Here is a 72,089-nt window from a genome sequence, read left to right on the forward strand (position 1 = left end):
AATTTATAATTTCCTTCAAGCGCCAGCTTCGAGGTCAAACTCGAAAGGCGCGCGAGCTGTCCCACGCCATCTCGCTTTTCCGAGATAAGCAAACCGCAACGTGTTTTCTGGGCGTTCGTGAGACCGCAGGCACGAGCCAAACGTGGCGAAACGGACCTGACAAGTGAGCAAACCCTGCCCACCGGTCAGACACAAGCGAAAGGCAAGTCCATCAATCAAATCGAGCTGTGCTCTAGCCATCGTCAGGCACTGGAAACATGGCGAGATCTTACCTCAGCAACAGCGCCCAACTCTTCGCGGCGCTGACGTCAGTCCAAGCCGGTCTAGGCCACACTGCGGAGCGTTCGTGTTGAGCGTGCTGACGACAATACGTGCATGTACTATCAGCGGGAAATGAAAGTTGAACAGCGGTGCGCGTGGCCCAAGCATAAGTGAAGATATGGTGCGCGCCGTGCAGTCATCACCATTGACAGGCGCGCACATCCGGTTTGGACGCACTGCCCGATCCCCGTCTTGTGAGATAATTTCCCTTCTGTTCTGGTTCTTACATTTGAAAGGGAGAAAATAAAAATGAAGGTAAAATATTGCACTTTACGGCGAATCTTGTCGCACAGATCGCCGAAACCACAAGCGCTGTCGGCACGAACAGCGGTGTGCGTGGTGCAGTTTGCACCATCATCGCAAGGTAGATTCGCCCGCGCGGCGCGGGCGATGACGGTGCAAAGTGACTGAACGCCCCACGCTATATCTTTACTTATGCTTGGGCCACGCGCTCCGCTATTCAACTTTCATTTGACGCTGATAGTACATACATGGCATGTAAATGGTCAGATACCAAACGTTCGCTTTCGTGGCGTCTATAGCGATGCATACTGTAATAGGATAGTTCCTGGCAAATGGCCACTGTCGCGTTCGGGTACTAAAACGCGTCAAGTGTCAGGACTCGCACACACTGAAGTATGCTGACATTTGGCGTGCAGGTATTTCCTAGTACAGGTAAGCTGTAGCGCAAAAATTCTGAAAAATAATGCGTTATATAATTACGACATTGATAATGCTCAAACGCCCCGTAATTCCCGACTTGATGCGCGAGGTCCACAACTAGCAGACGACGCTAGGAGCAACCCACACTAAGTGCGATGACGACGGCGAGTCCGCTCGATATTTCGCAGGAAATAGTCCTGGAACATTCCGTATATACTGTTCTAGAAGCCTGCAGACTCACATTTTATGAACTCCCGCAGAGCAGGTCAGCCGACAGCGCCGAGTGGCCTCCACCTAGCGAGCGCACGGCGCGTCAGCGGAATCCCCTTTCTGACGTCACATGCAAGAGGGCGGCACTCGAAGATCTCGGAGCTAATAGAGTGGTAGTGGGAAGTTTATCATGAAGGCCCGTAGACTACAGGGAACCTGAGCAGTGCGAATAAAACCATCTGCCCTGAGCGGCTTTAGGAGCAGTGCCTTGAACTTTTTGTTTTGGTACTGTACGACGGTCCGGTTGGTTCAGCACTGCGCACCTCACTTGTCTCTCGGCACTACAGAGTGGGCAGGCGCATAGAATATGTGTGAGCGTCAGATCGCAGCTGCATGTGTCGCATGTGGGACTCTTGGTCATTCCAATAAGGAATGGATAAGACTTTGTAAATGCTACGCCTAGCCACAAACGGTACAAAATAGTCTGTTGACATCGCGGCAACCGAGGCGGTAGATGTATCTGTACATCTGGAGAGAGCGAACGTAAACAGCACATGATGAAGACGTTCGTGCCCTTCAGGGGCAACTTAAATTCAGCGGACATCAATCGCAGCCCAGCTGCAGCGTCAGTGCGTAAAAGTGTAAACAAAACACATTGGCCGCGTTCATGTGCAAATCGGGCGGCATAATTGGCGCCGTCATTCCCGCTGATATCGCAGGTTCCAGGAAGCTACTGAAACATTATATCATGTCCCTTATCACGACTGCGATAATATGTTTTTCGAATTTTTAGGAATGTTATTCAGTGGGTCTGTGGTGCATTGGGTTTTTTATGCAGTGCAGGGTTGCCTTGCAATCACAAAAAAATGTCCATTGTTGTGGTGGCTCCTGATTAATGAAATCAAGTGCAGCATGGAGTGCCTCAAGCTCTGCGCCCGTCGATGTGGTCACACATAAAGTTTTTGACTATATTTCTTGAGATTTTGCCGGAGTGATGACTGCAGCAGCAAAGCTGTCGAGTTTCACCAAGCCATTAGTGTAGGTACGTTGCCGGGTTCGGTTCACGTTGTAAACTCATTGCAAGGTTGCTTGCTTTAATTGAAAAGGCGGCAGCGCAAGAAAGACACGGACGGAGGCTAGACGACAAGGACGAGCGCTTTAAAGATTGCAACGGCTCTCCAGCTTTTTTATTTCTTTTTTTTTATTTCCGCAATTGTCAATTGTACTTGCGGCCGGTACAGACACCAAAATGGTGCTGATATTCGTGAAGGAGGCGTGAGTTTTGTTGGCAGGTAGGACTGATTTCTTACAATAGTTTTGACGAGTATTTATGTGGCCACCTTGGCAAAGCAAGATGGTGTGAGGTGAGGTGCCAAATGTGTTCGCTCATGACATCTTTAAAATACTCTAATAATATAATACCTGGTAATGGCCACTGTCGCGATTGATGGTGTATCTTGGGTGGGGGGGGGAGGGGGAGGAGGGGGGACCAAGATGCGTTCTGAGTGCTTGGGCTCGCACACACCGAAGTGTGCGGATATTTGTCGTGCAAGTATTTCCTAGTAGAGGTAAGCTGTAGCAGAGGAAGCCGAAAATATGATGCGCTATATAATTGCAACATTGATAGTACTGTCACGCTCCGTAATTGCAGTCGAGAAACGCGAGAAGGTCCACAAAACGCTTTGCGCACAAAAGCAGCCAGACGCTTTGTCATGTACGAGACGTGCCGGCTGCAGGGCAAGTCTCTATCGACGATGACACCCAGAAATTGGTGCATTTGTCTGTTTGGTACAATTTAGCCATCGATCCGCAAAGATTCCGGAGCCACCACTTTGCCAGTAAAAGCAACGAGTGCATGCTTGTCTAGCGACAGCTCCGGGTTTTGCCTACTCAGGTATGTGGACACCACTGTGGAAGCCTCCTGAAGTAGTGTGCGAACGTGCACAGGTGTCCGTCCCCCCTGAAGCCCATATGCAAATCTCGTTCATATATATGCAGAGCTGTACGGCTTTCACCAATGAATCGGCAAGGCCAACGAATACCATGTGTAACAGGGTAGGCCTATAAGTACTCCGCCTTGCGGTATGCCACAACAGGTATATCTAGATGGCGTTGGTACGTCTTCACTCAAAATAGATAAATATATTTCATTCAAATCGCGGTGCATCCAGCGCAAGGCATGTCCACTAACCTCAACAGCTTCTAACGCATCAAGAATCGCATGACAAGCGGCATTGTCGTAGGCATCTTTAACATCAAGGAATAAAGCAGCAGACATTTGTTCCAGATGTTTCTGGTGCTGTAAAAATGTTACAAGCGCAATAACACTGTAAATTGATGAATGTTCATGTCAAAAGTCAACCATTAGCTTCGAATACACATTGTAAAATACCAAATACTATTCTAACTGTGTCATGATTACTCTATCCATTACCATGCCGATGCAGCCTGCCAGTGCTGTTGGACGGTAACATGACAATTCCAAGAGATATTTGGCTGACTTGAGACAAGGCGACTTAATTTACACGTCGTAGGGAGTAAGCTGTGACACTATGATCTGTTCTATATACCAAGGTATGCATCTCGGACCTCTTGACCAAGGTTTGGAAGCGCACAGTATGATGCCGTCTGGTCCTGGTGACGGAGAACGCCTGCACCCACTGAACGCGGCCGCCATTTCTTTGAGGGAGAAAGAAGCGTTCATACGAACATCTCGGGAGCCAGGGGTGACAACAGAGATAGGTGTTCAATGGATACGCAGTCCAAGACTCTTGTCGCTGTGGCTACCTACCGGGCCCGGCCTACCAGCTGTAGCTGGTAACGCGGGTTCAAGCTGGACAGCACGGCCTCCTACTGTTCTGGTGTGGGGTGCAAGATGCATCTAAGGGTTGTTGTGCGGGGAAATTTCCAGGTGATATGATAGAGCGGTAGTTATTCTTCACAGTATATGCAAGCATAGGAGTGTAGTGTTGGGTCTATGGCTTAGTAAAGACTAAGGTGTGGGAAAGTGTTTGTTTGTAGTTGGCGCCATGCGACGGGCTTCGGCCCTCATGAGACAGACATTAATGACCTTTTGAAGCTGTGTCCTATAGAACTTAGGATACTAGGCAGAATATACTTAGGGGGGAAAAACTGAAGCCCAATGTTTCAGAGAACTAGACTCCTTAAAGAGCGGTCAAGAATTGCGCTGAATGCGGCAGTACCTACAACGCACGGCTGCATGCATTTACTTGATGCTCCTTTTGTTTGCTTTTTACTAATATGACCTGTGACTAATCAATCGCATAAAAAAGAAAGAATACAAATGGGAGTTGGTGAAACGCGGGGAATTTAATTACAGTTTCATGTTAAATACTCATTAACAGTAGGCAAGGAACTTTCTAGTATGTATGTTGCGCAAGCAAATCGTAGTAAAGAAACCTTAATAAAGGCTCGCGTTGGGGTTAGAGGCATTATCATACTTACATTTATAAAGCAGCGCTGCAAAGTTGAAGCATACACAAGGACGAATACAGCACAGAACGGTGCTCTATTCGTCCCTGTGTGTGTTTCAAATTTGCAGCCCTGCCTTATAAGTATAAGCAAGAAAGCTTCTTTTTCAAGGTAATGACATCTCTCTTCTTGGTCTCAGTATTGTTCTAAGAGCATCGAAGCGCGTGGTACGCCTTCATAAAAAAGAACTGAGATGTTGGCTTCTCCCAACTCGGCTAACTGTCTTTTCCAAACTATGCAAACCAAATTTGATAGCAAGCGCACAAGTTCTGTGTGCGGTCCTCTTACAGTGCCGTCTGTCCTTTTCATTAGCACGCAAGTTCACGCAGATATCTCCTTGAGGAAGTTTCGCTCATTGCTCTTCCTTCTTCGCTTATGTACTTTGATCTCTTTCTTTTCCTCGTCCCGAATGAGCTTTTCATTAAGAAAGCCGTCTTCCGTCCTCTTCAAATTCTCCCGCAGGAAAGAGAAGGGCGGATTGCTTAATTAATTGCGCTCGTCTCCGCTCATTAGCGCCACAGTTTCTCATTCTTTCATTTTCTCTCTTGTTTTTATGGGCCCTTCATCCGCAAATTTTCTGCAGCAGCGCAGATTACTTCCGGAGCAGGAGCGTGCAGACGTGAAATTGTGTCTCGAGGTCTGTGCTATTATGTGCAGCACAACAAAGCGTCTGTTGAGTCTTTTCAGCGAATGTTTTGACGTAATTTTCTGCCCGCAACCGGCCTTGTTTCTAGGCATTCGCTTTTGACTTACTTTAAGGTTAACTTGCATTCACGAGTCATCCAGTGAGCTTTACCTCCGATGTAAGTGTATATTCAGTAATGTTTTCTTGCTTTTTGCGTAAATCTGCATCAATCTTGTGAATGCCCGAATCTTTAATTCGCTTTTACTTGTGCCAACGCGGCTAATTTGCATTTTGATGACAAATGAAGACTAGAAATCTTCCTTCAGTGGGTATTGTAAGTGACGAAGGCACTTCCTTGACATACAAATAGGTTTCGTACAAGACTTGAGTTCGATTCAATGCATCGAGAAGGGCATAGTTTCAGAAGTTGTGTGTCGTCCTGGTGAGTCTTCCGCGAATGCAAAAGTCACTCCAATCCATATCTAGAACGTACCGATCCTTTATTTGGATATAGTTATGGGAAGGGTGTGAAGGGTTGACCAGACGGAAGTCGGTTGTGCGAGGCCCTTGCGTATTCTGCACTCTACACGCCAGTCATAGGCGAACTATCCGGCCGCGCGAACTCACTTCGATGGAGGGGAAATGTAAAAACGCTATAAGATGGCGTATTGGGGTAGTTGGTTGACGTTCATATTTGAGTTAGATTGAAACGCACCTAAGAAGTGGACACAGAAAGGTTGTAGACAGGACCAGTGCTGTTAGTGTACTTAGGTTTGGGTGCACGTTAAAGAACCCCAGATGGTCAAAATAAATTCGCAGTGTCCGACTACAGTCTCCCTGGTAATCAGATCGTAGTCGTGCACGTAAACGCCGTAATTAAATTTAATTTTCTTTTTTAATGAGCAAGTTAACTGCGAGTATTATTGCCACCGGATCTGCCCTTAACAGCAAGAAGTACTCGCGTATGCCATCGTTCGGCAGCTGGCCAAACAGGTTTTCCGTCGTGTCGATTACCACTGGCACTGCCCGGAGGTAACTGCTACTAAGTGACATGAATTCTGTAGTAAGCAAGGTGTTAGAATCTTTTTATCATCACGCAGCTTTATTTTGTAAAGACCTCGCCTCAGGGGAACGGTGAAAACACGTACAGAGCTCCTACAGAGATGGCTGCGAAGCACCACACTTAGACCTGCAAATTTCGCTGCTTGCGATATTCTCGAGTAGGAAATATGTAAATTATTGGCAATGGTAGTCGCTACGAAGTTGTGGCCTAGATGTCCTGGTCGACTGAGTCATCAGTGCAAATATTGAGTTGGTCGTTGTCGCATCATCAATGTACGCCATGCTCAATGTACATTTTTTAATATCGTTACAGGTGATCAGGCCTATACGGGTACATGACAAAATTAGAACCACTTGTGAATAGTCACGCATACATAAAAAGACGAGGATGTATTTCGCTAATGCATGTTGACGAGCAAGTTGCCTCGGATTCATGATTAAATAAGGGCAGTGCGACTTCACGAGAACAGAGATAGAGCTGTATGTGTCCTTTTCTTTCTATTTCCTCGTCTAGCCGCGCTGCGAATTTTTAATCGGCAGGATATATTTGCAATGTTATGAGATCATTGGGTCATTGGGTGCAAGAGTATATCTGCAGAGAAAATTCTACGCAAGGTGTTGAACTGAAAAGCGTTGGAATGATTCCTATGGTTATTCCGCACCGAGTACATGGGCTGCGAAGTGACGGTGATAGGCGAAAAGAAATTGGAGCGATAAGAAGAAACTCCTGAGATTCCCACCACAAATATTTTCCAAAGCCATTAATAGCGCCCATTGAAGGCAATCGCTGGCTGCCGAAAAGCATCAATAGCTTGACAGGAGTCGAGGTCGTCTCGGCATAAGCGCACATAATCACATGATTAGGTAAACTGAGAGCTAGGTGAACGCATCGCAATAGTTATTACGAGGATGGCACCAAAAGCGCATTGGTACTCGACAGCGGCACCTTCTGCAGAGGACTGCGGAGGCGGAAAGCTCCCGCGGTGAATGGTAGGTAATATGGCTACCATAAGCTAGCATGTCTGCAAAGAATAGCTAGAAGGCACACAATGTACGGGTGCACAATGTTAGTGTCAAGAAGCCAAAGATGTAACTGCAAAGCAAAGCAGCGAGAAACTGTTCACGTCGTACGCAGCAGGCGGCTCGTTACACCGAAACACAAAGTAATTTGGCAAAGGAGCAAAAGCCACAGCTGGCATCAGCACCATGATCATGCAATTGTACATGATGTCCTTGCGCCAGAGCGTTTTGCTTTCTGGGTGGGGCAAGAAAAGCCGGAGTCCACGCCGGGTTACTGGTCACATTGTTCTTCTTTTGCAATTATTATTTGTATCCGCAGCACGGACAAAGCACTGGCTCTGCTGCAGACGGCTTTTCGCCCACATTTCGCGATTAAAATTACTGGAAACAACTCGTTCTTCTCGCCCAAAATGGCCTTAGAGCACAAATTCGCACTGAAAAGCTATATAAGCGCCAAACTTTCCAAGAGGTAGATGCAACAACGTTGCCAGCAAAGTGAGAAACTTGAATCTAGAACAGCGAATTAACCTTAATCTGCTAGTGAAATCAACAGTGGAAATGTAGCTTACGGGCGCGCTCAACAGCTAGTGCAGCAAAATTGCTAGCTGTTAATTGTTCATCCGCATTATCTTACAGCAACCTCAGCGCCACAAGGCGTTGACCTGATTAAGACCGCTAGTACTCCACAGCAACATATAATCACCCTTCTTTATCGCCTTTCACCGACCAAGCATTTTCTGCTCTCAATAAAGAGCACCGAGAGATTGCTTCTCTTTCATGCAACTTTCGTGAACGAAATGTTGGCAGTATACTGCTCGAGCATAGTAGTTCACGGTAGAATGTAGTGGCGTGCATGTTCTTGTTTTCTCCTGTGCGAGCTTTTTCTGCGTAAGTCAACGTGTTTCACCTCAGTCTGGCGATACCGTCTATCCTATCCTAAGAAATCGTGCTTAGAGTTCAATAGATTGCGCACAACTTGGCTCCTTTTCATACCCACCTCTGTACCTACATTTCGCGGTGCCATCATCAAATTTTCGCATCAGGAACTCCAAATGCAGGAAGCACTCAATAAAACCTCTCGTAAGGACAAATCGCTTGCTATGAAATCCATTCTCTTTTCTTTTACAGTCGAAAAGAGCAAGCCTGTTTTTACGTTCCGACTGAGTATCTCACCACCGCTGAGTAACTCATGTGTCTCTCTCGCGAATGCGACACCGCGCGCGAGGAAAACCTAAAGGAGATACGAGAGGTTTGGCGAAAAAAAAAATGACAGGAGATTTGCTTTGCGACGTCGCCTAAGACACACAGTGAGGTCATAGCCCTCAGAGCCGAGGTGAGGCGACGTCTAAAAAGCAGCTTAATGGATCAACGCGCCGTGGAGTGTTCCATTCCTTAGAAGGCAAAGCCAGTCCTAGCAGCCGACCATGCGATACGCCCGTCGCTCCGAATAGCCGGGCCGACTTCAAATAAATTAGGTAGAAGCAAGCGCGAAGATCTGGGAGGGAATGAAAGTACGGCTACACCCACGGCGTCGCTTCGCAACAAGCAGCGAGTGAGGCGGTGTCTGAGCCGATTCTGCGCGTAGTTCTTTTCAGAGAATAAAGACACTCTCTGTGCACGGTGAGTGGATTTGAAAGAGCTCTTTTCGCGATACCATTCAAGCCGCACCGACCCGTTGTCTGCTCTCTCTCTGCTGCCGTCCTCGTATCTGTCATCAATGCTTGGCTACTCGGCCAGCTTTAGACTTAATGCCAACGCAGCTCAAGTATATAAGGAAACAAAAAATTAGGTTGTACCCCTTGGAAGGTTTCAACGAGCTGCAAAGCAGCATTAAATGGGGAAGGAGTAGAACTGCGCAGCAACTGCAATTTTGTTTTCGTTTCTTTTACTTTCCTTCTTTGTTTTCTTCTCTTTTTGTGTCCCTTCAAGGCTTATAATTTCGGAATCAAAAGCAAAAGCAACATTGGGCTCAAAAAATAACGACACTGACAGTCCACTCGAGGAAATACGTGAAGTGGGGGGAGTGCGAATGTGCGAGGGCAAACTTTGCAGTTTCGAGAAGCTGATGACAAACTTCCAGAGTCACTGCTACACTTTAAGCCTCAACCGAAGGTAAACGCATACAATAGGAAACAGCCGAAGGGGTAGCAAGCGCAAGTAATGAGAAGAGCGTCAGTCTGAATTGCGCGGTGTAATAAGAAAGACTGTCGAGGTTGCGCTTGAGGTCATGGCAGGCGGTGTACAGACATAATGCGTACGCTACAAATGTGCTCATTCGAAGGAAGCAACGTTCTCATTTTTTATTTCACGCAGCGCTAGAAAAAAAATTACTGACGATGAATGATTAAGCCGTCTTGCGGCTCAAACTCTTTGGAAAGCATGCGAAATGAATTATTTCCAGTCTTCGGAGATATTGGCTGAATCTGACTTTCCTTCACATCGTGTTATCATCATATGTTTCCACAGTATATTTAAGCGCTCACTCAGCAATTTATTTTATTTAACCAGAATATGCAGTTTCCTCGTCAGCCCGAACTCACACCTGCTTTTTTTTTCGGAGGCACGATCTGGCTCGTTCATCTTTAGTCGCCCTCGCCAATATAACTACTGGGCTGTGGAAACCGGGGTTCTTCCGCCAGCTATTCCCATTCTAGCGTGAGCTCCTCGGAACATTAGTGTTGCTCACTGGGCGTGGGCTCCACGCTGCAGCACGTATGCTTCAAGACACGATTGTTAGCATTGTTTTTCATTCAAATTTTGTCCTGTTCACCGACAAGCGGCAGCGAGTTCTTCGAGGAAAGCACTTCGCCACTAACACCAGTGCAACACGCTGGAGGTTGCGCAGATTCTGGAAATCCACGAAACCATACAGGCGAGAAGCAATCGCTTCCACATTTTTTTCGGCTGCAAACACACCTTCCAAAACGTCGTCACTTAGCGAAGCTTCTCATTTGCTATTTCAGGCAATGGGCCTTCAGAATTAAATTGCTTACGTAAGCTTCAAGGCGACCACCGAAAAGGACCGCGAATGTCATTGGCATGTCACTATAATATGTAAAATGCAAGTTAACCTTTTGTTAAAGTAGTTCACAAGAAGAGGGAAGTTTCAAGACCTCCTCATCCGTGGTTGGTGAGCGATCATCATGCGTGGACCTTGTCAAAGAAAGCAACAGTGTCTCTGAAGGAGGCAAGTCCCATTGTCGAAGCATTGTCTACAAACTTAGTGTCGCTGTACGCAGCCAATGAAACTCACCTTTACCTCACTTGTCTAAACTATCATAGGACACAGCTTCGTTCCGGCTGTGTTGACCTCTGTCAACAGTTCACAAAAGGCTCTCGATAGCAATATTTGAGTGAGCTTAAAACTGTGGTTCTCTTGCGAAATGAATGTGTTTTGAAAGCAGCTTTCAAATCTTTACTTTTATTTCGACAGAAACAAGCACGCAACGTCCGCCATAGCTGGATCACGATGCAAGTGAAACTCTTCGACGATGACTCTTACGAGCGCCGTATCATGCCTAAGTTTCTGTAAATAATGCCCCACAATACATCCTCCGCAGTGCGAGCTCCTCCGATGTCATTTAAGCGTTAGCAAAACCGCGCCAGATTACGACAAGTTTACGCATGAGCTTGCAGCAAAAGGAAACACTTTCTCCAAAAGTGTCGAAGCACGTCTTGTCACATGCCTTTGTCTGCTTCATCTGACAGACAAAATGATGAGCGGGCAGTCGACACTGGACGAGTGTGACGACTGCTACCAGGGTCACATGCAGTCACTTGAAACGCTGACACCTCGTTGGCACCGCTCCGTCAGACATCCCCACAGTGGTGTCTCCTTGGCGCGGTCGGGTACCTGTGCACGTTCACGCCATGTTGGCGGTGATTTCGTTCATCTCAAACGGGCACCTTGTCCTCGAACCTTGCTTCCACTATGCGCGACAAACACGCATTTACCGACTGTCACACGTTGCAACAACGCTTACTACGTGTCGTCTTCTTTGTTTTGGAAGTCCTCGGTGATGTGATGCTTGTCGTCATTGCCACCTGCAAAAAATTCAAAAATATGAAGTTTTAATTTTTCCACACATTCGGAGACGTTTGCTCAGACAAACCTTAGGGTTAACTTGAAATTCTACGGCTTTCTCTAAATACTTGTTGGCTCGAGGCAGGCAAAAAAGCCGTAAAAATGCACCTTGTAGAGAAGTGAAGCCTTAACAGGGCCAATAGCAAAGGACCAAGAAGAGCGTTGAAGTGTCAAGCATTATTTCAAGAAAAAACTTAAAATAATCATTAGGAAATACTTAACATATTAATTGTAGCGTTCCTAACTAGAACGGCAACAGAAATGACATCATCTAAGTGAGACGGGTGTCGTCCGCCATTTTATTCCAACTTCTTCCTTCTCACTTCTCCCCTAGCACCTTCCTTCGTCTTCTTTCATGCGTCCAGCGCAGACCGCTTCACTCTTCCGGATTTCTTTTAATTACACCTCCTGGGGTAATACTTGAATACGTTTCCAATAGCGGCGCACTCCGTTTGGCCCGAGGCTCCGGCGTACCAGACATTCTTCAATATTCCATGCTGGCATGCAGTCTTAATAACTTGAAATGGTCCGCAATATTTTGAATTTGAGGGCACAGCTCCTTTCCTTACAAGGACATAGTCTCCAGGCTGTATGTCCGGTATCTCGCTACTGTGCCTTTTATCAAAGTTTCGCTTCATGCGGCGCCTGTAGATCTCCTGTTCTTTGACAGTTTTCCTTACTTCCGCAAGTTCGAGGTTCTCTAGGAGACCTAGCTCACGATCTGCAGGAAGTATGGGCGCTGTACCTGAAGTTACAAAATGAGGGCTGCAGCCTAAACTCGTGGTGTATGATCTGTTGTGATGCTTCACGGCGGCCTCGAGACAGCACTTCCAGCCACTGGCAAAGTCTGGATACATCTTCAGATACTGTTTGATGTCTCGTATGGCACGTTCCGCTAGGCCGTTTGCTGCCGGGTGGTATGGAGAAGAATACTTTATCATGATGCCGTGCTCCTGGGCCCACTTTGATAATTTGGCACTCCGAAAAGCCGGCCCGTTGTCGCAGACGAGCGTCTTTGTGTGTTTAAAACACTCAGCTTTGAGGAGGTCTATTACGCTGTTTGCGTCTTCTTTGCCAGCTTTAGCCGCAATCGTCCGTGTGCACTCATCTATGGAGAGCAAGAAAGCTTGCGTTCGCTTGACTCCTTCCCCCTTCTTTTTGAGCTCCGCGAAGTCCAAATGAATTACTTCGAACGGGATGCTTGAATATTCAGGGTTTGTCATAACGTCTGTCGATTGCTTGAATTTAACTTTGTTCACCTGGCAGAGGTGGCATGTGCGGATGTAATGGCTGATGTCGTTTTTCATGCCCGGCCATGTGAATCTCATGAGCAATTTCTTATAAGTGCGCCAGAAGCCATCATGTCCACCCGATTCAGGGGTGTCGTGGTATAGATGAAGAATCCTTGGAATCATAGTTGGTGGTACGTGATACCTTCCATTGATAAACTGGAGCTCTTCTGTACCTTCCCATAGCTTAATATGATTGATTGTATCTGGATTATTGCTTGATTCCTGTACAAGTAATCTTGATAGTGCGTCAGCGTCAGTGAGGAGTGGGCCAGGACGGTGCGAAATTACGAAATCAAATTGTTGCAGATAGTTCACCCATCTAGCAATGCGGCCTCTTGGCTGGGCCATGCTCAGAAGTTGAGTCAATGCTTGATGGTCCGTGAAAAGTATGAATTTGGCACCTTCCAGGTAAGTACGAAAGTACTGCACAGCTTTTAAGACGGCCAGAGCTTCCTTTTCTGTGGTACAGTAATTGATTTCGGCGGGTTTCAGGGTATAGCTGTAGTACCCCACGACGTAGTGTTTGGTTTGATCAGCTTGTTTGGATGGCTTCTGGTATAGAACTGCACCGGTAGCATAATGTGATGCGTCCGTGTTCAGCACGAAAGGCAAGGAAAAATCCGGTATTCGCAAGATGGGGTCCGACGATATTAGTTTTACAAGCTCACGATAGACAGCTTCGCACTTCTCGTCCCAATGAAAAGGCACGTCTTTCTGAGTTAAACGTGTGAGGCACCTTGTTCTCAGTGCGTAGTCTTTGATAAACGCCCGGAAGTGTCCTGCAAGGCCAAGAAAAACGCGCAGGGAGTGCACATCATAAGGCTTTACCAGCTTGGAGATTCTCTCTACCGATTCTTGCTTGGTGCTTTTAGTCTGTCCATCAAACACCCTGCCAAGAAATACTACGGTATCTTGAAAGAACGCACTTTTCTTGAAGTTGACTTTGAGTTGGGCAAGACTGAGGGCGTGAAGAACTTTTGAAAGATGACTACGGTGTTCGTCCTTTGTCTTTGAGTAGATGATGATGTCGTCGATGTACACATTGCAAAATGTGCCCAGGTAAGGTTTCAGAATGTCCGTCATAATCTTCTGAAACCACGCAGGGGAGTTTTTCCAACCAAATGGTAGGCGGTTGTACTCAAACAAGTCAAATGGGGTTATGAACGCGGTGTACTTCTTCGTTTCTTCACTTAGTGGAATCTGCCAAAAGCCCTTGCAGAGATCTATTCGTGAAAACCAATGGCAACCACCGGTTTCGTCAATGATGTCGTCGATTCTCGGCATTGGATAAGGTATCAATTCAGTTTGACGATTGAGAGCCCGGTAGTCTGTGCAGAGGCGGAATGTCCCGTCTTCTTTAGGTGCAATAGTGATAGGAGAAGCAAATGGGGATACAGAAGGCCGGATGATACCTGCGTCTAACATTTCTTGCAACTCCTTTTTCAGCCACACCTTTTTATCTCTGGACATATTATAGGGGGTTCTACGAACCACTGTTTTATCTGCGAGCTCGAAAGGAACGACATGGGATTTCATTGCTGGAGGGTAGCTTCCTATGCATATAAGCTCTGGGTACTTAGTCTTGATGTCTTCGTGGTGAAAAATTAGCCTTGATACACTAGGTTCTTCACCAGGGTCTTCTGTTCTTATCGTGTCTTCGGCCATTACCTTGTCATCCCAATAGAGGTTCATCTTAAGTTTTTTCATGTCTGGACGGGACAAAAGAAAATCGTAGGTGACATTGGGAATGGCCAATACGTCACTGGTAATAGCATTTCCTTGAAATTCAATAGCCAGGGTTACCCATTCGCTATGCATGGTCACTGACCCATCGTAGGCTTGGACACGCAATGTTCTACCAGCGTGCAGACGACTGGCATCCACTCGAGTCTTGTTGATAATAGATACCGAAGCTCCACTGTCAACGAGAGCCTTCACTTCAATGCCATCTACCTTAATGGGGGCGTACAATAAGCTTGACGACACCAAATATACTGTCTCACTGAAGCTCTTTTTCTGGGGCTTGTGATGCACGGTAGACAGATTATGTGGAAGTAGGTTGCCGTGAACTGCGGTAATTGGTTCTTCACCATCCTCACAGTCATGATTTACGCTTCCCAGAGATTTGTTTATGAAGCTGTGTTCACATTCAGTTGACGGCAACGACTCTAGATTGGAATCAAGTTGCTCTGTTCTACCATCTGGCTGTCTGCTCGATGTAATTCTTGGCACTGAGGTCTGTAGAAAGTTCAGAAGGTCATCAAACGTTCTTGGACCTTTGAGCTGGACATGACTACGGATCTCGATACACAACCCTTGCGTTATCAAAGCTGCAACAGCAGAAGACGACAGCTTCGGTTCTGCAGAATACAACAGGCGACGCTTCTCAAGACAGTACTCAAGCAGAGAGCCACCTGTATAACTGAACCGTAGTGCCGCATCCCATCTTTCTACTGCGTTGCCTTCGAAAGCCCCTAAAAAGTTGCTTTTCCACAGTTCCCAACATGTTGTTCCATAATCCATGAGTTGCACGTCATACCATTTTCTGGCTATACCGCCCAAATAGCGGCGCATATGCAAAATCTTTGTGTCGTCGGAGTGCCACAGATTCTTGTCACAGGCGTACTCGAAAAAACACAGCCAGTAGTGCGCATTTTGCGATTTTCCTTCAAAAACATCTGGTTCAACAATACTTCGTGCTGACTGCTCTCGACTAAGCGCTTGGACGAAAGTTCTCATTATTTCGATCTGTTGTATAATGTTCCTTTGCAGTTCCATAACACTCAAGTCTAGGCTCACCTTCCCGGCAGGCGTTTCCTCTTTGAGGGTGCCACGTCGTATGGGTTCCAGAACGAGTTCGCTCAGTGTCTGCAGTTGTAGATTCACTGTCACCGATCCTGTTTGCACGAGGGCTTGGCGGCTGATTGCAGCTTGTTGCAGTACCACGTTGATCAGCGCGGTAGAACTAACTTCAAGAGGAAGGTCCGTCGCTGGCTCACCGTGCACTTGGTATCGGGTGAACACAACAGACTCTGATGACGCCTGGTCGACGAAAAACGTCACCCGCATCGCTGGTCTTCGAAAACTGTCGGCTGCGCCAAAATGTAGCGTTCCTAACTAGAACGGCAACAGAAATGACATCATCTAAGTGAGACGGGTGTCGTCCGCCATTTTATTCCAACTTCTTCCTTCTCACTTCTCCCCTAGCACCTTCCTTCGTCTTCTTTCATGCGTCCAGCGCAGACCGCTTCATTAATAAAAGTCAACAAGCAGCGACTCCTCTAGAACCAACAGCCGACATCAATCATAAATGCCGCTATCACTGAATAAATGAGAGGAAAGGATTGCTAATGTCAGAGAAATAAAGTACTATACCGGTAAAATCCTCATATCTAATGTTTTTACTGAAAAATGTATACACATCTTTGGTTCTTGCAGCATGGCATGCATTTTTCTTCTTTCTTTATTATTATTCTTTTTTTTGTAGTTTTCAAGACTGTTACGTGTTCCTATACGCTGGGCTTCCCTACCGCGAATACGCCGAAGAGAGACACCGAGGGAGGGTGAGGTTGAGCTGCCGCAAAAAGAAGAAATGTAACAAAATCCTAATTTGACCACTTTACAACACCTCATTGCGCTGCAACAATAATTTTACTTAATTTTTAGGGGGGGGGGGGGGGGGGGGAATACTGAAACGAAAAATGCACAGGAAGGAATGCGGCATTGACGACAAGCAAGTGTATACATTGGGTGACTCATGCCGCGACCGAAGGACCAACCGAATAAGAAAAAGAAGGCTTGATACGCGCGTCACCGCGTGGAAGAGGCAGGAAGTAAGAAAAACGGAGGTGCGTTGTCTATCGGCCCACAAACCATGCGCGCGGTAAACCGAAAGATGTGGTTCCATTTCATCGTGTCGTACGTATTCTTCGCTTTTTATCCAGCCCGATCAGTCAATCACGCCACTTGAGAGTGTACCGGGTCGCCGAGGTTGCCGAAAGAAACAGGCGCCGAGCTTAACGGCTACGTTCATTTGCCAGTGACCGAGCCATATTCACCATTGCTAGTTTCAGCGCCACCTGTGTACCACAACACGAAGCTAGTATCTCCCTTTCGAATATAGTCCCGCATGTGATCTGGTTAAGGTATGTGCTATCCGAATCATGTCTTTATTAGGCGCCCTGTGTTATAATATGCAACATACTCCTTACCAAATCTTAAAAATGTCAGCACTTCTTCATACTTCTATAATTAATGGGCAGTAATAATGCAGTAATAAAATTACAGCCCTTCGTTCTGTGATAACAATAGGAAAGACGAAATCAATAATTTACTGCACTGATTTTTACTTATGGAACTGCTTAATAAATATTTGATATTACCAGTCATTTCATGCTACGGCTACTGCTACGGCCCTAGCAAAGGCCATAGCAAGACACCACAAAATAATTAGTTACAAAGATAACAAATTTTAGTTTACAGCAGAACTGAAAACATTATATTATTAGAAACGAGAAGACACACAATGGCTGTAGACACATAATAGGCACATCGATCAAGGTTAGCCCTCACCGTTTCTGTGTGGCATGGAAACAATATAGATGCTTAAGGTCAAGGCAACGAAGTATAGGGACAGCATGGGCGGCACGCAAGACGCTCCAGAAGAACCTGCACACATTGCCATCCCATTGTCACACACAATTCTAGAGACTACAACCATAAATATTTTAAGAATGTCCATAGCTTCCTTTACGTCAAGTCTCAGGCATGCAATGCTCTCTCGCAGGATAGCAATGAATACCATCTTCCCAGCAGCAGCCAGGCGAAAGCAAGTTTTCGCCACATTTCTGATTTGTTCACAACTGATTTGGTTTTCAGAGCTATAGAGTTCGCCCTGCACACGAACGTTCATTGCTGAGAGAGTATATAAAACATAAATGAAACAAGGTAATGTGGGACTGCGGTACACGATCCTTCGGGTTTGTTTTACTCTAGTTGTGGTGGAACAAGTACAAACAATTTGCAGAGAACATTGAAAATCAAGTTCAAGGGTATGCTCTAGCGCACGGTACAAATCACGGAAGTCGAACGCGCAATGTGCGCTGTCAGCTGTGCGGATAGCATTCACCAGAAAGGAAGGAAAAGCGACGCACTATGGGAGAAGGAAAGGATAAAAGGATTTTTTACATTGGTCTCTTATTTCCGGAATCGTAGCATAGAATTAGCAAAATTAGCAAACATTAGGAGATACCGGCGTTAATTCATGTGATTTTCGTAAGAGTGAATATACCTATTCCAAGACGGAAAGGGAAGGGAGTTCTTAAGACTGTGATAGTTGCAAGCTGCAGTCTTCTGTGGGCGCTGAAAAGCAACTATCCTACGTTGTGCTTGGTTTAATGAATCGCTTCTTATTATTAACATTTCGCGCACTTTAGGACACAAGAATAGGAAGCATCCACCAAGCTAAGGTCGCGACTCATTGCTTCTTCCGAAATGAAAATTTTAAAGGCCACTGGCAAAGGCAGACATCTGCTTGCCACGGCACTCTACAGACTGTTTCTGCATAGCTGAGCACAGCAGCGACTCCGTGAAACTTGTTGAGACTCCATAAATCCATGATTGTTCCATGGCGGGACTCCATGGCGGGTGTTCTGGTATACCAGAAATGCTAAGCAGGCATCGCATGCTGTCAAGCATGACCACGCAGAAAAACTACGCCGAAACCCGAAGGGGTTCCCAAACGTCATTTTTGCATTTTTTGACGTGGTCACTGAGTGCATTTTATTCGGTCCAACATGTTTCCTGGCCAAACAGATTTCCGTCGAATGGTTTACTACAGACATTGGCTGTTTATTATTTTTTTATTCACATAAACACTGCAGAGGCAGCGCACAAGAAAGAAGTTTGGAAAGTTTAAAATCCTGTGAATTTTGAAGGTTTCGCTTTGCGAGTGCGATTTATTTATACTTCCTAAGCATTCTGGTGGCCATAGGCTGGCGTTAGTACACTCGTCTTCCTGGCCCAGCGAGCTCAGCAGAACTTGTTTTAGAACAGGGACCAATGTCTGCGCTTCTTTTGTTCTCAAGTTATGGGGAGCACACCTTCAAATATTTCAAGTAGCAAACGGATTCTCTAATGTCAACAAAAACAAAGCGGTAGCATCACACTCTTCAATTCCTTAGTCCCGAGGAACGCCACTTGTGCGGGGACATCTTAACACGGACGTTGTTCACCGAAAACTGGATGGCCAAATTGTTTATCCACTAAGCTTGCAAGCGATGAAGTCGTATACAACCCTACAGAAGCATAAAAATTGCGACTCACCGTAAGCTCCCCACGTGAGTTCTGCAAATGACAGAAGGAGTGTGAGACAACTGTGGCATGGCAACAAACATGTGCTGTTTGCAGTGAAGTCAACAAAATATTGTATCAATTATTGCTCTAGGCACACACATACGCAAGGAAAGAAGAAAGTGGTGGAAAATCGGCAACCTCATCAGCGCCTCCAGCTGTCGGCAAGCCTCCAAGAGCATTCACGACATTAAAATTTATCCACAAAAGAATATAAAGGATTATTATGACATTTAGTACAAATATATTGCTCCACGGCAGAATGTTTTGCCGAACATTGTAATTTTTCTTTCTCCTCCATAAATAAAACGTAATTATGAAATCCGCAGTGATACAGAAAAATCACGAACACCACAGAGCAATGTTTCACATGTGCATGCATTATATTCAACTACTACTTCAGCATTGAATCTCGCCGAACAGCCGAGTGCGTATTCACAAAACTGCACTTATGTAAAAGGCCTTCCCAATTAACCAGCGTTCAGGCGTCCGCCACGCACAAGAGAGACCGGTGAGATAATCAGACGACGATTCGGTGACGGCTAATTCGCTTTGCCGCCACGGAATCGGTATATCATGCGGCGTTTTGCCCTGCTATGATAGAACTATATTAAACTGGCTATATCAGTGGGCTGAAGTCCACAGCACTTTTCTTGGTAGAGTGAACTTTATTATCGACGTTGAATTCGTGGCCTATCTTAAAGCCAAGAATGTATACACGTTTTATTCTATTTGTGTATAATTTCTACGAAGCATACTTGGGCACATGTGTATTATTCTGAATCGGGAAAATAAAGAATGCAACATTGCTACACCTAGAAAGAATAACGTACAAGTCTTATTATTATTGTTGCTGTATTGCTGTTATTATATTGCACTCATACATGCTGTATGAGTGCAATATAATTACTTCATGTTCTGTCAGGATATAGCCTGTAAAAATAATTACTTCACCGATTTGGTTTTAATGATTTTCCAGCAGCACTGAAGACAGAATCTGTTGTTTCCAGCTGTCCACGAAAATATTGCCAAACTTTTAAAGGAATGTTCAAGGTGGTTTTGATGGTCTGTAAATTCTATAAATGAAGCCTAAGAAATTGTGAACGTTGATTACCCAGCTCGTACGCATACCAGCATAAACATTCACTTCCCTTAATCAACACCCACAAGCCCATATAGGGACAGTGTAAAGAATACAAGGCACAGTTAGGGCATGTCAGCACCGGTAGAATGCAATTATTGTACACTTTTCTTTTCAACGAGAGTGGTAAACTCCCAGTCGGGATTTGGTAATGCCTGCCGTATGCACTCCAAATCGCCCGTGTACTTATAATTTTACGCCTAACATATCCAGAACGTCTGAACGTTGGTTACCCAGCCGGTGCGTATACCAGCAAAAAATATTCACTTCCCCTAAAGGGACACTAAAGGCAAATGCTAAGTCAAGCTATAGTGATATATAAGTGCTATAAAACCTTTAAGGTGTCAATATTATCGCGAACAAAGCCTTAATAATTGAGAAATTTAGGTTAACGCAGGACATGATTAGAGACACCCCCGCAACATTCGAGTACTTGCCCGATGACGAAAGCACTCCTCAGTTAAGTTCAGTCACTAGCACAGACGCACTCGTTGCAAAAACATCCTTCTATTGTATTGCAAACAAAATTCTAATTGCCCACTTCCATTTTTTTTTAGAAAAAATAAGTCATTGAAATTACCCTTGACAAAGACGCGGGCGGTCGAAAGGTTTCGTTTTCGCTCGACTCCGCGTCAGCCACGCTTTCGCGTTTCAGCAGTTTCGTTATCGCGTAGTGCTGCGGTGGTTCTGCCGGCTCGCGAAACTCGCACAAACTGCAAGTAGCAGATAATCTAACTTCCATGTGGTGTCGCGGCATACCCGAACGGTCTACGCCACTTGACCAAAAACCAGCCGCAGAGGCGGATCCACCGCTGTGTCTTGGCTCGGTACCGCCGTCTGTCGGGCACTGTTTTACTCACCAGGGGCAATAAAGGGTGGTGATGGCGCATGGAACGTCACCATTTCCCCGGTTAGGTGGCGGGTTATTTGAATTTCGAAAAAGGTGTTCGGATGTTTCAAATGCAATTTTCCATTGAAATAAGTCTTTTCTTGGCACGAAACAAGCGTTTCCAGGTTTCTGTAATGTTATTTAAACAGCCCACATCGACTTAGTATTTCCCTTTAGTGCCCCTTTAATCAACACCCACAAGCCCGTATAGGGACAGTGTAAAGAGTACAAGGAAATAAAAAATACTGTCAGAGACCTCTGATTACCTCACTGTTCTGTAGTATTGAGGACATCATCAATAATTTCTTTACAGCGAAGCTGTTAACCTCTCATTGGTCAGCATTTTTCGTGCCGTTGTCTGTGGACAGAAGTGTGGGCACATCCTGGAGATAGTGCAATACTGGGCCGACCCGCGGTGGAGGTGAAAAGCACTCGGCAAAGTGAAGCGAAAAGTTCATACATTCTTTTGAATCATGCGTACAACATTCATAACAGCATTCGTTCTAATAAGGAACAGGCGCAAAACAAGTATCCGAACCACATAATTCATGACAAGGCGCTCATTATAACAATGCGAAGCACGTAGCGCTCCCCGCATACGTTTTCCGGTAGAGATTAGTGTTGCGCAAGCAGCCGTGGCTATGACAGCTAGCGACGTGAGGAGTGACGTCACTAGCCTTTCCGATATAAAATAACCAGCCTAGCAACTGATTTCATTGTTGTTGCAGCACCGCTATGAGTAGGCAACGCATAGCTAGGACTTCAGAGGAGCAGCGTGAATACGAGGAGCGGCAAAGGAAAAGATAAACGGCGATACTACGAGCGGCGGCGTGCTGTCGCAACTACCATTACTCCAAATTACCATTACTAAGATTACTCCAAGCATTATAGCACTGCATAACAGACTCAGCAGTTGTAGTGGTAGTTTTCAACAGCTTTGCTGGACATCCATTTTCCGAAGGCCAGGATGGCGAGTCTATTTCTTCATTGTGCGAGATAGGGTGGCGTCCATGCAAAGTGCGTGAAGAAGCCAAAGAAATATATTGATTTATTTATCATCATTATCATCATCACCATCAGCCTATATTTAAGTCCACTGCAGGACGAAGGTATGTCCCTGCGATCTCGAGTTACCCATGTCTTGCGCTAGCTGATTCCAACTTGCGCCTGCAAACTTCCTAATTTAATAACCCCCCCCCCCCCACTGGTTTTTTGTCGGCCTCGACTGCACTTCACTTCCTTGGCACCCATTCTCTAACTCTAATGGTCTACCAGTTACCTACCCTACGCATTGCATAGCCTGCCCAGCAACATTTTTTTTTCTCTTAACGTCACCTAGAATATCGGTGATCGCCGTTTGCTGTCTGATCCACAGCGCTCTCTTCCCGTCTCTTAATGTTAGGCTTAACTCATTTCGTTCCATCGCGCTTTGCGTCGTCCTCAACTTGTTGTCGAGCTTTTATTTCAACCTCCAAGTTTCTACCCCATATGTAAGCACCGTTAGAAGGCAATGATTGCACACTTTTCTTTTCAACGAGAATAGAATAGTAAGCTCTCAGTCAGGATTTGGTAATGCTTGTCGTATGCACTCCAAAGCACCTGTATACTTGGATTTAGGCCACGGGCGCACGTTCAGAAACCCCAAGTGGTCCGAATTTTCGGAGACTCCACCCCCCTACGGCGTGCATCACAATCAGATCGTGGTTGTGGCACGTAAAACCCCATAATTTAACTTTAATTTAACGCATTTTTATTCTTCTGTAAAATTTCCCGCTCACGATCAAGGCCCCCTATAAGTCATTTTCCCAGATAAATCACCTATGTACAGGCTTTCGAGGCTGACTGCCCATCCTGAATTATTCTTCCCTCGCCAGGCTATTGATGATTATCTTTGTCTTCTGCATAATAATCTTCAACCCCACTCTTACACTTTCTCAATGAAGGTCCTCATTCATTTGTTGTAATTCGTCCACAGTGTTGCTGAGCAAGGCAATGCCATCTGCAAACCGAAAGTTGCTGAGATATTCGCCATTGACCCTCACTCCTAAGTCTTTCCACTCTAATGGCTTGAATATTGGTCTAATACAGTGCAGTAAAGATTTTACGGAGGCTCTCACCATGCGCGATGCTCATCCTGCGTGTCAGCGCGTAGTTGCTGTGCGGAATTTCCAGTATGCATTCAAAGAGATCAGCCAACGAGGAAACCTGGCTGTCCGGCATGTCGGCATGCAGGACCACGTCGAACAGCCCCTCCTCGACTGTGGTTGTCGTGAAAGTTCGAAACCCCGCTTCGTCGGCCGACCTCCTCTTGGCTCCCTTGATCAGAAACAGGCTCAGCTCCGGCCTCGGGTAGGTGCCCCGTGCCACGCACAGCAGTCTTAAGGCGTTCTCCGCGGAATGCGACCGGGACTGATGAGCAGAGCCTGGAGTCGAGCTGCTGTAGTTGAAGGAAAACGACTTGGTGGGCACTGCGGATTGTGGTGCAGAGGCCAAGGGCGAAGGGACCGTGCAGAGAGAAAAGAACATTTTTTGCTTGCTGTATCCTTACGCAATAATTTTTTTTAAATGATGTGTCTAGGCAATATAGTAATAATTAATAAATGCTATTATACGAACCTGCTGTATCTAGCTCTGAAGTATGTGATAAACAGATCTCTGTTGCCCCAGTCCGCATAAAGACACGCCACTAAAATATCGCTTCAAAAAAAAAGTACGCAATTCCTAAAACGAGAAAATGCATGAGAAAATTTAACATTTTCATTATAACGCGGTACTGATATCACGATTCACTTCATGAGAACTTGTTTTGTATTTATTCTTGACACGTCCCACTCACTGCGAAGCCGAAAGGAATGATTCAGCAAAGTATCTACAAACTCCGGAAGACACCCGGACGAATTAAAGCGAAGTACTCATGTTTAGCCCTCTTGCGGCACCCTTCGCGAGCCATTAAACTAAATCACGCCTTCCTGCACTGTTAGCGTTGCGGGTGTATATTGGGCGAGTATTGCTAGTACTACTAAATGCGCACACAAACAAAACTGCCCGACGTCATTCTCAACCTTAGGCCAAGTTCAGCAAGTTTTACCAATACCATTAGGTTAAAAGCACAGTTGAAATGTGATTGGCCGTGCAGTGCTACGTCATTACCACGAGCACGCCGGTCAACAGGCGCGGGTCAGTGAATAGATGAATAGACAAATGCGTGCGATGCGTAGCGAACATCTCAATAGCATTGCTATGATTGATGGTATTGTACAGAAATTTTCACAGAACTGAACAAGCACAGAAAGTCGCTTCTGATACTTTCGGGAAAATAGTCCTACCGAAAGCCAGAATAAACTTTTGTCTCTTTCATGTGCCGTGCATGGGCGCGCAGTAAAAAAATCGCAGGTGGTGAAAGTTAATCCGTAGTCCCCCACTACACATCATGCGTCCACTTACTTGTTTAGGTGCGTAAAACCCCAAAGTTTAAAAACTTTTTAGTAGTTGACGCGTTTTTTATTTAGGAAGAACAAGTTACTTCTAGGCTCCAGTGAAAATCTGGGCCTTCTATTGCGGCTAGCTCACCCATGCGCGTTACGCATTTCTACTTATGTGAACAACCTGTCTTCCATATGTTTGTCCAGCTTCCTCTTCCCTTGAGGTATGTGGCTCACCTTGCACCCTCCCTAGCGGTACTACAGTCCATGCGCTCAGAATATTTGTAGCAAATGAAGAATAACAAAGAGCAATGCTCAATATGCAAGAGAAGCCGGTTTGAGATATTATTTGTGGACCATCGCTGCAGGCCAGGTTTTACCCGGAACGCGCAACCGAAGGACCCGATGCCAATAAAGTGTAAATGGCAGTAACACGTTCCTTGTTCATTCTGTCTATTTCACTGTATTTAGGGAACCGCGATGTGCATCTAGCCTACCCACGCAACTCGTCCGCAGGACGACGCTTGGCCCCGTAGCGGGGGCATGACAGGGACGCCGCTCACCGAAGATGGTCATGTCCTGATGGCGGACGTCCTGGCCGGCCAGCGAAGTAACCATGCAGGTGTACTTGCCACTGAGCTCCCACGTGGGCCTGAGGATGCGGATGGCGCGATACTGGGAGTAGACGTCGCGCGAGTTCACGGAGAACGCTTCGTCCAGGCGACCCTGCAGCACACCGAATGCCTCCCGGAGCCTCATCTCGGGTATCCACTGGTACACGGGCTCGGGTCCGTCGTTGAAGAACCACTTGACCACCAGCTTCAAGTCGTTCTCGTTGTACACGTACTCGCAGTCCAGCACCGCGGGCGTCTCGGTTCCGTTCTGCACCCAGCGCGGCACCAGCAGGCGTCGGATGGTGACGGCACAGCAGAAGCCTGCGCATGGTCCCGGAAAGATTAAATAAATAAATAAATAAAATTGATTTTTCTTTTCAATGTGCACCACTGCTGACTACAAAGAGGAAGTGTATTTCTGTAGAAGTGACGGTATTTGGGCAGCGTTTGTTGTTTCATTGCACAACATTGTAGAGAACACAGCTGGTGACCGGGCGCGTCTATTAGCGCGGTATAGTAAAGACGGCTGTACCAGTATATACGTCAACTCGTATGTGTGCTGCCTTGAGTTTAGTGTCGCTACGGTGGAGCAATTGCCGGCAGCAACTGCAAGGCTAATCCCACCAGTAGCCTACAGCAACTCAACTCAACTCAACTTAACTTGAGCCACGTCTGGTGAAGACGTTTCCGTCAAATAGAAGCCGGCGAGAGATATCGAGGAAAAAACTGCTTCTAAACCAAAAACTTCATTCACGACAACGCCTGGTTTGAGACGTTCATTTTATAGAATGAAACACCAGATCCTCCTATCGCGGAAGAGTCAGGTGGTTGTCGCGTAAAGAGGGGGACATCGCGACAAGTGCATTCCTATCGTGTGTAAGCCAGGAAATGGGATAACATGAAAGTGGTCTTTGCACGCATGAATAGCGTTAACTGTAGCTTTTATTATAAAAATTAATCAGATAGGTGATAACGTAGGAAATTTCGTACTATGCCGCTTCGGTCCGCGCATTGTTGGAGCAATATAACTGCAAGCGGCCGCCAGCCTGCAGTATGTTTAGTTCTCTTCACTTAACAACTATATTTGTGCCGAGCAGTGGTAGCCTCTCCTGTTCGTATTTACAGAACCGGCGCCTTAATATTGCGTAATATTTCACGTTTTTATTCTCAGATTGTTAAGGACACAGAGAAGAAGGAAAATATACTAGAATTGCACTGTTGCTTTTCTTAAGCTTACACCCAGAAAGACTGGTGAGTAGTGTTGAATTTATTATTATTTGTTTTGAAAGCGTCTATAAGTTTGACTGGAAAGGGAAAGCGAGGCTGGCAACTGCCACCGGAAGGGGCACAACGCCTGTTGAACCTTGCAAGCAATGTGAAAATAATACTCAGATTGTTCTCCTGCACGCTTACATGATGGCACCGAATAATTTCACATTGTTTCCCAAAGACAGTTTCTTTGTTCTGAAAAACCGTTCCTCAGCTAAGCGCGTCCTAAGAAGAAGTGGTTGGCGTTCAGTTGGCATCTTACTTTGGCACTAGAAAAAATGTCGTTTCAAGTTATTAACGCAAGTTAGTTTTAGTTTCCAAGGCCTGGAAATGACCCAGTGCTCTTGTTCTTATGTGCACCTACGTGCTTTGTCTGAACGATCCCGAAAACCATACAATTGGCTTCTTCGCTGGGTCAAGCTGCAATCGCGGTTTTAGCACAGCAGACCATGCAATATACACGTGGTTCATTGATTGATTGATTGATTGATTGATTGATTGATTGATTGATTGATTGATTGATTGATTGATTGATTGATTGATTGATTGATTGATTGATTGATTGATTGATTGATTGAAGTGAACTGTAAGGAATGGGTAAACTTTTACGGCCCATCTGAACTCCACAAACGTCCTCAAATCACCACAAAACCTAATATCAGCAGAATAAAGCACTTTACTGCAAGTAGTGTGTTTTTGTCTTTTATTCTCCATCCGCATCTAATTTTGACTGCGCAGCAATTTACCAGCTTTAAAATGCTATCTCTATCTCTCCTTTCTTTTCATGCTTCCGACTGTCTTTCTCAAGGGCCTGTAGCCGGGATTCTGGGAACAACTTAGAAAGGCCACGAGCGATTCCGACAACAACACGAGAAGGTAGGCTCTCGGCACCGACGCGTAAGGCGTGGAGCCATACATTGCCTCTCTTCGTTTCTTACTTCCTTTCTTTTTTTCTTTCTTTCTCCTCTTTTCTTTTTTTTTCTTTTTTTCCTGGGAGGTCGGGCCCAATATTCGCCACCCTTTTCGGCGAAAGCGCGACAACGAAAGACAAACAACCCGGCACGACACCGCGGTCGTGCCTCCGCCCTGCCCGCGCCCGAAGCCCATTCAATATCCGCTCCCTCGGTGGCTTTTGTTGCGTTTGTGTTCGGAGCGGCCGTCAGCTTTTCGGCGTGCAGCGATCGCGACGCCTGCTCAGCTTCCTGTATTCGCATTGTGGTCCGCGCTCCGCATGCCTCAGGGCAAAAAGCCGTGCGAATGGAGAGTTTTAGCCTTGTCCGTAAACTAATGTGACCAGATCCTTCGGACGCCAAAGCGGGATGGCAGGAGTAGGGGGTCGTCGGAAATAGAAACGCTATTGAAAATTTATTCCTAGTTCTGTTCATTTCATACAGAGCGTGGGTCGCGTTCTTGCAGTAGAGTGCGCGTCTAACTGCCTGGGAATATTGCACAGCTGACTGTATCCTATTTACCCAGTTTTTATTTTTCCTAATATACGCGAAGCACTCCTCCTAGCACGTCACGCGCACATCTACTTTTTACATGAACACTGTTTTCGGTGTCGCCAGTTAAAGCTGTGCCTTCTCTACGCCCATACATTCAGAAGTCCATCCGTGTGGAAAAAAAGTTCACCAAGGATTACGATACTCCCTAATGCGAAATTTAAGGACAGCTCTATACGTGTTTTCATTTCACTTGCCAATATTTTGTACTATGATTACATAGGTACATGGTTCATATCAGGAGGAGAACGCTGTGAGTAGCGCAGCTGGCGCGGACAATCTGTCTCTTACGGGACATTGCAAAGTGTGGCGCGACTGCCTCGCAATCAGGAGATCACGAGAGGTGGCGCGTGGGTGCGATTCACAGCAGCCACCGCAGACGGACCTCCGATAATGCAGCGCTTTGTTTCCGTAAAGTCGACGTGCGCTACTCTGGTACCATATCGTAGCTATCGTCGCCGCACAGTCCGTCTTGCGAGGCACTACGCTTTTCTTCTCACGCTTTCGTTCCACCGACGACGAGAGCGGACCTTCGTCGCGGGGAAATCGTGCCACCAGTGTCAGCGGCGACAAACCCAAGGGCTCGTCACATCGAGCCTTACTCGTAGCCACTCACCATCGCCCCTTGCAGGAACAGTGATACCCGACACACGCTGGTACCGCGGATTGACCTCAGCAGCGGAGGCCGCGGACGAGCGTAGCCCTCCTCACCCCACGCCAGCTTGGCCCCCTTCGGAAGCGCAGATGACATCGCCCACGAGTCTGCGAATGGCTTGGCCGCCGACAGCTCAGCGCATGCGCATGCGCACGCCGTTACCGCTCCGTTCATCCTCCACTTTCCTTCTCGTGCTCTCTTCTTTCGTATCCCCGCTACGCTCCGCGTTCGCTTTCATCTTTCGCTGTGCTCATTCGCTCGGTTACGAGGTACGACGCCGACACACGCCGACGCTCAACTCAGGAACGGGCACCTAAGAGTTGCGCTCTAAAATGTGCAACTCGCAAGTGGTCATACGTTTTAGGAGGCCAACGATCTCCGATCGCAACCCTGGGGTGCGAACGGAGATCGTTGTTCGGTGCGTTCGTAAGGTTACCGGCGCGCGCGAATGGCCTACTTCACTCCGACGTCGCCAACCGCGGAGCGCGGCCCCGTTTTCGGTGACGTCAAAATGACGACACTCTCCCGTCAGTCATCTTGCAACCAAGCACGTCGTCGGCTAGGCGCCGAACATGGCGGGAGTTGGGAAGTTTGGAGTGATCACGCTCGTTAAGAGACTGGCTACGAAGAGTACGTCTGGTAGATTGGATCCGAAGGGCTGCTTCGGCCATGGAATGGCACGTTCGCATCGAAACCATTGTTCAATTCGGGAAAATGGCGCTTGCGATGGGAACTTCGATTGTTGTGTTGGCGTTGCTTGAGAAGGAACGAGAGCAGTGGAGGTGCGAAACGCGTTTGAAAAATGGCAGAAAGTGAATTCCGGCCTCCCTTTCGTTCCTCGAAACAAATAGTCTGTTGGTTGTGCGGCGAACTCGACCCAATCATCGCGTGCCAGCGAGCTACCGGAACGCTGTTGTTGTCTCTTGAAAAATGCGCCACTGTTCCCGTCGTTTCTTTATTCTTTTTTTTTCTTCGCTGTGAGCGACTCTACCTAGGTACGGCGCAGAGAAACTAATAGGTATAAATAGTAGTAGTCACACATATTACTATTTGAAAACGTGTTTAAGCTTGAGAAGAAAAATACATTTTTAGATACAGACTTTATTCATTGGAAAACTAGAACCATGTCGTTTTCTAATATACTGTCTGGAAGCAGATGACGAACGAGGAATGTAAACTTCCGGGGAGTTCACCACTTGCCGATTGGATGCTCTCTCTGCCCCGTTCTCACAAATTTTGCATGCTGCCACTTTGTGAAGTTGCAGCAACCGAACAGAACGCGTATCGAACAAAGATCTCCGACTGCGCCCCAGGTCCAGGTGACGCAGCCTCACTTCCGACATTGTTTCGCTTTGCTGCTATGCCTCTCGAGTCTCTTTGAAGGAGGCACCACCACAACCCGGAAACTGAAACGCCGATTTGGCACCACGTGGTAGGCATTTCGGTATAACTCTGGTTCCAGAAAGCCCAAATCGAGACAGAGCACCGACCCATATGTGCTTCGTAAAACACTGAGACCATGACGGTAAAAGCGGCGCGTGTCTCGGACGTCTGGTGACCTTACCGTGAACGTATTGCAGTTTACGTATACTTGGTTACCGGAGGTGTTTGCGTGAGTGGCCGCGTGGGTGGAGCCATCTTGTGGTACAGATTTTAACCAAAGATGGAGTTATTATTACAGTGACCAAGCTCATTCTAGTTAACTGCTGTTTTAAAACACGGCGGCGACGCAATGGGTACCTCGCAGTCTGTCTTTTTTTTTTTCAGTCAGAAAGAATAATCATGTAACAAACTTATTTCTAACACGTAGTGGTTCAACAAAACCTCACAATATGTCGTAACCCGCGTTGATACTAGCGTTCACTGCTGCTCCCATTATTATCATCGTAAACGGTGCTCGAAAGTTTGTAAACACAAGCAAAGAATGACACAGCCACACTCACGTTCACAAGGACGTGTCCATGTTCTCTTTCTCATCGTCTGTAATGAATATGTCCCGACTAGCCCAACTTGCAGTCGTTCTCCACAATTACGTACTCTGTAAACACAATGCGTTTGCCGACAAACTAAAGCTCTTTAATAATAGCACCAGTATGACAAGGGGTGTGTGACCACCTTGTTATGTCTTGACATGAGATGATCACTTCGCGACTATTTTGTTGTTGTTGTTGTTGTTTTATTGTTGTTTTTGTTTATTAAATGCGACAGTATGGCTGCTATTGACGAAACCGCTGTATTAGAATCCCGTCAAATTACAATGGAAGGTGGTCCAGTATGCTGACCCTTAATTAATTCCCCGCTATAAAGCAAGAAAAAAACTGAGCAAACATCGAGGTATACAGCGTACGGTCGGTTCAAGCAAGCGCCTAGTTTTGCCTTTATTTCTTTAAGCACCAAATTTCATTACGTACACGTGCTACCGCCCCTTTTCGCATGACAAATAGCAGCGGGCTACGTTTTCAGCAAACGTGCGAGGCGCAGAAGCAAGAGAACACGGGCGTGCTACGAGGAACGGCACAGCGGGAGATTAATCACTTAGAGAGGGTCGCCAGCAGTCACGTAAAAGGCACGACCTAAAATATCTACATAACATATCCCGCGGAAACAACACCCTAAGCCGATAATAATAAAAAAATCACCAGTAATCAAAGCGCGCCGGTCTTTCAGGCTTCTACCTAGTGGTGGGCACGCATAGAACTTCCTGTCGGTTACCGATTGCCGTTATTGTTTGTTTGCTTTTTTTTTAATATGCGGCCATTTAGAAACCGGTACACCCGGGAACGAAATCCTAGTGTCACGAAGTGTGTACAAAATAGCGAAAGAGACCGGAAGGGGGCGGGACAAGAGACAGAGTTCAATGAACAGATGAAGGTACATATCTGAGTATCGAACTAGTGGGTTTTAAGGTCCCTACTAGGCATGCTTAGCGACTGCTTCGCGACACAAACAAGCACCAGCATACTGTACACACTTTAAAGGAGACCTAAAGAGAGCGCATATTCGAAAGTTATTAGTAAACTACCCTTTCTACAATAAACAACAACAAGCAAAAATCATTCTTATCATAAGACGAGGCTCGTTAAGCCAGAAAAGAGCAAGAAACAAAAGGCTAGTGCTGACGCCACCTTAAAGTTCGCGCACTATCTCGCCGTGACGTCACAGATTCTGACAGCATTCTGTCGGATTATTGATCCATACAAATTGACGGCGTTGTGTCATGAAAGAGCCACAGAGTGAACGTGGCAAGCTTCGAGAACTTTTACCGAGCCACAATCAAAGAGTTTCCTACAATAATAATTATAAGGAAACTCTGGCACTGCGACCCATTCAGCCATCAGGAACTGATTGTTAGAAACTAGATTTACCTGGTCTTCGTGCTTGTGGCTCCAGACATTCTTGTGGCTTTGTTCGCTTTGCTTTACCTGCTTTTATTTTCGCAAATTTCTAAGCCATCTATAATTTAAATGCAGTATGCAATAAGACTACGTTCACGCATAACCACTGCTGATTGCAGTGGTTCAGCTTGTCCGAGAAGCCGTGGCGTGATGGTTTCAATATTGGGATTTTGTGCTAGAGCTCCTGCGTTCAAAAATTCCTGCCGTCGGACGATTGTAATAATATTTATTTCGTTATTTAAAACGCAATACGTTCTCGAAACTGGTCAGTTTACAAAGTCACGATGCCATTTTAAACCCGGAAGGACGAAGTTTAGGCAAATACATGTACCACCCATCATTGCCATGCTGGCTGAACCACCCTTCTTGCAGCTCTCGTAGTCACTAGAGCCAAAGTTCCCTGTAGTAACTGTATGACATTGTACGGCTACAGTGACCCAAGTCTGCGAAACTACATTGAAATTCAAGACCCCACATTGACGCACTGACGTTAGGGTTCAGGTACGAATTTCAATGCATGGAACTTTGGCCCTCACTTTATCTTCTCATAATCAACTCATTATTCCAAAGTCAATAAAGAAGTAGTGTTTTTAAAGAATACTTTATTAGTCTAAACAAATTTAGCGCTCCTTTTCAGTGTCGCCTTGGGAACAGAGGCAGTGACGGCAACCCCTTCTCGCAAGAGTGAATACTGGTTCTGTAATTAGCTTTTTCGTTGCTTCTTTCTTTGTCTTGCTCGAAAATTCTCGTCTTTCCTCGTGCAGTAGATTCACTACACTTGGGCAGAAAAGCAAGTACGCATCACGGAGACACTGATGCAGGCCTGCAATTGCAACGACCGCAGCCGCATACGAAAACGCGATAAATGACGCTGCCGTAATGTGTTGCCCTCCTCGGAACACAAAGGGTAATTCCCTGGAATGACGCTCAAACGTTTGGAGTGCTCTTCCCGTCTTCCTCTTAAACATTTAGCAAAAAACTGAATAGCATAGGACTGAATCACGGCCCATCAGGATGGGAATAATTCCTCTTTCTTATTCTTCACGCTAGTTCAGGGTAAGCGGCAAGCGCTTCGGACCACGCGTGCGCGACGAAGAAAATGAGATTATTTTTTTGTTTTACACCAAAAAGCAAAAAAAAATATATGTTTTTCGAATGCGGAAAACGTAACAATTCGCTCGGTCAAAAGAAGAGCGGGAACTGGTTGTCGTGGCTGGTTGTCTCCACCGTTTTGCCGAGTGTCGTGAAGCTCCGAGGAGCATTTTACTCAGCAGAAGCGTTTTTTCTTCTGCTTCCCTTCTGGTGAATAAGCATATTAAACGCTACCTTTCACGAGGGAACTGTCTCCTACGACAGCGCCAGGGCGACGAAAGAGTTAGAAATGAACTCAAGAGGCAGAGTCGTCGCAGTGCAGTCTCCCATCAGAATATTAAATTGATACTGCAAACCCTTTGTCGCCTGAAAAAGTCCTCGGCGGTTATTTTGTCTTCTGTGTGTGTGTGTGTGTGTGTGTGTGTGTGTGTGTGTGTGTGTGTGTGTGTGTGTGTGTGTGTGTGTTTGTGTGTGTGTGTGTGTGTGTGTGCGTGCGTGCGTGCGTGTGTGTGTGTGCGTGTGCGCGTGTGTGTGCGTGTGTGTGTGTGTGCGTGTGTGTGCGTGTGCGTGCGCGCGTGTGTGCGTGTGTGTGTGCGTGTGCATGTGCGCGTGTGTGCGTGTGTATGTGTGTGTGTGTTTGTGCGTGTGTGTGTGTGTGTGTGTGCGTGCGTGCGTGCGCGTACGAAACCATTCATGATAAGATTATCAATGCCGTACACTTCGTGTCGGGCAATTTCCTTTTTAATTTTCCTGATTTTCCTGATTTCACAAGCAAGTATTCCGAATGCGGTGGTGACGGTGCCCATCATTCTGGTGAAGCATGGCCCGACAATCAAACATTTTGTTGTTATGAGCTTTATCTGTCGAGCGCTTCATTATAGCATCGACTCACAGAATAGTGCTGTAGATTTAGTTGCACTTGAATTTCTCATAAATTGTACGTCCATTAAAACGGCTTGTGCTTTACTATTGTCGAACAGCTACTGAGTGACAGTTCAGAGACGCCCTAGCGAGCACAGCTGTATTTGAATTAATGTTTGCTTGCTTCAAACGACACCTTCACAAATACGCTAATCGCAACATTATTGGCAAAATGAAATCTTTCGAAATGTTTCTTTCTAGTGACTTATTCCAGTATTCACTATTACAGATTTCGGTAAATGAATATCATGCCTTAACATCTTTATGGCAAGTATTGCCGCTGTCTTATTGCATTTCATCAACAACCTTAACAAATGGACAAAAGAAATGGGGATAGCAACATGGGGCCTGCCGAATTCCCGATTGCCGTCAAAAAATGACATAAGTGATTTGAAAGATTCATTTGATCGCGATCTATGCAATGATCAAAACTCGATCCTCGTCGATTTCATTACTCAGCACATGACGTTTGATTCCAAGCCTCCTACTGCTGTGGCTGCCAGAGAACAAGCCGAATCGCCTTACACGCTAATATATCAAATTCGAGGATTCGACATATTATCTTTGCTTATGAGGTTCAACAGGCTGCCGGCCTAATGGCATGGATGCATGGATGCTGGCATGGAGCAACTATAACATAGGCCCGTTATTTCATTGTTTCGCGAACGAGTTCGAGCCTTGTCGGGCATGGAGGAAGGTCTCGCAAATCCAACACACTTTAAATGTGTCTATATCCAGTTGAAAAAAGCCACCAGGGGGCCGAGTGGAGCGGACGCGCTTCGCATGGGCTGCTGCTTTTATCGTGAGTTATTGCGGTTAACCTTAACCAACCTTCACGATTTTGTGCCACTGAACTCAACAAGGCAATCGGCATCGAAAGTCACCAGAATTACCACGGTGAGTGGATTTGTTTACCTTGACGCACCGAGCAACGAGCACCTCGGCATATTAGAACACCGTTCTCCGAACGCCGCACGCGCCCCAGGAGCGGGCCCGCGTGGCCTCGCGAGCACCGAGAATGGCAGGGGAAACGAACGGCAGTGCTCACGAAATGGACATAGAGAACAATAGCCAAGACTCCACAGCGGTCCAGAGCAACATGGAATTCGATGAGAACAGCGGCAAGACGCTGAGTCAAGCTGGCCCATGGTTCCAAGCAATCAAGGCAAGAAAAAACAAGAAGGCGCCGAACGAGGACCGCATACAAGAGAGAGGAAAGCAAGGAAACCCCCAGAACCAGCAAGGAGGACTGAGCGCGAGGAGCAACCCGAGAGTAGAAGCAAGCATGCAAGCCACCAGCAACCACCAACGGCAGCAAGATCAGGGAAGCCGAACCAACGGCAAGCCACCGCCGCGACGCGTGACGCCACCGCTGCCAGAGAATGATTACAAGGTGGTATACCGACCAAGAACCGGCATGAAACTGTCAAGCTGGCCGGACGAGAAGATCACCGAAGGACTTGCAAGGGCAAGTGGTTCCCCTTTCAAAGAATTTTGCGCGAACGTAACCATCCAAACGCAGTGGAAGCAGAACCTGATAATTGCCAGCACCGCAGACGAGGACTACGCACTGAAACTCGGTTCCATCAACGGCATCGAACTTGGGGCGGCCACATACGAGATGACGCCGTACATCAAACCGCTCCCAGGAACAGTACGTGGAGTCGTGCACGGCATCACTGCGTGTACGACGGAGAAACGACTTGCGGAACTGCTGGCAGCCAACAACTGTGCCATCCTGCATGCGAGGATGCTCGGCAAATCCACCTCAGCAGTTATCACCTTCGAAGGTCCGCACATCCCTTTCTATGTGAAGGTGGCCGGCTCGTATACACGTTGCCGCCCATACCGCAGATCGGTACAGTATTGCAAGGCCTGCGGAGAAATCGGCCACCGGCAGGACGTATGCCCCAACCCAGACAAACACATTTGCAACAGGTGCGGGGTGCAGAACCCACAAACAGATCATGATTGCCAGTTGCAGTGCAAACTATGTGGGCTACCTCACGAGACGGCAAGCAAGGAGTGCGAGAAAAGGCTCAAGCCAAGACCCCCACCCCTGTACGTGAGGGAGAGAAGTAAATCAAGAGGCCGACAACCACCTATAACAAGGGAGACAAGTTCAAGCTCCTCGGAATATCGAACAATTAAGCCACAGCAAGAACAGCAGAAGATCAGCTGGGCGGAAGTGATAGCCAGTTCCAAGTCGACAACCGACCAATTTCCCTCACTGCCGACACAAGAGCGAAATTCGAGATACGAGGAAACCATCGCCTCCCTCAGAAAGCAAAACGCCGACCTGATGAAGCGGAATGAAGTGCTCATGAAGCGTCTAGAAGAGCAAGAAGGACGTCAGGAGGAACGGGACAAAAGAGCTCAGGCCAGGGAACAAGCCCTGGAGAGGAAGCTCCAACATCTCATTGAGCAATTGCAAAAACAGCAGACACCGACCATAACGCCAACGCCACCGAGGGAACATACTCCCCCGATAGAGGACCTAGAATCGGGAATAGAGTACAAGGTGAACAAGGCCCGAACCGAAGACAAGACCGAACTGAGAAATGAATTCCGAGCCGAACTGGCTCAGGCCGTCGACACCATAAGCAAGTCTGTGGCAGCCACCGTCCAAGCAGCCTTACAAACGCTCCGCCAGGAGATCACCCAGATGGGCAACGAGCTCAACCAACGCATCTCCATCCTAGAAAGGGAAAAAGAGCAGGCAAGGAAAAAGCCAAAATACCCCATCAGAGAAGCCCAGATGAACGAGACTCTGGGAAGCCAAGATGGCGAATAAAATAGCAAAGAAGAAAGAAGCGACCGAAACCCTCAAAATTTGGCAGTGGAATTGCAGAGGAATAAATCGGAAACGGCAAAATTTACTTCACCTATGCACCCTACACCAACCTGACGTCATCGCTTTACAGGAAACAGAGACAAATAATATTACGATGCGTGGCTACAAAACGCACATTGCCCAAGGAAGGACCAGGACCGCCGTCCTCATCAAGAAGCACTACACGACGCAGCAGCACGAAATCAACCACAGAATCGAGCACACTCTGATTGAGCTGGTTCCTCCCAAGAAAACCCTGCACAGCCTCTACATCCTGAATGTATACAGTCCTCCGCGCGACACACTAAAGGACTTGGACAAGTTACTGAGAGAAGTGAAGAAAGTCACCGACGGTCAGAAACGTCTCGTGGTGGGCGACTTTAACGCTCCACACGTGGCTTGGGGCTACCGATCAACCAACAAGAAGGGTATGGACGTGCACAACGCGGCACAACACCACCAGCTGACGTTGTGGACCGATCCTCTAATACCAACTAGAATCGGCAACAGTGTCTCCAGAGACACCAGCCCAGACCTGACCTTCTCCACTGGCTTCAGGCAAGTCGAGTGGTCGAGACTGGACGAGACTCTGGGCAGCGACCATCATATCATCCAGACCGAAATCATGCACCACAAAACCCCTGTGAGATTAGGTCAAGCCAAAATTACAGACTGGCCTGCTTTCCGCAAAGATGAACACCCCAGCAGCCTAGAGAACATCGAGGAGTGGACCAAGAACGTGATGGACTTGGTTACCAAGTACACAAAGACCATCCAACTCACTGCGGACAATCCCGAAGTCGACCCACACCTACTTCACCTCTGGGAGGCCAGGCGAGGACTTTTGAAGAGATGGAAGAAGCAGAAGAGAAACCGCAAACTCAAGATCCGCATTGCCGCAATCTCGCGGCAGGCGGAGGAGTATGCTGAAAAACTCGGACGTCAGAACTGGAATCAAGTGTGCGACCAGTTACAGGGAACCCTCAGCAACCGAAAGACCTGGGCCATTTTAAAGACCCTTCTGGCGAAGACGGAATCAAAAACTGTCACGGGGCAACACATACAAAGACTTATACACAACTTCCAGGGAACCGAAGAAGAAGCGCTCGAAGCCATCACTGCGAAATACATCGGAGACGAGCAACAACGGAAGACGCAGCCAGTCATTCACCCGGAGTACGAGGGGGAACCCAATCCGGATTTAGACCAACCTTTCACCAAGTCGGAGATCGTGGCAGCCATAAGAAATCTCACAAGAAACACGACGCCCGGCAGGGATAAAATTAACAACAAGACCCTCCGTAACCTGGACGACGGGGCGACGGAGAGTTTGCTAAAGTATATCAATGAAAGCTGGGAGACGGGCAGTATACCGGCTTCCTGGAAGCACGCGGACGTAACGATGATCCCGAAACCCGGCAAGCCCATCAACCTACAGAACCTGCGTCCGATCTCTCTTACGTCATGCGCGGGAAAACTCTTCGAGCACATGGTCCACAATCGTCTCTCGCCCTACCTGGAAGAAGGTGGGCACCTGCCGAACACTATGTTCGGTTTCCGGCCTAACCTCTCCACCCAGGACATTCTACTTCAGCTTAAAGAAGAAGTCATCGACGGCCTCAGCACATGCCACAAGAGTACCATCCTGGCACTCGACGTGAAGGGAGCCTTCGACAACGTCTCACACGAAGCAGTGCTAAACAGCCTACAACATACCAACTGCGGACGGCGGACATACAACTACGTCCGGGACTTCCTGACGGGTAGAACGGCGACCATAGGCCTGGGGAATCTCAGGACCGAGAAGTTCCCAGTACCGCAGAAAGGAACCCCCCAGGGGTCGGTGATCTCCCCGTTGCTGTTCAATATAGCGATGAGGGGATTGCCGAACCTCTTGGAGAACATCAGGGGTATCCGTCACGCAATGTATGCAGACGACATGACCATGTGGACGTGCACGGGATCGGCGGGCGAACAACAAGACGCCCTGCAGGAAGCCATCGACAGGACCGAGCATTATCTACACCACTGCGGTCTTTCATGCGCGCCGGAAAAGTCGGAGCTCCTGATCCTCAAAAAGAGGACAAGAGGGCGGCCTCCGCAGGACACACCTGACCCAACGTTGACACTAAATGGAGTCAACATACCCAAGGTGGACACACTTCGTATTCTGGGCCTCACTTTCCAGAAGGACGGTGCCGGTCTCGCCGCCATTAAAAAACTGCAAGCGACAGTTATCCAAGTCGCGCACTTGGTGCGAAGAGTGACAAACAAAAAGCACGGCCTGAAAGAGCAGGACACAATCAGATTAATACAAGCCCTGATAATCAGCAGAGTCACTTACGGCACCCCATACCTGGGTCTCAAGAACAGCGAGAGAGACAAATTGAACACCCTAATACGAAAAACCTACAAGCTGGCACTGGGGCTTCCACCGACGACGTCGACGGAGAAGCTGCTCAGCCTGGGCATACACAATACTTGGGAGGAACTTGTAGAGGCCCACAAGACCAGCCAGATAGAGCGACTCAAGCTCACCAGCATGGGTAGGGACATGCTAATAAGACTGGGCTACCCAGTCGAATATGAGTCTACAAAACAGCGGGTTCCTCTACCCCTGAGGGAGAAGATCACGGTGGCCAGCATCCCGAGAAACATGCACCCTGAATACCACAGAGAAAGGAGGCGAGCGAGAGTGAAAGCTCTACGTAAGGCCTACGAAGGACCAAAACAAGGAGAGGTCCGATACACCGACGCGGCAAAGTACAAGAACAGAGCGGCCCACGCTATCAGCGTGATCAACGGCCAAGGACAAGAGGTAGCTGCGGCCTCGGTAAACACTACAGACATCGACTGCGCGGAAGAAACGGCGATAGCCCTGGCGGCCACTACGGGCCAGCGAGAGGAAGATCTAATCACAATCATCACCGACTCGCAAACAGCATGTAGAAATTACCAAAAGGGCCGCATTTCCAAACAAGCCTTGAGCATCCTCGAAAAACGAGACAATTTTCCTGAACTGTACATTGTCTGGGCCCCGGGACACGAGTCCCTGGCGGGTAATGTAGCGGCTAATGCCGCTGCCCGAGATCACATTCTCCGGGCTATCCCACCAGGTTCACGAGCACCGGTAGACCAACAAGATAGCGTCCCGAAAAGATACGCCGATATCCTGAGCCACTACAGGCTGAGTAGGAGGATCTATCCACCCCCGCATCCCCAGCTGACAAGAGAAGAGGCGGTGATGTTCCGAAAACTACAGACCGGCACATTCCCGCACGGCACTCTGCTACACGCGATGTACCCTACGACCTATACCCACAAATGCGCTTTCTGCTCTAGGCCCAATACCCTCTACCACATGGTATGGGAATGTCAGCAAAACCCATCGACACCGCCCATCACCGGACCAACCGTCGAGCAGTGGGAGGCCCAGCTGACAAGCTCGAGCCCTGAAGACCAGCATCGCCTGGTGAGCAGGGCCAAGTTATCAGCTCAGGCCCACGGCATCCTGGACTAGGGAAGCCGCCCACCTCGGACGATTTTACCGTCGGCTCATTTCTACTAATAAAGTTTATTCCTCCTCCTCCTCCTATATCCAGTTGATCTATCCTTTCTTGCTCCTTGGCACTCAGGTACCACGTCCAAGGAGCCGAATACACATAGATCTGTTTCTTATAAGTGCTCCTTGCCACTGGCCGACCACATTCGTGTAACAGTATAACCTTGATCACGATTGGCTGGCATTAGTTCTCATAAATGATTCTAGGGTGATTACGTTTTTCGAAATTCGGGCACAGGTACTTAGTTGGCCAGAATGAAGTTAAAAAAACAAATTCTACTGAGAATGAATGCAATCGTAAATGCCTCATGCATATAGCTTAATGGTTCCACTGCATGCATTGAGGATCTGAATAACAATTGTGGGCGTCTATCGCAGCTTAGGGGTGGGGATGGCAGGACGATGCGATTTTCCTGACGACGAACAAAAAGGACATTGCCCTCTTAAACTTACATTTGCGAGTCAAGCGGGAGACATCTAGTGGAGCGGGCGTCAAACTACGGTAAACCGATCGCTAGCCGAGAGACTTGCAGCTTGCCCACCCATTAATTCAGGGATGTGAAATTTGTGTGATTTTATTTGTTCTAATCTGATCGGGGAGCTTTGCCTTCAGTACTACCAATGTATCATGCACTTATTAACATGTCGACGCGTGGCATTGGCTAGCTGGGAACAGGCCATATCTTCGACCATGGCCTCTTTTACTGCTGCAGACTATCGGGCTTGAATACACACACACACACAACGCACACACACACACACACACACACACACGCATATATATATATATATATATATATATATATATATATATATATATATATATATATATATATATATATATATATATATATATATATATATATACATATTTCGCGATCTCGTGCTTAGCGATATTCATCTCCAAAATTTGCTCGACATTGCATTAACGCTCCGGTTATATTTGTCTTTGTGCTGCATTGCAGAATCAAAGTTTTCGTAAAATTACCAACTAATACGACATTCTACTTTCGTCTCCCTTTAGACGCATATCCTAAAACTGGTGTCAATAAAAAAAATCACTGTCCTTCCACTCTCTGACTGTGGATGACCAGCGAAGCTGTGTAGGTGAACCCCTTAATGTCGAACCGTCCATTTCCGTGCTTCAAACGCCGTATGCACACAAATGGAAGGCGAGCCGGGACTAGTCGCTCCTCCACAATGCTGAGCCTCGGAGGATGACGAGGCACCGTGGGGGCAGACATACCCATGCATTGTTGCAAAACGCGCCACGACACCTTTTAGGAACGAATACCTGCACGTAGAACAGACACGCTCCTCACCGCACTCCGAGGGCACACATATCTTCACCGCAGACAAAGCGATCATGCGTTGGTCGACGCCCCACATTGCAGCAATGGTTGTGAGGTCACTCGAAAAGCACAAGCGGTTACACACAGCACAGGCCACACGAAATTGGTTCCCCGCAGACTCCCTCTGAAACCTGGCCGTTGCTCCGGTGGAACATTTCAAGTTTACAGGATCGGGGCCACAAGGACAGTTTGCATTTCTTTCCGCCTCGCCGCCCTGCTGGCAGCACGCCTACGGGACCGCTATCACGGGAGAGCGGAAGGAAAGGAAAGGAGATGCGCAAGCATCTCCTTTCCTTTGAAACGCCGACAAAAAAAAACGCTTTCCTTTGAAACGCCGACAATGAGAGGGCGGTGCGGACGTAGACATAGCCGACGCGGGTCAAAGTGTAGTATCTGTTTTTATCAGCTTAATATCTGATACGGGTTGTATTTGGACCTAAGATATTAAACTTATTTTTGCAAGTTGGCGGAGTGCTCAAAGCCTGCTTCATCTCCGTCGCGGGTAGGCCCGGTATTGCACTATCTTCGGAATCGGCCCAAGTATGAGAAGAAATTCTGGATCTACACGACTCGATAGACGCGCGCAATCTTTTGCAGAACCTAGTCATATACAGTTGCGCCGTAAAATTTATGCTGAATGGACATGACTTTAATGCGGTCTGTATTCAATGTCAGAATTGCTGCGCAAGTCATAAAAAAACTAATAAAAACACCACTGATGCAACCTCGGTAATTGACGAAAAGAACATTTCGATTTTTCGTATAACTTATGCCCGCTTCTTCAAGTAATCCAGGTGGTGAGGCAGGATCTCGCTACTTGCCACAGCCTACCTTCTTGCGTTCGACGTAAAAAGAAAACGCGGTACATGCTTATCGAGCATAAATCATTCATTAGTTTGTTGTTTCTTTCATTCTAGTTGCTCCTACTCGCAAGAGGCCCCTGTGCTGCGGTTACTTTCACTGCACTTCTGCAGATAACATTTTACTGGAAGGAATAAATAGGATATCGAAAAGCAATAACTTCGATTGGCAGAAAAGTGCGCTCCACTTCTGTCCTTGGAGGTAAACAAAAACAGTAGGGCGAAATTATGCGGCAGTGACCATTAGTCTTTCACATAGAACGTTGTTTAGCTCAAACTACAAAAAGCTTCCCGGCTTGTGCATCCATCTTGTCATGTACACAGATATATCATAAGATGAACTAAAATCAAATTTCACAGCGCGATACCGAGAGCACGGTCATGGGCAATTTCGGGCAGCATTATTTACGTCCGCAGACAATGAGCAAAAAGCATCAAGTTATGTTCAGCAGTGCGTAAAAAAAAAAGAAGAAAAGCGGACGTATTGTGCGATGGAATGGGCGACGAATAAACTGGTAGCAAAGCGCCCAGATAAGGGAAACACGCACTAGGAAGTGGCACAGAGGGGAAACTCAATAACGCGGAAGAGAAATGTGTCTCAGTAATTCGTAAGAGTGGTGAAATCAAACAAAGAAAGAGTAAAAAACATACCGCATTTGCTCCGTTATAACGCGCCTTTGATTGTTCCGCACAGCCCGATTTCCATAGATCCTGACTATGAATGATCACTTGAAGTTACCTAAAATATCGAAAGGAGGAATTTGAAACTTTGAAAGAATTGCGAAATGCACTACCCTTGATTGTTTCCTTGCCAGATTTTCATTGTTAAAGAAAAGAGAAATAACGATTTGTTATCGCTTGTAAACAAAAATATATTATTGCATAAGAGCCACAGTAGACCTTGAAACACTCGTCGGGCGCCAGCTATAGGTAGTATCCAATGATGACAAACTACCGGCGATAGCAGGAGCTTCTTAAAGCTGCGGTACGACAAAACACGGCCTTCAAAATCGGAAAGTAAGATTCGAGATAGGTGATCCCAACACCACCTATTGCAGTTTTCATTTCGTACTCTTTTGTAATGCATATGTCACATTTGAAATCTTACCGGAAGCAAAGTGGGCCTTAAAATCCAGCAAATACGGTACACCGTGAGCCACAGTTACAACTATCGATCACAAAAAAACGGCTAAGGAAAGACTAATCGTGGCAGGCTGCTCCACTTATTTTTCTCGCTGCAATGTTCGTAGTTTCGTGATGCGCTATTGTTTATCACATGATATTAAGGCTGGTGACAGCTGATTTTCGTGCGCTAAAACAAAGCCCTAGAGAAAGGACCCCCACGACGCCCAGCAACAGCTGAAACTCGTCCCTCTAGAAAAGAACACACGATGAAGTCGATTTCGTTATTGACTGTCCCTTTTCGCGCGATGTGCCAATTGTGTAAGCGCGTTATTTAACGGCAGAATATTAAATATTTCTATTATGTCACACAACGAAGAGCGCCGCGGAATCCGGGAATCAGATATTCTTAAATGTGCCTTACAGAAAGAAGCAAAGAAATGCGGAGAGGTTAAATAGACTTGCGTCTTCTTTTGCTACCCTGAGCAAGAGGGAACAAAGGGGTGAAAAGAGAGAGAGAAGGGAAGCGAGGGAGAGAGCACTATTAGCGCGCACACTCGAAAGTGTAGCCCAAGTTACAAATGACTTCAGACACCTGTTGAATTCAAGTACGATAACAACGCCCTGGTTGCTTTCTGCACAAGCGACGCGCACGGCCACACCTCAATAATCTTGGCTTCTAAAATCCGTTTTGAGTCCAGCCGGTTTAATGATGTTCGCAGAGGGTAGCTCTGCACGTCATACTGAGAACAAAAGCACAGGACGCTTTCAATGGTTTCTTCGGTCCCGCAGGAATCGCACGCACGTCTGTCAGCACATTCCAATGCGGAACGAGTAAGTTTTCGTGGATTCCGCCCCAGAGGGACATTGAATCTATTTAGATGGCTTGAGTATCCTTTAAAAATGAGCAGTGTGGGTCGACGTGGAATGAATTACGCTCAGCCTGTTGCGCTCCATTTCAAGTTCCTCGTGTCACCGAGTGCTATTGTGTTACCAGGTTAAATGTGGCGAGCTTTAAAACCCCACCGCGTTTGCTGGGTGGTGCTCGCGCGGAGGAAATTGGAAGCGATCGATGAACGACAGACAGCATCACAAGAGCGTAGGCAGGCAAAACACGGCGCAGTTGCCGCAAGATAAAGTAGATAGGAAATTGGAAATATTCCGGGAGAACAAAATCTATGATTCATATACTGGTTCACGCAAAGATTAAAAGTGAAAGTGGGCGTTGGTCGTCAAAAATACGCGAGAAAAAGGCCGCATCTAGAGCACTTTCCGATCAAATTTACTTATTAGGCTGGAAATCTGAACAATACAAAGATATATCCTAGACGAAGGTGCAAATAAGCTGTAAGGGGACGCGGCATTAAATTACATACGTAAAACAACAGCCGAGTCATTTCAAGGTAATCGCGAGGCGGAGGCGTCCCACTGACCTTTGGTTAGTGGGACGCCTCGCACTGGGCGCTCACGGGAAGACTACAAATGTGCCTAGTTTGACAAGTTTTGAAGTGAGGGAAACTCATGAGTAAAATCGATTTTGAAAAAAGACTGAAAATGTGAAAGAGAGCAAATTGGTTGCGCGAATGCTCAAGTATTTTGCAGGAATAATGTTGACTCACAGTGGAGGAAAAGAACTTGGAAGCTTACCAGAGAGTATGCGGACGGTATAGTAAGCAGTATGGCGAAAAAGAAGGTCAAACGCAAAGTCAGACAGGCTGAAACAATCTCCTGGGTGGCGGCAATGGAAAAGAAACCTGCTATAGGTACTACCTAAACGGTAAAAACAAATTCAGGAAAGAAACAAGTTGTGCTAACTCACATGGAAGCTCGTTATTTTTCGAAGCGATATCAGGATGTCTTAGAACACGTAGTTATGAAGCGAGGTACACCTAGAAAGAATAAGCATGCGCTCGCTGCGACAAAGCTTAGGAAACCATGGAACATGTTTTATTTGAATGTTGAGATATCTAGCCATTTGTCTGTTTAGGTTTCGCTGGTCTCCTTAAAGCCATTGGGTCAACGTATAGCAGAGAAAAACTAAACATGTCCGCAATAGAGATTAGTAAGAGTAGATTGGAGGTTTGATGGCAATGAAGTATGGGGACCACAAACAATGGAGATGTATGAAAAGAAAGCTCCCAATATTGGTTCACAAAGTTTCATGCTGGAGGAGGAGGATGAGGGAACCACCCAGGAATGAACCGCGCAACGGTTTCTGCAATAATAAGGTTCCGTCCTCCTCCTCCATCCTCCCAATATTGGTTCACAAAGTTTCATGCTGGGAATTCTTGGTGTGTTTTAAAGAAGAAAAGATAGGTAGGACATTAGGAAAAATAATAACAGCTTGGTAGCGCAACCCACCGCCTCGTTTCGATGGGGACGCTCACAGCATCCATCCATCCATCCATCTATGGCCTGCAGCAAGCCACACTCCTGCTCCTCCCCCCCCCCCCCCCCCTCCTTTCAAAAAGGTGTCTTAGGCGCCAAGCAAGAACACGTGAGAAGAGGGTTATCGTAAGTTTCATCATGTGCAGACCACAGCAAGAAACTAGGCGCTCCCTTTTTGCAAAACTAACTTGTTTTTGCTCCTTTATCTCGAAGACAGCTACTGATTGGAGCCATCTGCCCCCCTCTTTCATCAATGACATGATTCTTTGTTGCTTAAAAATGCCATTGATGACTTGTATACTCTAACTACTTCATCGTGTACCCATGTACTTTTATCTTCTGTCACCACTAACTTCTGTAACGCCTTCCGGAAGTGAAGGTATTAAATTAAATAGGCAAATAAATATATAAATAACGTAATCCTGCTCCATCCTAATGCAAATAATTGCACATGTCTCAGGTGTCCAGGCCAGTGGTTCGTGCTCTGCCTTCTAATAGAACGGCTAACTTCAGCTTCTAATGTATTTTTCCTGGCAGCTCGACGCGATCCAATTTACAATTGAAAAGGGAAAACTACACAACAAAAATCTGAGATGGTGTACATTTTTTGCGTTCCTTTCTCCTTTTTTTCTTCTGCAGTATGGGTACGGTCAATAGAACGACAGTGCCCGTGCGGCCCAAGCAAGGAGAGATGTCCTCCGGGGAACCACTGAGATTTCCCTCCGGTTCGCACTGTTTACACCTGTGTGCCAGAGCCATCGTAGCTGCAAGACCGCATTAAAGCAGTGTGTTAGTTCTCTCGGCGCACGTTCGCTCTGTTCCGAGCAACTTAGAAACAGAGCTGCTCCCGGTATATCGAAGGGATTCGCAACGTGTTCCTCGTCTGTCACGATGTTCAGGAGGGAAAAACATTATCAAGCTAGCGCAAACAAAAGTGATTTTGCGCTAACGCTGTATTTTAGCAACCCTCTGTTGGAGTCGTGGGGCTCGCCAGTTCCTTTTTGTTTATTTGTTTGTTTCCCGTCCGTCTGTCTGTCTGTCTCTCTGTCTGTTTGTCTGTTTGTTTGTCTTTGTCTGTCTTTCTGTCTGATTGCTTGTTTGTTTGTTTGTTTGTTTGTTTGTTTGTTTGTTTGTTTGTTTGTTTGTTTGTTTGTTTGTTTGTTTGTTTGTTTGTTTGTTTGTTTGTTTGTTTGTTTGTTTGTTTTAAGGAGGACGAGGGAAGAACATTTAATAGCTTCCGCAGAACTAAAGCCCCAGTCCCGACCTAATTTGAGCTTCTGAATGCCGAAATCTTGCTGACCGTCGGCTGTGGTGGCGGTGCTTCTGCTGCTGGTGTCTTGCCTAACCACTTAAACACATAAATAAAGATTTAGGGGCAGGTTAAAGAACCCCCGGGGGTCGAAATTTCCGGAGTTCTCCACTACGGCGTGCCTCATAATCAGAAAGTGGTTTTGGCACGTAAAACCCCCTAATTTAATTTTTTTCATCAATGCTGCAGAATTCGTCAATGTTGACCGCTATGTCCTTATGGATTAGAAATGCTACTCCGTATTGACTCTTTTCTGCAAGTACTCTGTAGCAAATGACGTGGCTGTTAGTCAATACTGTATAAGCCTCGCCAGTTTTTCTAACCTCGCTAAGGCCAATCATCTCCCACGCAATGCCTGGAAATTCCTCAAAGAGTCCTGCTAAGCTAGCTTCAGTCTAGAGGGTTCGTGTGTTGAATGTTGCCAGGTTCAGTTTCCAGTGATTTAGAGATTCTTAGCGCCCTTTTGCCACGTCACAGGTCTAATTGCTGCCTTGTTTGCCTAGGTCAGGTGCTCCGCAACCGCTGGAGACTGATGTCCACGGGTGAATTGTAGGGGCCATGAGGGACGTATAGTGGCCGAATATTGCACAAGGAAGGCCAAATTCTAATCTGGTGAGGGAGTGTCTTTGTTAAACCTTAGTGGGCCTTCCTAAATTGTTTTTGCACCTAGTAGTCCAACTGGCTTTTGGCCTTTTTTTTGTTCTTTTTTTTTGTCAGGGACAGGCGTCCCTTCAAGCCCCGAGGCCACGAGCCATGTACACAGGGGGCCACATCCAGCTGCTTACCGGCGACGTGGCATCAATTCGACCGGGAGTCATACCCACAGTCAAGCAATATAAATGCCTCGGCGTATACATACGCGTAGGGAATACTTACGCAAGATAATCTGAAGATAATCTGAAAATAATGGGGAAGCGGAATACAGTCATAATCAAATATAGAGCACTTCGGGGCCACAGTAAATACGAAGTGGTGCGTGGAATCTCAAAACGAGTAATAATACCAGCGCTAATGTACGCAAATGACATCATGTGCTTAAAATCGGATATATTGTCGGAGTTGGAAGTTTGCCAAAGATCGGTAGGCTGGTTGGCTTTAGAAACCCGCGGTAAAACCACAGCTGAGGCAGTGCAGGGGGACATGTGTTGGGCCTTTTTTGACGTCAGAGGAGCGCAGAGCAAAATTAGTTTTGAAGAAAGACTCAGTAACGTGGATGACAAGAAATGGGCGGCTAAAGTGCACAAGTATCTTTACCTGAAAACCATGAACACAGAATGGAGGAAGAGATCAACAAAGTTGGCAACTAAGTACAGGTTAAGTGAAAGGGTTAAGACTGTGACCTCGCGCCATTGCAATGTCGTCAGAACGTCGCCGTCATACGGTCGTCGTCATTCCTTCGCGGTTATTAGGGTGGAATCCTTAGATGGTTCGTGGGTCGAAGAATCCGATGTCTGGCGTTACGGCACGAAAATTGTTGGCACATGAATTCATAGGCAGTCAAACCGTCGACCTTTGGTGGGAGTGGGACCCACGATCTTTGGTGCTAATTAGGGCGAATTAGGCCACCGATTTCTTTGCAAGAAAGCGTGAAGCCTAGGCGAAGAAACGTCAGCACGACCTGTGGCGTTAATCAAAGCACATGTAATTAAGATTTAGTTAAGTCACTCGAACCCACGACACTTTTGTGGGAAAGTCGAACCCACTTCCGAGATGTGGGTGAATATCTTCTAGCTTGATACCCACTGACATCGTGAAGATCGAGAGTCGGACCTACTGCCTGTGGTATTAAGGCACAGTTAAGTTAGTTATGACACTCGAACCCACGACCTTTGGTGGGAGAAAACAGATAATAGGGAGCGATAACGCATTCGAATGGAAGCCCAAACTAATGTAATGTATGTCACGCGAGCGCCAAGGCTTTCGTCGACATCCTGTTTATCGACGATAAAGGGACTGTTACGTTTTTTTCCGCTTCGTCGTAATGCATGGAATCCACATGTTCGAGGTCCACAGCTTTCTGCAGAGCTTGGCGTGTTCCGGTGAAAATGCAGCCAGCTTGATCGTGCGCCCTGTAGTTATACAATGCGTTCGTTAACCAAGAACGCCGTCTTTCGCAAACACCAATGAGAGCGTCGCTTGCAAACGGATTCCCGCATACGAGTGCAATTTGTAATGTCTTGCAAGTATATGACCTGCGCATAACCCACAAGTAAGCACCGGTGTCATGGACGTCCAGTATCGAATACTTCCGATGCCATGAACGCGGGGAGGAGGTGGGTTCAAACCTAGCGTAGATTGCAACGCCGTCGTCCCAACCTGGGGCGCAGTGGGCAGCGTGTTCGCACGAGCATGCTGGACAGCTCGCGCTAGGGCTTGACCTCACCACCGGTGGGACTGCGGGCTTCTGTGTCGTTGTGGGGCTGCACCCAGACGCTGGATTAGCTGTCCGGGAGGAAGGTGCAACAACGTCCCGTCCCCCCAGCTCATTGTTTTTTTCTGTTGAATCTTTCTTTTTTTTTTATCTGCGGTTGTATTGCGGCCAGGCCCGTAAATCAAAGAACAAGGATAACTTCGTTGAGACTTGGTTGAAAACAAGCTAATTGCGAATGAGGTTATGTGGTGCTAATTTTAACATCATAACTATAAAAAAGATAGCACAGAGAGACAAGAACTGCCTTCGTCTGCTGCTCTGTTTATTCCTTGTCCCAAGTCGCACTGCCGCATTTTGTGTCGTTCGTCGCAAATCGTTCGCTCGCAAATCGGTCGCCAATCGATTCTGCGCTTTCCGCTATTCTTTTCTATTTTCTCTAGAATTTTGCACGAAAATCGCATTTTATGGTCCGGATTCATGGATAATTATAACATTTGTCTTTATGCTTGCCTGACTTATTAAGAAAGGAATGCGACACTGCTTTCGCAGGCGACGCTCGCGGCGTTCGATTGCCAGTCAGTGGTGGTTGTGACGTCACCTTGTAATTTGTGGCGTCGGGAGTGCCTTCGAGAGTTAGGCCGGAGAAATTTGAGAATACGGTTCCAATTCCTTTTTTTTTTCGCGCTTCGTCCATGGTCCTGGCTGTTCTCCGCGTGCGTGGTCACTGGGATTAGGGTGGTCGTGAGCGGTGAATGATAAAATGAATATAATCGAGAGAAATTAATTGCTGCATTGTACTAACCCAGTCTTCGTTCGAGGCCAACTGCAATGAAATTTTCACTTTGGATAAATTGGTAATGGAGAGCATACCACCTACTCACCTCAATTGCTTCAATTACCGACACTGACTTGTGTAAATCTGCTATTGAACATCTTGCTTATTTTCAGTAATCTGCATTTTGGTGCTACATAGTGAACTGTTGTTTCTTATTTTTGTTTTCTGTAGTATTGGCGCATTTTTTTGTTATATAAATTTGTTTTTCATGTATTCCTCTCCCTTCTGCAATGCTCTCGGTCCCTGAAGTTACTCAAATAAATAAATAAACAGGCTACTGAAGAAATATTGGAAACTGTTTAATTTTCTTATTGGCAGTCTTTAAATACTACATAAGCAGCCGCATGCACCCTTATGGTTAGCGGATGTTACGTAGGCTCAAGTCCCAGGACGTTGCCTCCGATATTTTTTTCCCAGCGCGCCGCGGGCAGGCGTAGGCGCCGCCACCACTCTCGGAGGTCAAGCCGAGAAGCCGCGCGTTCTGAGTCGAGCGTCACTTCCGTCAAAACGTTTTGCTTTCAAAAACATTCACCTTTTTGCGTGGCTTTCTTCACCCGTCCACTCATATAGAGTCGATCGACTCTACTACGAACGCCTCTTGCAGCGAAAGCGCCTGTATAACGAAGGGTTGATTGGGTTCCGACCGCTCAACTGGCATGCTCGACGTATTCGACAGGTCGACTGCTGGCGAATTGTCACCGCTTCGTTTCAAAAGGTGTTCCAATAAATCATAATCATCATCATCATGAAGCCAACGAACAGCTTCGAGTGAAGGCCTGTTTGCTAAAACGGGGGTTAGACTTGAAAGAGGAAATTTTCATCCACGTGAGAGTATAGCGTGAAGCTATAAAAGAAATTGCACTATGTGAGGGTCCGGTTTTGAAATCATGTCACCTCTTTCGCGAGTATATCCATCTACCGCCATCGCGATTGCCTAGACGTTACCAATGTATACGAATACCGAACTTTCACTCTCGCACTCTCCAGAGAGATTTCCGCCGGTAACTTTTCAATGTTGCCTCTTCCTCCGCGGTCGGGACTCCATCGCCACATCGTGTTTCTTTTTTTTTTTCTTAGTCCTCTCGCCTTCGACCGCTTCGTCCGGGTGTCCTCGGGGGCAGAAAGAACACCCAAAAAAATCACCCGAGGCATTCGTGGTACTATTTGGGCTAACCGGGAGGATAGCAGGTCACCAGAAAGAGACTGAATTAAACGAAAACCACAAGCGCAGACACATTCAAAATGGCGCATCAGTTTTATGTAACAACAAAGCTTTCTTTCTGAGGAACCCGTATGTTCTTTTCATGTAGATCGCTTCTCTACTCACAGGTGGATGACGATTTTTTCTTACTTCTTTCTAATACTCATACAAACGTAAAAGTTAGGTGAGCTGATGAAACTAGAAAATTCAGACGCGCAACTTGGAATCGGCTAGCGCAAAAGAGGGGTAGTTGGAGATCGCTAGGAGATGCCTTTGTCCGGAATTGGACATAAAAATAGGCTCATGACGGTGATCATGATGACTTTCTACGTGTCTAACTCATTTCCCGCTAACGTGGGTCTCTTGGTAGTCCGTAGTCTCATGGGTAGGGAGCATCGCGCTGCTGTGCTCAGGGAACCGTGTTTAAAACCAAACGATGGACCAACTTGGATCACTAAGCATACGACACTTAGTCTCCCAACGAACGTCTTTTATGCCTAATTGGGTCACTGAATGTGTGCCACTGGATTTGCGCAGCTCTTCAAGTAACCCCTCCGACGACAGCTTGGGTCTCTGAGTATGTGCCATTCAGTACGTGCTGCTCTTCAATAAAAAACTGGCTGTGGCTTAGCTAAGGTTAAGCCCAGGATGCGAAGCATACTGGCCTTTATTTTAACGCGACAGCGTTAAGGAGCTCGTGTCGCAGAAAAGCTGGTGTCGTCGGCGTCGGCTCAGGCGTGCGGCGCTTGCTCAGGCGCACATTTCGTTGTCGCGCCGAACGCTGCGTTGCTCGACGCTCACCGCGTCCGATGCGGGGCGCATAGTCGCTGCGCCGTAGCAAAGCCACCTAGAAACAGTCTCTGTAGCACGCCGCAACCTTCGCTTCTCATTCCAACGAGCAGCTCTGTCTCCAGGAGGCATCTCACCTCGTGAGTGTCTAGCAGAGCCAAGCGCAGCTGCTTATATACCGCCGCGACGCCGCGAGCGATGGCGCGAGTTGGAGCCCCGTTTCTCCTCTGTCGTGACGTCACGGTGTCACGTGGTATTGAAGGCGACACCGCCGCGCCTGAGGAGCTGGGTTGAGCTCTAGTAATATGCTTCGCATAAAAAATTCTTTTAAACATCAGTGGTGCAGGGCCCAATTGAACCCGCGTCATACATACACGCAGACATGGGGAAACGCGCGGACTTCATGGCCGCGCCCCTGGATGGCGCAGCGTGTCGCACAGAAATGTGCGAGAAGAGCCCGGCTGCATACAGACCTCGTAGATGACGTGTTTCGGCATTGGCAATACGGTGTGTCGCTACTTCGACGTTAATCTCATTAGCGCCGACATTCATCGTGAGATGGGTTCTGCAGGAACTTCTTCTTTTTTGCTTCGCCTCAGACGTTTAGATACATGAAACAAAAAAACATTAACTCCAACTTAAGCCTGTTAGTTATCCATAGTTTCCTTACAATGAAAGCGTAACCACCCACCATCGCACTGGTTACGCCTGTAACGGAGCCTCTCGGAGAAACGCAACACGTCGGAAAAATACCCTCGTGAAACATTAGCTATAAACCATAAATTTGTACTGTTTCCCGCTGAAGCTTCTCACATTAACGATAGTAAGGAAAGCTGCCGCCTTACCTGTGATGTTCTGGCAGTTATAACCCTATAAATTGAAGAATAAAACTGAAGTTCTTTGCCAAGGAAGCTTCACGCCTTTTTCTAAAATTTAGTGAAGCACTGAACTGTTGAAGAGAACGTAAATAACCCAGTGGCAATGAAAGAGACGCTCAGGCGGTACAATTCCGGCCTCTATTGGCAGGCCAAACCGACCTGCAGCTACGACACACCACCTCCATCCTTGGCACGCGTTGTCATAGGCCAGAATGCGGACAGCAAGAAGCAATTTATCAGGATATCACACGGCATCTTAGAGGGAAGTTTAGCAATGCTGTAGTAGTATAAATATACAGAAGTCCAATGGTTCTGCGAGCACTTGATGACAGATATTTGAAACATAAAAGCATTCGCCTAGTAACTAGTGCCATCGGTTGCGATGTCATTGCCTCACAAAAGAAATAATTAGTACACAGCTGTAATTTTCCATCAGCTCATTTATGAGAGATAAGCAGAAACAACTTGTAAGTGAACCTTAGGGTCTTTTTAATAAGCTCACGCAATTGTCTTTCATTGTGCGATATATTCATGCGCCCAAAATTCAACTTCACAATTTTATTCAATGCTGTAAGCCAAGCATTTTCTTCGTTACGAGCTTTAACCTCGCATGTGTGCTTTTATTGCATTATTGCATGTGTGCTTTTATTGCATTTTAAATTTCCAGAGCCCGTGTGTTGCGGGAGATTGCATATCGCGTACCTGATTAATTTTCGCAATACGGGCTTGTTCAAACAGCTCAGAAAACTCAGTAAACCAGCTTTTTGTTGTGTAGCTTCATCGGTTGCAATGCTGCCGTGATTGGTAATCTAACCTGCCGTCTCGCGTCTTTTTTTTTTTTTCGCAGCTCGAACATGAAAAAGGCACAGAACAGGCAAAAGAAGATTACGCTTTAATTTGGTGGACCAAGAACGCCGAAGGCATGGAATGAGCACTTTCATTCAGAAAAGAAAAGAAAGAGCGTTATTACAAGGGGAGGCTCGCATGAATACTTAATAACGAAAATAATAACAAATTTAAGAACGCGATCTTAAATGTCACATAGACAACGCGTCGTCCATACAAGAACGCGTTCTTAAATTCGTTATTACTTTCGTTATTAAATGTTGCTGCAACCTGCCCCAGTGCTCCCGCACCAGATGGATATATTGCAAATCAACGATGCTAGCGAAACAGAAAGCATGTAGTTCATGAATGTGAGTCACTGGACGCAAATTACTGGCAGCCCGAAATATTTTTTTTTTAAATGTGGAAGATCTCAGGTTATTAGTTATGGAGCTTTATTTATTATGACCGCTATATCTACTGCTCTTAGTTTCATCAAGAACATAGGCTAAAATATCAAGTGCATAAAACATGACCAGGCATGAGGACGAAAATACATGCGTCACATCGCGGCGGTTCGATCACCATAATATAGGCTTTTAAAATTGGTGGTAATCAATCAAGAAATATAGGCAAGCAAGTGTGCGTTGCTTTAGGGATAACCTCAGAATACGGTTAAAGGAATTGGTTAAAGGAAAGTAATACGGTTAAAGAAGTTGCCAAGATTGAGGCGGAGTGCAAGGAACTCGTTCAAGAACCCCAGGTGGTCAAAAGTAAATCCGGACTCCCTTACTATGGTGCGCCTCACGATCAGATCGCGGCTTCTGGCACGTAAAACGCCCCGAATTTAATTTTAGCACAAACCGCGCCTCGGAGATTATACGTGCACAAAACTTTGGTGCATGAAACCTGGACTATTTAACACTAAAAAAAATACATTTAAATCTAGCATTTTGCGCGCCCAAATGCAGACACGATCTAATGATGAGGCACGCCGGATAGCGGGGAACTCCGGATTAATTTTATTCTGAATTATTCATTGCTGTGGTGTTGAAGATGTAATTAAGAAACTAAATCTTTCCTCTTCGTCCGGCTGCGATGAAATTACCACAAAGTTTTTGAAAGCCACAACTGTGTATTCATCAATCACATTAACCAAGCTATTTCAGCAATCATTAGACACTGGATTTCTCCCAGTTTAAGATCGGGAAGCTTATTGCACTTTTCAAGTCAGGTCACCAACAATCATCATTAAATTACCGGCCCATTTCCCTCACAAGCACTCCTTGCAAAATATTTCAGCATATTTTGTTTTCGAACCTTGCTAACTTTCACGAATGAAAGTCATTTGTTTTTCACCATCACAACATTGTTTTCGCGAATCATATTCTAGCGAAACCCAACCAATATCTCTCACTCACAAACTTAATGACATCCTTGATCGTTCTTCTCTAATTGACTGCATTTTTCTAGACTTCGCTAAATCATTTGACGAGGTATACAACAAACTGCTTCTCTATACTCACTGCGCCAGCTTAACATAGAATCTAAAGTGCTCTGTTGGCTAGAAATTTGTTTTACTAACCGTTCTCAGTTTGTGTCTGCAAATAACATTAATTCAGAGCACACTGCCGTTCGATCTGGGGTCCCTCAAGGGACGGTACTGGGCCCTTCACTCTTTCTTGTTTACGTTAATGACTTACCTTCCTATGTTTCCTCATACATTAAGCTATTTGTCGACGATTGTGTAGTCTACCGAGAAATAACCCCCCTGATGATACTAAAACCCTTCAAACTGACCTTGACGCTATTAACAAATAGTGCAACGTATGGTCGGTGGAACTTAAGATAAGGAAACGCAAACATAAGCGCATATCTAGAACATCAACCGTTTCGTCCATTTACCACATCGCTAATACTTCTTTGGAGACTGTGTTCTCGTACAAATATCTTATTATTCAAATTACATCAAACCTCTCTTGGGGAGACCACATTTCGTATATAATTAACAACACTAATTGAATTTTGGGATACCTCTGTTGTAACTTCGCAAAAGTACCTTCGTCTATAAAACTAGTCATGTACAAAATACTCATTCGCTCGAAACTAGAATATGCTATTTCCGCCTGGGATCCAAGTCACGAAAACCTAATTCGTTCACTAGAAATGGTTCAATATAACTCTAAACGATTCATTCTTTCTAACTACGACAGAACAGCAAGCATATCCTCAATTAAACCAAGTCTTGACCTATCATCCCTTGCATCCCGTCGTAAGCTATTTCGTTTGAGCCTTTTTCACGCCATATTTCGCCATTCTCAACTCCGCAATTAGTTTATATCACCTCCGCAATATATTTTATCTCGCTTAGATCGCGTACTAAAAGTACGAGTTCCTCTTTGCAAAACTGATGCTATTTCTATCTGTCATTTTTACCACGGACATCAGAAGAGTGGAATCACCTTCCTCCGTACGTAACATCCGTCACAAATCACCACATGTTAAAGAAAGCCTTAGCTAACATCGTATAATTAAATTTTTATGTATTTGCTCATACTTATACTTATATGTGAAACATGTTGTCCTTATATGTGAAATAAATAAATTAAATTTGACCACGTAGGGTTCTTTAATGTCTAACAAAATCTGAGTACATCTACATTTTTGTTGCCACCTGCATCGAAATGTGGCCGCTGCGGGCAGGATCGAACACGTGACATCGAGCTCAGCAGCGTAGCCCCACAGCCACTGGGCCACCGCGGTTGGTCGCCAATAAACATTGATAACGACACTTCATCATCAGCCTGGTTACGCCCACTGCAAGGCAAAGGCCCCTCCCATACTTCTCCAACTACCCCGGTCATGGAATCTTAACAGAACGACACTCAACAGAGTGATAAACATCGAAAAAATACTTCAGCGAGCGTTTGCAAGCAACGAGATCAAAAGTTAAAAAAAAAGTAGCCTGGTCGAAATGGGCTCCTCTACGGATTACGAGAAATAGTCAAATGTGATCTGCCCGTCCCTCGAGAAACGTTGCGAGGACGTCGGAGAAGCATTGTTTGGCGAGCATGCAGATTAAGCGTACGTGAGCATACTTTTGCAAGGATTCACAACAGTGAACTATCAACTTATTGCTAGTAACGATGCCGTGTTATTGTGCAGAAACATTACAGGGCGGAGCTACGCGCCGGCGGCTCTAGGTGACGCGAGTTGGTATGCCGCGTGTGCAACTGTAATAATGACAGTTCTAGCGCGTATTTGCCCCGTCGCTGTGTGTGAAGAAGGTCAGCGCAAGTAGAGCTTCGGTGCGTAGCGCATTTGCTGAAGGTCATTCTAATCGCGCGTCATTGAACGCCAGCTTGGGAAGACTCTCGCAGCAGACGGACTCTGGTGCTCTTTCGCTCCCTCCTGCTTGGGCCCTGCTTTTGTCCCTGGGCCTATGTCTTCGTAAGTCGCGTAAGTGGCCCACATAGCACTGCATTACAGTGCAGTTTTCCGCTATCGTAGCTAAAACACTTAGCCACGACCACATTTGCCCCACTAAATTTACTTTGACATTTAGGCGTAATCTGAAAAAAGTTACATGAAAGGTCCCGACTTAAAACGGCTGAAGAACATCATCTCTTTCAGTTAAACCGATTAGCTGCCTACTAACGTAATTCTCTGCTACGACGTGGCACACGGGCCCCCGTTCGCGAATTTCTCATGCTCTCATTTAATGATCCCGTCTAACAGTAATGCACCCTAAGCGACTTATCTGCAAAGACAGCTCGACACTATAGCGAAGGTGCGGATAAGTGAAGACAACAGACGATACGCGATTGGCTACACCGGCTGTGTGATAATTTCTTCGACCGAAGCACGCGCGCAGCACTGCTACAGACAAAGACAGTAGGTCTCGGCAGGGTACCCGCAACAGGACAAACAAACACAGAGACACCCTCATACACACACCGTTCGACGGTTATCATGGAGTGGGTCGAGTCTATTAATGGACGCACACGACGCAGCGCGGGCCAAGTGAGCAAGGTTCGAGTAAGACTCACCTCGAAGCAAGAACAGCATGACCAAGAACACGGTGCACGCGTGGCACATCATCGCCCGGCTATGTTCGCAGGCAGCGTGTCTGTGTATCTCCTCAAAGGTGAAGTACGAGCCAAGGCCACTGCCCCGTCCAAATCCTCACAATCCACACGGCGCCTTCCATCGGATGTATCCGTGCCGGCAATGTACGCTTGTCATGCTCATTCACAAGCTCGCAAGCTAGAGGTCCACTTCATTCACCGCGCATGTTAACATCATCACGCCTTGGTGCAACATGACATAAATCGGGCAGCTGCCATCAACGGAGTCTGAGGGAGGTACGTTGAGGTCCGTTGTCTCATGGTCGTAGGGACCAAACTAGCGTCGAGCGCGAAGCACCAGCTGAGCAGCGCATCCGCGACCGCAGCCTCATCGGTCCTGATGTTCACTCAGGCTCGCGAGCCGTCGGCAGCTCCTTTTGAGAGCCCGCGCGAGGACACGCGGTCTGGCGAGCGGCGCGTGACGTCACAGCCATTCGGCCGGGGCCCGGGTGCCCCCTCGCGGAGAGCTCGGCATTGGAAAGTCGCGAGCACTCGCGGGCCCTCAGTTCTCGCCGCGCGATTTGGCGGCTCGAGTGCCCAAAGTGCCGCCGCCGCTCAATAAGAGGGTCTCGCCGACAGGACGGCTTAATTCGTCGCCGAGAAGGAACGCTTCGCGCAGCGAGAAATTTTAGATCTCTCTTGGAGGCTGTTCGTGCGGCGGGAGGTCTATCGATTAAGCCTTGAAGGTTGAGTGTACCCGAGTATTTTCGTCTGCGTTGCGGTTGTGGGCACTTTCCTGCGCGGGCGTGCTGTCGATGGTGCGGGTACTTAGCAAATGTCCTCAAGGACGGCACTGTTTAGTGAGCGTTTGTTTCGAAAGTTTCGAGACTTTCAGAACATGTCGCGCACGGGAGCGTGCTGCAGCACCGCGTAGAGCTTTCTCCTTTTCTTTTACTTCTGCATTTCAGATCGACTTGTTTGGCCCGGCGAATTGCTTGGGCGCACTACCATCACAATAATGAGGGGGGAGTGGGGTGTTGTTGCAACAGGCGGAGCTAGCCTAAATATCGGGCCAGCAGTTTGTGCTCCTGAGCGTCGCTTTCCGTGTCACGTACACGGGTCCATTAAAGTCTATGAATCCAGTCTCTCGCAAAGAAGCGGTGCAGGTCATGGTATTTTCATATCTGCTTTCATCGCGCGCTTAAAGTCTTGCGAACTTGAAGCGTTTATTTTTATCGAGAGAATGTTTCTCGTATTCTATGGCTTATCCAGTTTTAGCTGCAGCTTATTTAAACCTAATAAAGCTCGCTTTATGGGTGCCAAACAAAGTTGTTTGTCTTTAGCTAATGTGAAGCGTCCTGCTAAAGCCCTGTTATGTTCTTTTTGTCGCAACGAGCATAGCTTGAGAAGAATAGGGAGAACTCGACTCGATTTTGGCTAATCGCAATCATACGAAATTGCAAACAATGAAGCCAGATATATCCCTCTGTGCTTTATATGGCTTAATTGTATGCTGTTTCAAATTATCGAGCATAGCTTCTAGTTGATAACATGTTTGCGCAACTTGGTCGCAGACCTGCGTCATGAGTGTGAATTCCAGGCTACAGATTTTGTCACAAGGAATGGTAGAGAGAAATCTAATGCATACAATATTTCTGCAGCTTCGCATGGTTTCCTCGATACAACTTACCCTGGCATCGTTTACGGTTCGTCATGGTCCATCTTTGTTGCATGCTAGCAGAAAAATGTTTCAATACCGTATATTCTGAGCGTGTTTTGTTACCAACCACTTCAATCTGACAAATAATTTCTAGTGAGCAAAACAAGTTACCTCATTTATGTTAATGCGCGTGACAGTTAATACAACAGTACAATGCTACAAAAGAGAGGGGAAATGACAGTAATCATTGGCAAGCTGCGACCTTGAGATGACAGATTATGCTTATATAAGCACGAAGGTATTGAAAGCCAAAATATAGAAATTTAGATAAACAGTCTACTTGTATAGTTGATGCATTATTGCACGCGTAATGTCTCTCCATAGTGACGCATAGCCACCAGTGTCATATATTTATCGAATGGTATTGGCTTAAAACACTGTACTCCGAAACAGTAATAAACATGAGCCTTTGTGCAGCCCCCATTGCGCATATCTGAGGAAAGGATTGTTTTCTATTTCCCATATGTCTTGGTAGAGCCTGCCTGCGACCTCTCATGGAGGCTATCTGTACGCTCCATGCTACAGTAATAAAATGCTTTAATGTTGGCATTATTACACTAAAGCCTGCCAGTGTTGTCCAATGCGTGCAAATGCAGTGTTCACTCATTGGGGAGCACACAGGGTCACGCGCTGCGCACCTGCTTGGGACTGCCTCGAAGTGCTTCAACTTCGGCAACAATCTTACGTGCCAGAGATCATCCCATCCAAACACACATCACTGTTGATTGTCTCAACGCGCACATTCGACATCGTTCCCACATTCCCAATCACCAGCTGGCCTTCTTGCCTTCACAAGGACCTCCAACTATATGTTCATAACTTATCGCCACTCATCAAGACTCAAGGAAGAATTCAGTACTCCTAAGTCATCAAAACTGCATTCCATCAGGATTTAAGCCAGCGGCATTACGTTCATCCCCCTTGCGGTGCCTCCACCAGCGACAGCTGCGCCTTACTATTCTGGGGATAACTGAGAAAGCCGATCCCTCACAAATAGCTTTAAAACAAAATTCAGTGAGATTTATGGAGGACCGCACGCACATCTATAGTGATGGATCGGTTTTCTCTACCAGCTCAACAAGAGCTGGTGCCATTCCGGCTACGCTGATCACAATGAAATTTAAAATGTAGCGTATAGCAACATCTACGCGGCACAACTTGCTGCTCTGCGTGCTGCTACGTAACACGTCCAACAGAAGCAAGCGCAGGCATGGGTCCTATTTTGTGGCTGAAGGACAGCCCTTCAGAAAGAGAGAAAGAGATAGCAAATAGAGGAAAAGCAAGGAGGTCAACAAGAGTTAACAGTTTGCCTTATACGGCACAGGACTCACTATCAATTGGCACAGGAGATAAGTTAAATGCCAGCTCGTTTTCTCATATTAAGCGTATACATGTTCTATGGAAAAAAACCTGGCCGGTGCCACCTAAGGATACCAACGTCTCTTGAATATCATGTACTTAAAGAAATGGTCACCATCAAACTGCAATTGCCACCCCAAATCTCCTCACTCCCGTGCATTATTGTTATGATGCCTCTCGATCGGGGTGGCATACTATTTCAGTGACTGCCGGGACTTACTGGTGTCATTGGTAATGACTTCGCCGACCAGGTGACCCGATCCACCCATGAAAGAACCCGAGCTGTTCCGATTCCACTATCCAGAAACAAAGCTGGCGGGCTGGTTGCGGCATGGTCTAGGTGTTTGTAGAGTTACGTAACGATAAAATAACTGCTGGCATCCACGCCATCGGGAGTGCGAGTTGCTTCGGTATCCGGGGTCATCAGTCAGGTACGCTCCCAAGCCGCCATGACCTCAGGAAAATGGCGCATGGTGAAGGTGCAGGAAAGTGGCTGGATTCCGAGGGGTCATTTGCAGAGCGAGTTCATACTGCATCCTTGGCTTAGGCAGTGCGAAATAACTTAGACTGAGGGGAAGAAAACTGCTTTGTGTCTGTGCTTTCTTCCCCTCCGTCTATGTTATTTCGCGCTGCCAAAGTCATGAATTCCGAGGTGGCGATCCGCAGCCGCCGAAAACGCGAGGCTGGGCGCGTCCCAGCAGTGTTCTTACAATTGCCAGTAGGTACAGTGGGGCGTGGCGCTTTTGACGGCGCTGGATGATTCTGCGCAGGCGCGAGTAAGATCGGGCGCGAGAGAGAAAAATCTGGGGGCCTTTGCTCCTTGAATATGTGACTCTGTCTAGGCACTACGGAGGAGGTTTCTTAGCGCGCGTTGTATTCGTTTGTCCCCTAGGCATACCGGCATAGCGGAGTGCGGTCGAGTTAGCTTATACGAGCCGCCGCTGGCTGCCCGCGCGGTGAGGCAGTGGGCGCGGACGCCGATTGGTAATCGCTGTGTCTGAAGGGGCAATGTTCTGACTGGTGTTGTATAAGTCGCGGGTCGCTTATTTCGTCGCGAAGATAGATTGGATTTTTTACAAGCACTGCTCCAGGAGGGCACATGTAACCTGCAAACGGAGGCCTCAGGAGAGCACCTGAGGTTATATTAAAGAAGGCGGCGCAGGATCTCCGGGGCACCCAAGCGGTAGCGGGGGGATCAAAGCTGGAAGCAGGGCGGCCCATGGGTTGGGGCCGCAGAGGCCGAAGCGTTCCAGGGGGTGTTCGCATAAATAATTGGCTTTCCTCGATAGCGGACAGCCGATCTTATAATTCCCTCGCACGCGCAGGCCTCTGCAAGCCCCAAACCACGGACCAGCCCGCGTTCTAGCTTTGATGTCCCCGTTGCCGCTTTGGTGTCGTGGAGGCGCCGCCAATAATACGAAATAATAACCCGCTGTTTTCATAAGTAAAAACATGATTCAATAAATATAATTGCGTCGAGCCGCCAACTTGCGATGGTAAGTTCAGGACTACCGCGCCCCGCGACCTCTGCCGGCACGCCTAGGGACGAGCGACTACCACGCGCGCCAAGAAACTCTTCCGTAGTACCTAGGCAGAGTCTTATTTTCAAGGAGCAAAAGTCCCCACATTTCCTCTCTCGCACCCGCTCTTACTCGCGCATGCGCGCAAACATCCGTCGTCTCCGCAAGCGCCACGCCCCGTTGTACCTACTAGCAATGGGAAATACGCGTCCCGGCAGCAGAAGGACGCGTGGTCGAAGAGCTCCGTGCTGGGATCAGCCGAGGCTGCCGGTTTGCGGGAAAGACACGGAGCGGCGGTTCAAAGTCCGTCCGGCGGAGAAACGACGCTCTGGTGGTTCGGTTGAGCTCTCGTGGCGCACGTCCTGTAGGAGCGAGCACTCAGAGGTTAACTCTCCTGGCCAATGCCATCGATTTCAGCCGGAAAGACAAACATTATCTATCGCATAGCGACGAGTGGATGATCGGCCGTTATCTGTGCAGGTGCTGCTTGAAGACCGTCCCCATCGCTCGTCGTTCCCCAAAGATGTAAAGGCACTTTTGCCTTTCTTGAGGGCGACTGGCCTATGTGAACGCCTTTGACTCACTCAGGCTCCCCGTGTGCGTGCGCGAGCTCACCGAAGCTTTCCTCCCCCTCACCTCCCTCTACCTCATCTTACTATTCCCTCTCCCATTTCCCCCAGAGTAGGGTAGCCAACCATCTGTTTAACATCCCTGCCTTCTCTCTTTATTTACTCCTCCTCCTCCTCCTGGCTCGGACTACCATGCATACTAATTGGTCGTCTCCTATTTCATCGAAGAGTCGCCCACATAAACTGGATCCCACTTCAATTAAAGCTTCAACTGCTATCACGAATCTTCCTCTCCAACGCGATGTTGTTATGCTGCCTCTGGATTGGGGTGGCATTAACGAACGCTTACTCGTTCCGCATTGGAATGATCGACACCTGCGACTCCTGCAGGACCGAATAAACTGCTGAACACATCCTGTGCTATTGTTCCCGTTATGACTTCCAGCATCGCCTCTTCGAACAGCGTTAAGCCGCCTGGATTAAAGACTGTTTTCAGAAGCGAAGATGTTTGGACCATGGCCATGCCCGTCACTGGCGCAGAAGGCAACGAGTGCATTGCTGCAATACTTGAAGTCGACAGGTCTTTGCGAGCCTTTATAGACTGCGTGTTCACCTTCAATTATGCGCGCAACTAGTGCTCTTTCTCCTCTTCTTTCTCTTTTCACCCCCTTATTCCCTCTTACCCAGTGCGGAGTGATAAACCCTCTAAAGCGTCTGACCTCCCTATGTTTCCTTCCATCTCTCTCTCTCTCTCTCTCTCTCTCTCTCTCTCTCTCTCTCTCTCTCTCTCTCTCTCTCTCGCTCGCTCGCTCTCTCTCTCACTGTCTCTTTCTTTCTCTCTCTCTCTATCAATCTATCCATCTACCTATCTATCTATCTATCTGCGCTTTATTTTCTGAGACGAGAGGAAGTGGACACGCGTGCAGCATAGTTTTTGTGCCAAGAGGGCCAACCTAAGTAAAACAGAATACATACAACTTAATGCCGTTCTTGATCCTACAAGTTAGTTCTCCCACTGATTAATAAGATTAACCGTATTGGGCACTTATTCAGTCCCACGTCTGCTATAGCGCCTTTTATTTCCCTTTCTGTTTTATGTCTTCCTTTCTTTTTCACCGCCAAATCGATAGGTATCCAGCATTTAAGGCAACTTTTACAGAGAATACAATTTGTAACCGTAAAGTATGCGATGGCGACAATAGTCCCAAAACTTTCAACTCGAGACAGTTAGGAAAACAAGGCTGCGGGCAGTGCGTCTTTCACAGAAGGTTGTTGCGCAAAAGAGAGTACGCTCAAGCTGAACAAAAGCTTGGCTCAGCACAGGCGCGACGTCCCCAAGTTTTCTTGCAGCGGCAAACTTTGGACTTCGCTATGCACGCGACAACAGCTCAGGGGCGCCAAGAATGCGGAGCCGTTCCCCAGCATAACCTCGTCGGTCACATGCCCTGGCGCCTGGATGACCCTGGAAACCGCAGAAGCAGTTCCCACCAGCTGGGTCCGCGAAAAGTTTGCTGCGTTTTCCATCGAGGTGGCAGCTTGCCGCAATAGCAGCGGCTCCGTTCCTCTTTCTTCCCTTTTCATTGCGTCCTTCCCCGTGACAATAACGATCGAAAACGTTTTTTTTTTTTCTTTTCACCTTGTCATCGCGAAGTTTTTGAGGCAACCGCCATGACAGCAAGCATCAGCGAAAGAAGCATTTTCAGCGGCGTAAGCAGAAAGTGAAGGAAGTGGCGATGTTTGAGAAAAGATGGGCGATAAGCATTTTGCAGTCATTTTCGGACATTTGTGCCCTTCCCATACGAAGTCGTTAAGCGAGGCGGGCTGTGTCTACATTTTTCATAACTGAAATGTTTGGCCATTCGGAAGCAAAACAAAATGAAAAGAAAACTTCCAGAAATTCTTAGAATGTGAATGCGGAACATACTCGCGTTAACATGAATGAAGTCTCTCTTCTGAGTCCATAAATTTGCAAGCGCACGCCTACAGTAGTGCGATTCTTCTCGGCGCGCTTTGTGCTCCCACCGATCGCAAGATCTGTGATTTCGGTGTTGGTAGTGCATGAAAAAAAGACAAAAAAATGAAACAGAAGTTTTCTGGGATATCATTTATTAATCTTCAGCTGCATACATTGTTGGACATATATGCATATACACTTGCAGAGGCGAGCATTCATCAAGCTATTATAGAGAACCAGTAAATCGAACGGCGTTTACTTTCATCCGACTACAAATTTTTTTTTTCTAAAAAGGCGCGTGCATAAGAGCGTTCGAATGATTCCCTACTTTATTCATCATCTGTTCCTATAGGGCTAGCGGTCGCGAAGTTCACGCATGTATGCAAGTTTCGATGTCCGCATTATCGTTATTTGTTCCCTCTTCGGGAATTATTTTACTTTTAATTTAACGAGCGCGTTGAGACCCCAAAAATTTGCCTACAGTTTTTTGTTTTTCTTGGACAAAATCTAGCCCATGTTTTCCTCTCGCTGAACAGGAAGACATTGTCCGCAAGAAAGCATGAAGAAGCGGGGCTGCCCTCTATCTGAGAACAAATGATTATATTCGCGCAAGAAGCAAAAAAAACAAAAAAGAAACCACGACGTCATCCTTCAGTCGAGCCAGCAGTTGGGCCCATGACTTTCGCTATACTAAGGCGCTGCTGCTCCTGCTGCAAACGACGCCTCCCCGAATAGAATGCCGCAGCGCAGCGGGCGCATGGTTGGTCGTCGCTGCGGTACCAGCTGCACCCGATCACCGCGTTTTATGGCTACAATTCCCGACCTTTTGTCTCAACTGCTTATCCCACATCGGCCCGTCCCCACAAGCAGGAGAAAATCTGCGGCTATAAGTTTTCTTGTGCGGTTGCCAACGCGCGAAGCAACGCTTGGCATCTCCTATATCGTTTCCTTCGAGAGGGCCCTCGGATAGCAACACTGTGCTGTGTACCCACCGCACAGTGGGCGCATTTTCATCAAAGCAATTTGACAGCCTTTCGGTTAAATTTTCGTGGCGGAAATCACAGAATGGCAGAAAGTGGAACTAGTTAGCCGGGATTCGTGTAAGAAAAAAGATAGACGTACAGACACACCTACCTTTTCCAGTGGCATGTGTCCACGCCTACACGCCTACGTTCTTCTAGCGTGAACGCCTACCACCCACAGCTCAATTTTATGTCGTTCAAAGGTTCATTTGTAGTACACTGGTCGCCTATTCTTCTCCCAGTTATCTGCATAATCCTGCAACGTAAGGTTCCGTAAATGCTATCTATATGTGCCATGTCAGGACTGTGTCCTTGGTTTGACTGCAAACGGGTGTATGCCCTTTCGAAGTTCGTGAGTGGCTTTCTGCAACCATCGACTCGTCATGTGTGGAGAACGTGTGCCGCACTCTCTGCAGAATTGTCGCGTCAAGGTAGATTTCAAAAGTGCCTGAGAGTTTGGTGTCATGCCAAGGAAGGCGATTCTCACCGGAACCACTTACATGCAGAATGGTGCAGGACAGTGGATCAACAAGCGGAATTTCGGTGGAACGAGAAGTCGCGAGAGTTCCTAACAAGTACGAGAAAATATTTTTTCTACTTCAGCGTCAAACAACTTACTGGTCATCGGAGACGCCGTCATTGATAACAAACATGGTAGACCTTCAGCTATGGGCTCTAAATACTGCTTTAAGCGTCACACGAAAGTCGTGGACCTGTTGAGCCTACCACGCCACTCTACTATGCTTGTTCCTGAAGAAAAACGCCTGTGTTGTATTTCGGACGATAATGCCAACATCAGAGTCTGGTTGGTTTGTCATCATGACAGAGAGCTTGTTTCAAAAAAACTTTGTCTTCAATTCAGCGGAGTTTTAAGGCTACTAAAACTAAAAGGTCTACAGTTAAGAAACGCGCTGTCGATCTCCTGATGAGACATAAGCTAGAGAAGATTGTTTCTGATGGGGTTAACGTTGTGTTTACGGCTGCCAATAACTTAGGGAAATCATACGCCGACGTGCAAAGAAAGAAAAACAGGGAAATGGTAAAAGAAGTCCAGAGCGCTGTTAAGCATACCACAGCGACAATTTCGCACAATGCCTTATGGTCGCAGTATATAATATTACTTTCAACTGCGGTCGCCTTTATGTAGGGCTGAGGGTTCATTGTATCAATCACACATTACTTTAACATAAAAGATTCTTAACAACGCCAAACCTTTCGTTGCATTGACGCTGTTGTAAATGGCCTCAAATTTTTAAAAACAGTATAGCTTTATTCAGACATAGGAAGGAAGAAGTGCGTCTTGTGGTCCAAGATTGGCATATGAATAATTAGGGGAAGTGCATGCGTTAGCCAGTGCTTGATTGACTTACATAAAAACTAAACGTCAGGCCGAAACAGTTATTTCTCACGCATAGAGTTTCATGAAATTACTAGACAGAACTGTGGCACTAGTGTCTACGGGGGCTTGAAGTATGGTGGTTCAGCCAGCGCGGGAAGGATGGTTAGTACGTAGATTTGCCTAAACTTCGTCCTTCTGGCTTTAAACGACTTCATGACGTTGAAAACTGATCATTTTCAAGAATGTACGGTGTGATAGTTAACCAAATAGACATTAATAAAATCGTCCGAAGGCAGGATGCGAACTCAGAACCTATAACGCAGGTGCCCGACGTTGAAGCCATAACGCAACGAACGCATGGGCAAGATGGAACGCTGCAACTAGCACCAATTATGCCTATGCGCGGAGTCTTATTGTGTTCTGCATTTAGAACAAGTATACACTGCTTTCAAATTTAGGCCAACGAAGGCAGGCGAAGGGCAATAAATGAAGCCACAAGAACATCTCAAGCTACAAGCATGCAGATCAGACAAATCCGTGTACAAACCATCATCTCATGGTGGCTGAACGATTGCAGTGCCGGAGTTCTATCTAGCAATCATTGTAGGAAATTGTATGCTTTCGCGTAGGCCCGCGCATGCGCCTGATTGACGGTTGGCGCTGTCTCTCCCAAACATAGATAAGTTTTGTGTGTGCCTTCTTTTCCGCCTCTGTACCAAATGTGCGACCTTTTAGTTGATAATAGGGTCTCCGTCGTTCTTTTCCCTCTACTTGTGTCAGTGTCTGTACACTTGTTCGTATTGAAACACTAAAGAGACGGCGCTAAACAGACGAGGACGAAGACACAAACGACATGTACAGTCCCAATTTTCCGCAACAGCCGCATCACGAACGTCTAGTCGCCCTCTTTGTCACGCCACTCCTCATCCTCAGGTCCACCTTTGAAGTACAGTCGAAAAAAGAAGAAAGAAAGCTTGGCAGTGGCACCATTGGAAAATAAATATGCACTTAAAAGCCAGATGTGCCAACGTGCCACTGCATTAGCGCGGTTTATTTCTTTCTTTCTTTTTTATATGTTTATTACAGTACAAATACTTCTTCAAAATTTTGTTTCTTGAACTAGAAATACTTCAAGAAACCAAATTTGTAATATCATGTTTGAAAAAAATGTCGGCCGCTTCTAGGCTGGCGCCCACGCAGCTTTGGCGCTTGAAATATATTCGAAATTGTGGGTACCGCGCAGACTTCGAGATTGGTGGCGTCTGTACAGCAGACAACACTGTAGCGGACGAAGATGACGGTAGCTGCGTAATTTGCATAGCATTGGGTTGCGTGCTCTTCCCTTGAGTTTCAGCCTTCGAGTCCTACCCACTGATCCTCCTAGAACTAGAAACATTGCTGCAAATTGTTGCGTTTGTTGCAAATTGTGTTTTTTATCTATATTTGTGAGTTCGTTCTGTTTCGCACAGGTTCCACCTTTTCACAGCACAAATGTTCTTGATAATACATGAGTCACCGTGTTCTCAAGCCGACTTCATTTCCCAGCCTGCGTTGATTTTTAGCAGTAACAGGCCGCAATTACGTACTCCGTAATTACGTACTCCGCAAATTACATTACTGTGATAATTACTTTAACCCTTGAACGCACGCATCTGCGATGTAGTTTCGATCTCCCCACAGCTCCGTTTCTATCCCCATTCATTTTGACATTTTTCCTAAGAATGTAAAATTACTTCCTCACTCCATTCTAGATGGTCTATTACAAGATCGTCTGGAGAGCCTGCAAACAAACATCGTAATTATGACAGACGTTTCGCAGTGGGAAGAAAAGAGCGTAACGCATATTTCGCCCAGTTCTTGACTAGGCTTTTTCTCCTCGGCTGCCAGATTTTATACCCATCTTTCTGACGGAATTCATAGCAGTGGCGCTGGCTCAACGCACATTAAGTCCTTTAATTACACGAGCCATAATAGTCACTGATTCATTGTGTCTGTGTATCCCTTGGTGCTCCTCGTGATTCTCACGTTATGGAGATCTTACGTTTATTGGTGCCTGGATACTTGAAAAGCGCCTGTTTAATTTGGGTATCTGGCCATAAAAGTCTATTTATAAATGAAATTGCGGATTCTTTAGCCAAGACTTCTATACACAGCCCCACTAACCTTTTTTTTTTGTCTGTACATGTGACTGCTGCTGCATTTCGTGGAGTGTCATTATGCAAAACTTATCACGCTCCGCAATCACTACCTCTGCGTATTACTAGCATCATTGACATCCCTGGCGCAGAGATTTTTTCGCAAAGAAGAAAAATTGGAGTGTCGATCAGAGAGCTACGTTGCCAGAAACCTATAAGTTTACCTTCTGTCTGCATAGATCTGGACTGGTTCCACCCCCCATTATGCTCATGCTGTGGAGATGCGGAGACAATGGACCACTACTTTTGAGGCGAAAGGCTTAAGTGGCTCGTTGCAACGAGTCATGCCTAAAAAAATGCGGCGTCTAGTCGAGTGGTACAAAAAATATCATCATCAGCAATGGCTCGTACCTCCGTAAAGCAATGGCTCATACCACCTTAAGGCAGATGCTACAAGCGCTCAGCAAAGTGAAGCGAAGAGTACATACATTCATTGAAATCACCCATGCAACACACAGAGCGGCATACGTTTAAATAGAGAACAAGCTCAAAACACGCATCCGAATCATCAAAGCATTACATACCCCCTCGGAAGTAAGCTACGGCCGAGGATGCTCGCCAAGCGAGAAACGACATGCAACGTGCGAAGCAGCGGGAGCAAGGCGTTCGACCATGAGTGCTCCTTTCCCCTGCTGAGAGGGTGCAACGTAAAGTCGGAGAGAAATGCGGTTGGTGGGAGTCTGACACCGCTGTACGATTGCGCGAAGCCTCAAGTTAAGCGTCGAAAACGATCCGAAGAAGCCGAATTGCGAAAGCATCAGCGCGACGAAGCGAGACGGCATCGTAGGCCGGAGCTACCAGACAACGGCCAATTGCCATGCGTTTACTTGACACTGCGGCTCGTTATGTGTTGCAAGAAGTCTGACCCCTCCGATCGTATAACTTAATGCATTACCAATTCTGCAGCAGGCGTTCGCCTTCACCTGTTACAGGAGTGCAACACGCTGCCTAACTTTCTTGTCCTGTAGGCGTTCTTCTGCAATAAAAAAAAGATTACTCCGGATCGCAATATTGGCCGACAATTATATGTACCCTAATACTGCCACTCGTCGCTTCTGTTATTGGGATCGGCCACAGACATGTTTGCTTGGCAGTCCAGAATCACCTCAATGAATATAATCGTTTACCATGCCAGAATGACGCTCTCACCCTTCACCTCGCCCCCTTTAGAGAGATACGTTTTCTTTAATTCATGGCTTTGTTGCATGTGTTTTTGTGCGAGTTCCTTTTTCCGTGCACTATCATATTCGTTTCTCAATATTCTCTTCGAAATTGTTATTTCCCGTTTCTTGCTTCATTTATTTTACCCACTTGGTTCATGACCCCCCCTCCCCTCCCCCGTGCGTATGCGCCACGACCACTCAGGTCAACAAGTTGTGCTTGGGAATGTGGCGGTGTCCGCTTCGAGTTTGGTGCTGTCGCAGTCAATAAATTGAGAGCAGGGGATATGTTTGCTAATTTTTTTTATGATCCTCACAGAGTGTCACGCGAGAAATCATGTTGTAGGAAACCATGACTTGAAAATATTTGAGTCCTAACTGATATCTCTGTGTAGATCTGTCTCGGGATGATGCTAAAAAGTGGTAAACGAGTTAAGAAACCTTGGTATGGTTCTTCTCACGCTCTGCATAGCGTTCGTTGTCATTATGCTCGTTGCTAAAGCACTGCTAGCATGCGTACAAAGTACACTGCTCGGCATGTACGCACACATTCAGCGCTCAGAAATTGAAATACGTTACACCGACCACATGACTGCCGTCGATGTTACTTCTCTTACTTGCCATGCAGATCGCCGCAGTGATAACCAAATATTATCACTGAGAGGTCAATAGCAGTCCCAACGCGTGACAGAGGCCCTGACTTTCATCATATGTACCGTAATGCATATCTCGCTGACCCGAGTCATCTCCGGTTATGCAAAAAGTACCGTCAGCAATGCACCCCGAGTATCGCGTTCTAATCGCTGAGCACTTCCGGCGCGAAAGTCAAAGACGGCAAA

General features: G+C 46.8%; 1 protein-coding gene and 1 pseudogene across 2 annotated transcripts; one reads left to right on the forward strand and one right to left on the reverse strand.

The window, feature by feature from the left end:
- Window positions 1-10,800: 10,800 nt before the first annotated feature.
- On the reverse strand, window positions 10,801-58,835 carry LOC135909162 (uncharacterized). Of its 2 annotated transcripts, XM_065440993.2 has the most exons (7): window positions 58,395-58,835; window positions 48,323-48,343; window positions 25,136-25,507; window positions 23,268-23,618; window positions 19,094-19,114; window positions 17,342-17,437; window positions 10,801-11,437 (listed from the first exon to the last, which is right to left on the reverse strand). In XM_065440993.2, exons 1-7 carry the CDS (start codon window positions 58,444-58,446, stop codon window positions 11,376-11,378), a joined length of 975 nt encoding a protein of 324 aa, XP_065297065.1. In that variant the 5' UTR covers window positions 58,447-58,835; the 3' UTR covers window positions 10,801-11,375. The 2 variants fall into 2 exon arrangements, with proteins under 2 accessions (XP_065297065.1, XP_065297066.1); XM_065440994.2 differs by lacking the exon at window positions 48,323-48,343.
- On the forward strand, window positions 42,133-42,312 carry LOC135909189 (U2 spliceosomal RNA; annotated as a pseudogene).
- Window positions 58,836-72,089: the final 13,254 nt, after the last annotated feature.

Source organism: Dermacentor albipictus, chromosome 4, assembly GCF_038994185.2.
Source record: "Dermacentor albipictus isolate Rhodes 1998 colony chromosome 4, USDA_Dalb.pri_finalv2, whole genome shotgun sequence".
NCBI lineage: Eukaryota > Metazoa > Arthropoda > Arachnida > Ixodida > Ixodidae > Dermacentor > Dermacentor albipictus.

Bases quoted from the DNA above. Each gene is read 5' to 3' on its own strand.
- LOC135909162 (XM_065440993.2), bottom strand. From the start codon at position 58,446: ATGATGTGCCACGCGTGCACCGTGTTCTTGGTCATGCTGTTCTTGCTT. The intron at 25,508-48,322 runs GTAAGTATTCCC...GACCATGCGCAG, and splicing joins TTATCTTCAGATTATCTTGC to GCTTCTGCTGTGCCGTCACC. The intron at 17,438-19,093 runs GTGAGTCGCAAT...CAATGTGTGCAG, and splicing joins ACTCACGTGGGGAGCTTACG to GTTCTTCTGGAGCGTCTTGC.